General features: G+C 32.9%; 7 protein-coding genes, 1 long non-coding RNA gene and 1 other non-coding gene across 9 annotated transcripts; 7 read left to right on the top strand and 2 right to left on the bottom strand.

Moving 5' to 3' along the window:
* The first annotated feature begins 2,985 nt into the window (after positions 1-2,985).
* LOC112747474 (uncharacterized) lies at positions 2,986-4,429 on the top strand. Its single transcript, XM_025795541.1, has 5 exons — positions 2,986-2,995; positions 3,283-3,713; positions 3,833-3,932; positions 3,985-4,275; positions 4,362-4,429. Exons 1-5 carry the CDS (start codon positions 2,986-2,988, stop codon positions 4,427-4,429), a joined length of 900 nt encoding a protein of 299 aa, XP_025651326.1.
* A 7,525-nt stretch (positions 4,430-11,954) lies between these two features.
* LOC112696311 (probable flavin-containing monooxygenase 1) lies at positions 11,955-16,412 on the top strand. Its single transcript, XM_025749036.2, has 4 exons — positions 11,955-12,421; positions 12,632-12,872; positions 14,478-14,656; positions 14,725-16,412. The coding sequence occupies exons 1-4, from the start codon at positions 11,990-11,992 to the stop codon at positions 15,424-15,426; spliced, it is 1,554 nt and encodes a 517-aa protein (XP_025604821.1). The 5' UTR covers positions 11,955-11,989; the 3' UTR covers positions 15,427-16,412.
* Positions 15,475-16,556, bottom strand: LOC112696303 (peroxiredoxin Q, chloroplastic). Its single transcript, XM_025749026.2, has 2 exons — positions 16,199-16,556; positions 15,475-16,136 (listed from the first exon to the last, which is right to left on the bottom strand). The coding sequence occupies exons 1-2, from the start codon at positions 16,394-16,396 to the stop codon at positions 15,693-15,695; spliced, it is 642 nt and encodes a 213-aa protein (XP_025604811.1). The 5' UTR covers positions 16,397-16,556; the 3' UTR covers positions 15,475-15,692.
* A 3,494-nt stretch (positions 16,557-20,050) lies between these two features.
* LOC112696296 (uncharacterized) lies at positions 20,051-20,771 on the top strand. The gene is made up of 2 exons (XR_011864058.1): positions 20,051-20,317; positions 20,453-20,771. It is a non-coding gene; the product is annotated as an uncharacterized protein (transcript).
* A 7,611-nt stretch (positions 20,772-28,382) lies between these two features.
* Positions 28,383-29,362, bottom strand: LOC112696288 (auxin-responsive protein SAUR78). Its single transcript, XM_025749003.3, has one exon. The coding sequence runs from the start codon at positions 28,929-28,931 to the stop codon at positions 28,548-28,550; it is 384 nt and encodes a 127-aa protein (XP_025604788.1). The 5' UTR covers positions 28,932-29,362; the 3' UTR covers positions 28,383-28,547.
* Positions 29,363-47,034: 17,672 nt separating this feature from the next.
* On the top strand, positions 47,035-57,694 carry LOC112696277 (uncharacterized). Its single transcript, XM_025748988.3, has 11 exons — positions 47,035-47,973; positions 48,189-48,465; positions 48,627-48,812; positions 48,962-49,111; positions 49,268-49,732; positions 50,366-52,717; positions 53,248-53,453; positions 53,551-53,706; positions 55,875-56,109; positions 56,296-56,603; positions 56,872-57,694. The coding sequence occupies exons 1-11, from the start codon at positions 47,201-47,203 to the stop codon at positions 57,167-57,169; spliced, it is 5,406 nt and encodes a 1,801-aa protein (XP_025604773.1). The 5' UTR covers positions 47,035-47,200; the 3' UTR covers positions 57,170-57,694.
* A 3,630-nt stretch (positions 57,695-61,324) lies between these two features.
* On the top strand, positions 61,325-67,062 carry LOC140173171 (uncharacterized). Its single transcript, XM_072232362.1, has 5 exons — positions 61,325-61,631; positions 61,816-61,892; positions 62,617-62,675; positions 63,351-65,451; positions 65,575-67,062. The coding sequence occupies exons 4-5, from the start codon at positions 63,358-63,360 to the stop codon at positions 67,060-67,062; spliced, it is 3,582 nt and encodes a 1,193-aa protein (XP_072088463.1). The 5' UTR covers positions 61,325-61,631; positions 61,816-61,892; positions 62,617-62,675; positions 63,351-63,357.
* Positions 67,063-67,087: 25 nt separating this feature from the next.
* On the top strand, positions 67,088-67,741 carry LOC140183714 (uncharacterized). Its single transcript, XM_072232360.1, has one exon. The coding sequence runs from the start codon at positions 67,088-67,090 to the stop codon at positions 67,739-67,741; it is 654 nt and encodes a 217-aa protein (XP_072088461.1).
* A 280-nt stretch (positions 67,742-68,021) lies between these two features.
* On the top strand, positions 68,022-69,454 carry LOC112747400 (uncharacterized). The gene is made up of 3 exons (XR_011881760.1): positions 68,022-68,167; positions 68,352-68,428; positions 69,166-69,454. It is a non-coding gene; the product is annotated as an uncharacterized lncRNA (long non-coding RNA).
* The last annotated feature ends 2,635 nt before the right edge of the window (positions 69,455-72,089 follow it).

The raw sequence follows: 72,089 nt of genomic DNA, 5'->3' as shown, positions 1-72,089 counted from the left end.
TTCTCCAAATTTACTTAGACCCTTGCTGACTTAGGCATCGGAATGTCTTTGCAGGTACCACCCTCCATTTACTCACACGCACACAAGTCGGATGGAGGCTCCCAGAACCTGGACAAAAAGCCCCTCTTTCAAACGATTGGGCCAACCTAACAAGTTCATCCCACTAATCTCTGATTACTCATTGTAACAGGTATGTTATAAAAAAACAAAAATAATCTTCTATTATTCTAATTTTTTAAATTTTAAAACTAAAAATACAAAGAATTGGTTTAAGTTAAGTTTATATTATAGTTGGCTTCCTAAATTTTTTCTAAATCAATAAATCCATAAAAAAACACAAGAATAATAAACAATATTATTTAAAATGCTCATAAGCTCCTACCAAAACATTTAAAAATGTTCATAAGTAATTTAAAGTAACCGGAAAAATAAGACCCATAAATAATAATAATAATAATAATAATAATAATAATAATAATAATAATAATAATAATAATAATAATAAACAATAACTGAAGTACAACAAAAAAGATAATAATAACTGAGCATATTTTTATTTTTTGTGCAATATAATTCATCCGACCTAATTTTCAGAAATAACTTTAATAAGTTTCTATTTTTAAGGTCAATCTACTGTGCGTGTGTAAGTATGTGAATCTGCATGCAGTCTGCGAAACCATTGTCAAATTAAATTGATGTTGCAGTCTTGCTGATGACTTGAATTTAAGTTGTTTTACCCTTTTTTTTGTCCAACTAACCATGTTGACACGGTTAGATGACTTATCAAATTTGATCTTTACTTCAAAAAAAAAACGTTAGAAGTTTGAATTCAATCTTGAGCACTGAAAAAAATATAATCTGGTGAATAGTAGAAAAGGATGAAGAAAAATTGCAAATTTTTGTTAAGAAAAGATGAAAACAAAATCCGAAAGAAATATAGTAATATCTGAATATGGCAAAAACATATATTCATTTGTTTTTATGTAAAGTTGTTAGTTGATAATCATTAGATAATTTAATATGTTTGACAAAATTGTTATTTAATAATTTTTTAACTAACAATTTTACATAAATATAATTGCATGTGAGTTCCACCTAAAAATATAGCAGTGATAAGAAATTAATTGTAGACAACAACTAACCACATCTCAGCTCCCCCTGCTATCTGCACAGTGAAATGTATAACATGCATGATGCATGCAAATTAAAATTTGTGTACGTATATGTATGTAGCAGTCAATATGAATAGCTGGTAGCATTCAAATGAAGTTATAACTCCATTATTTCTCTTCTACCATTGAAGTTATAACTCCATTATTCCATTCAGATCAGTTCATACTTCGCCCAGGATTGACGATACTGATGACATATACATATATAGTGTGACTCACAATATTCCAAGGAACACGTTTATTATTTGCCTTCACATCATGTAAACGAATTTTAGTAGATAATAAGCTACTAAATCAATTAGTCTCGAGAAATTCTAATTTGATGATTTCTGTGAAATCATAAATTTACATTTTAATGTTAACAGTATTACACTAATTAAAATGTCATATAACAAAAGGTAAATTATTATTGCTTCCATTATCTCTGATGAAGATAGATCAACAAGATAAATGGATTTGTATGTCTTAGCTTGCAATTTGTTAGATAATATTATTGGGCTCAATATTTATTTTTTAGAATATGACATTAATCACCTATATAAATGTATAACACTAACCTTCTTTGCAAAGATGTTTAGTTTAAGAAGTCAATTTATATGACTTAGCTTGAATAAAATAAGGACAAGGCATGATGAGTAATTTTATCGAATACATGCAAGAATAAAAAAATAGATTACTACTAGTAAATAACATATATATTTTAACTCTTCCATAATATAAACTTTAGGCTGATTTTTTTTGATATGATTTGGTGGTGTGAGTTATGCTGAGTTATGATCATTAGGGGTGAATTACACTGTTATGAAGGCATTGCTTTTAGAAATCTGGGGGGAAGAAATCGGATCGACTGATTTCAAGCAGAGAGAAGAAGGAACACAAATCGGACCCACCGATTTGTGTGAGGGAGAAGTTGAGGTTGCATGAAATCGGACCCACCGATTTTTGAGGGGCCAATTTTTTAAACCGAAGAGTGCAGTAATTGAACCCACCGATTTCTGGTGGCCAAAATTTTTTTAATCGGGGGTGCACTAATTGGACCCACCGATTTGTGAGTGCACGCGGTCGGTCCGTCCGATTTGCCTGTAAGTGCATACATAAACTGGAAAGAAATCACAGAAGCCACATATCTTCATCGCCGGTCTCAGCTGATGTTCTTCCTCTTCTCTCATTCTTCTCCTTCATTCTTGTAAAATAAATTTCTGTGAGCTTGAGAATAGTCAAGTATGTATACTGTTATGGATGATAAAGTTGTATTGAAGATTTATTGTTACGGGCATATTTTATTGCAAACATATGAGGGAGTTCAATTTGTGTGTGAAAATCCATTATATGTTGTTATTCTGTTCACGTTGTCATTTGAGGAATTGAAAGGTGTGATTTGTAAGAAGATAGATTCTCAAAGATCTAGAAGAGTATCGTGTATTTTGTACAGGTATCTTTTATCTGTGTTTGGTGGGTTTGTTCAATTTCAGACCACATACGTGACGGATGAAACGAGTATGCATGAAATGTTTTCAATGTATATGGAAAATCACCACCAAATGTCGTGCATCGAGTTATATATTGAGTTTGAGCAATCTGAAGCGAACCATAACATTGAATTGGAAGATTATAATAGCGAAAGCGAGGATGAATTTGAAAGTAACTATGAAATCGTTGGTCCAGGTGAAGACGAAGATGAAGCTGGCGACGCCATGAATGCAGATGTGGCGGAAGTTACAAATGCACTAGTAAACCCGCATCTGTTTCAGTGCCTTCTTTCATGCGATCGTTGGATTTGGAGGCTATGCACACACCGGAGTTTCCGCAATATATGAATGCAGGTGCGTAAAGCTAGGTTGCTATGTGAAACTCTGAAGTAGCAGATCAATAAGTCAGATGAGTAAAATATGTGATATGTGACTAGTCATTTGTGACCATAGCATTTGATTTTTTTATTAATTAATAGTTTTTTGTTATGAATTATATTTAGTTGTTCTTTACGTAGATAGAATAGCGAAAAAAAGACTATTATGATATTACATGGTAAAATGTGTTTATTAATTGAGTTGTAATAAATGATTTATTACTGAGTACATAATAAAGGATTTATTACTTTTGATGTATGCAGTGCTTCCTGTTGTGGCGGATGGTGAGTTCACAGTGGGGATGGAATTTAGTACAAGGGAGGCAGTAATCAAGGCAATGAAAGATTATACCATCCAAAGAGGTGTAGACTATCAGGCATATGAGTCGGAACCAACGAAATTCTATGCCAAATGTACAAAATATGGCAATGGTTGCGACTGGTTAATCAGGGTTACCAAAATGCAGAAGAAGTACTGTTGGGAGATAAGGAGGTACAATGGAAATCACACTTGTACTAGGTCTACTATTTCTCAAGACCATTCGAAGCTGGATTCCAAGACAGTTGCAGAAGCAATTAAGCTGTTGGTAGAGGTTGACCTGCCTATAAAGGTGAAATCAGTTATTGCTGAAGTCCAATCAAAGTTTAACTACACCATCAGTTATCGCAAGACTTGGTTAGTAAAGCAGCAGGCGGTGGAATCAATTTTCGGAGGTTGGGAAGCATCGTATGAAGCTTTTCCATATGGTTTGAGGCCATGTGTCACAAGGAGCCATCAGCAGTGGTTCACTTTGAAACAATGCCTGCTTACCAGGGGAATGATTTGGTTCCTGATATACGTGTACTACATAGAGTCTTCTGGAGTTATTACCCTTCTATAAAGGGCCTTCAGACACTGCAAGCCAGTGGTGCAGGTGGACGGGACTCATTTGTATGAAAAATACAAGGGTTGTTTATTGGTTGCAGTCTCACAAGATAGTAATAACAACATCGTGCCTATTGCATTTGCCACAGTGGAGGGAGAGACTTCTGATGCATGGTACTTTTTCCTGAGTAACTTGCGTCAACATGTGGTGACACGTGATGATGTGGGACTTATCTATGATCGACACAATTCTATTAGGTCAGCTATTGAACGAAGTAATGGGGCTTGGTCTCCTCCTATAACTTTCCATATGTTTTGTATCCGGCTTATTGAGTCCAACTTCTTGAGGAAGTTCAAGGCACCTTACTTGCAGAAACTTATCGTCAACATTGGTAAGTTTGAATACAATGAACTTTGAATTTATTGTAAGTACGATCGAATAGAATGGTGTTCATAGTTGACTGAATATTTTTCATAGGATACTCGAGGACAATTAGGGAGTACCAGATGCGCTATGAACGATTAAAGGAATGGGGTGAGACTTGATCAGATCCCTCGTGAGCAATATGCTTTGGCATTTGATGGTGGATACCGATGGGGTCATATGACTACCAATCTTGTGGAATGCATCAACTCCATCTTAAAGGGTGCACGCAATCTCTCGATCACTGCGCTTGTTAAGGCTACATTTTACCGACTGAATGAGTTGTTCACTAGGAAAAGAGCCGAGGCTGAACTCGAATTAATGCTGGACTTGTGTTCTCTGAGATGGTGACCACCAAGCTGCATGCAAATCAACCAGTCAGATGATTACACAACAATTAATTCACTTAACAAGCTACATACGGTACTTGTATTTTACAACATACATGTCCTTCTTTTAGATCATCCAACAACCTCCTATAGTGCGCAAGCGAATTATATCGGTAGGCATAGTTTTCACGGTCCGAGTTACGCCATCTGCCGTCGGACAATCCATTAGTTAACTTATCTTTTGGAAAACATAATACGATTTCTAGAATTTTTTTCAATGCATACTTTAATCGAAATTACCTGGTTGCAATTGGAAACACTCGGGGATTGCTGGGAATCGGCGCTAGAAATGGTAGCCGGATCCAAGCCCAAGTAAGCAACAATGTCAGTGGACCATCCATCTTCTTGCAGTCGACACTTGTTGCCCCACACAATGATCTATACAAGTGTGCCAAGCATGCCGAACCCCAACTAAACTGTATGATCCCACCGAAGTTACGGAGCAAAGGTAAAAATTTACAATGCATCGCTGCACCCGACTTATTTCCAAACAGAATTGTCCCAAATAACAATAGTATGTGACACTTTACATACATCTAAATGTGAACATCATCATTCAACACTATACGATCTTTTAAACCCCTAAACCACGTTAACTTTATAAAGCTCCCTCTACAGTCCTTCTTCCTCGGTGCAACTCCAAATTAGTGCAAGCTCTCAGCTTTCAATGCCTCAAAACTACTCATGGTCGGTCCTGTAACCGGAAGACCATTTGCCGACAGACCGAAAATTACCACCACATCCTCCAAGGTCACGGCACACTCACCAATCGAAAAATGAAATGTGTGAGTCTCGGGCCGCCATCTCTCAATCAGAGCATTAAGCATTGTTGACTGACATTGGATAACTCCAATCTGGGAAAATATAATAAAATCTAGTCTCGCGTAAGTGTGACTCAACAATTTGGTTGTATGGATCCGGCGGCTTTAAATGATCACACATCAACATCCGTGAACCCTACAATATCACATTTCCGTTATAAGGACCAGTATAATATAACTATATTATCAAAAACACAATTATCCTTACATGTCCATTATAACTAATTCCAGCATAATTGCATTTTAAACATACGTAGTAAATCTGTTATACAAAAATCCTTCAATCATATTTATTACCTTATAACAAAATTTATTATTATTATTATTATTATTATTATTATTATTATTATTATTATTATTATTATTATTATTATTATTATTATTATTATTATTATTATTATTATTCATAACACAGCATACTAATTTCCTAATCTAAATTTAGTTATTACTAATTTATTGTCCGAATTTTACTGAATTAAAATTCAATTATTAATGATCATAAATAAAATAATTTATTAAATTTTTATTATTAATCATAATAATTTATTAAACTCAATTACTAATACTAATAATAACAACAACAATATATCAATATCTACTCTAATCTAATATGTACAAATCTCATTCTCCTTCATCTTTCATTCATTCTTTATATTCATCACATTCATTAATTCTTTCATTTTATTTTAACCGATAAGCATAAAAAAAAACCCAATTCAATGGTAGAACTTACCATATCATACATCCATAATTAATTCCTATTTTAATTTCTATTTCTAACCACCTAACAATAAAATCATACATACATACATGATTAATCTCTACTTAGTGCCATTATAATATATATTGCTAATAAAATCTAATATTATCACTATTATTATTATTAAATCAGATTATTAAAAAATAAAAATTACATAATTTGGATGTCCAAGATAATTAACGATATGAAACTCTGGTTGATTTACTTCTTTAATTTTTGATCTTTTTGGCATTTTTTTTAAAATTTTTTTGAAGGATTGTTGTGGTCCAACAAGGGTGAAGAATGAGGAAAGTGGTGGGATTGAGAGCAAGAAGAAAGGGATACAAGAGTGAAAGAGATACTGCTGGAAGGGGAAAAACAATGGTCCTTGGGATAGAGAGTCACGAGCCAACACAGAAGCCAAGTGCATGCGTGACGCGTGGACAAGGGTACTCAAATCAGACCCACCAATTTATGCACCTTCCGCGTCGTGTAATCGGTCCGTTCGATTACCGTCCCCCTAATCGGTGCGTCCGATTTCTTCTACACCACTGTCACATCTCGGTGAAACACCATAAACTCCCATATCACTGTTATACTCCATCAACAGTTCCATATCAAAATTAAAAAACTCATAGACTTTACTCTCACATTTTCAAATAAAAAACAAAAATAAATATTACTTACATATAAAAAATTCAACTACTAAATCATTATATATTTGCACATAATTATATATGGTGTTTAATTATTTTTAATGTGCTTTTTTTTATTCTATATATTCTTTTTTTTTTAATTTTGAACAACATAGATAACTACCAATCAAATAAAAATACACTACACCTTAATTTAATGTTATTAATTAAATTTAAGATTAATTTATTTTTTTAACTCTATTAATTTATATTATTCATACATTATTTAAAAATATTGTTAATTACCTATATTTTTTAAAAAATATATAGCTAATTTCATAATAATTGGGCAATTAATATGTCCTAGGGACAAAATCACTCTTAATTATATGCATTTGTAAATGTAATTATTAAGGTATGGTGGAAGTTTCTTTAGCATTGCTAAAAGGAAAAATTTGTATCAGCACGTGATTATTAGTTTCCACCAAACTTCCTCATTAGCCGACTTGGTTGGTCTTGTCTCCACAGAGCTACCAATTCAGAACATATACTATTTATTATAGAAGCCACTCAAATTGAGATATTTAAAATGTTTTTTTAAGATAATTTTTTATAATTAAAATTTAATATATATAATCGATTAAACTGTTTTATTTTTATTAAAATTATATCAAACAAATTGATTTAGTCATAAAATTAATAAATCAAACTTTAAATAGACTAGATTAATATTTTTTTTATAAAAAATTAATGTAATAATTTTATTATAAAAATGATTAATATATATATATATATATATATATTAATTTTAAAAATTCTAATGCTAATTTTATGATGACACAAAGATAAGAAAAAGATTAAGATTTTTTATTTTCAAAATTTATATTATAATAATAATAAAAATATTTTGGTCATTTTTTATAATAGGAATATTGTAATAATTTTTTATAAAAAATTATTAATTTAGATCGATTTAAAATATAATTCATCGATTTTTTTGGTTAAAATCAATTTGTTTAATTTAATTTTGAGAAAAATAACATAATTTAATAAATTGTATATATTAAATTTTAATTATTAAAAGATATCTTTAAAAAAAAGTTTGAAGTGTCTTTATTTAGGTGACTTCTATTCATTATTATTCATTAATATGTTCATTCTATTCTTAGTTTAACGTAGTACAGTCACACTCACGATGGCGCTAATTAATTCCATTTCCATGGCTTCGTGTCTCAGTCACCATCAATTTGAAACGCACCACTCAATTATATGTTTGGATTATAAACTTTAAAGTATGTATGGATAGGTTTAGGTAGATTGTGCTATCTAAGAATTTTTTTCTACAAAGAAATCATGGATGGACAAAAAGTGGCGACAATCAGTGTTAGCCCTCAAATTCAAGCCATCATACTTTTACTCACCATACACTTTTTCATGCATGCAGCTAATTAATTAGTATAATCTCATTAAAAAGCACGTACGAAACTCAAATAACACATAATAATTATAATAAGGGGCAATATCTTTCATAAATTATTTCAGCAAACTAAACCAAGTCCGTAACATTATCACGGTGCATTAACAAACTCTTCTAAACTCGAAAAATTGGTAAAATGAAAAAGTAGAAATCTAATCACTATTAAATGAAGATAGTTAATGACACTCACACATAATAAAAATTATATTATATAATCAATAGTGATAATTAAATTATTATATATTTTTTATTTTACTAATATTTTACTTTAAAATATCATTTTCTTTTTTTTTTTACGAATGCCATAAAATATGTACCTACACGAGAACATTTTGAAATACTTAAAGAACAATTTTATACTATTATTTTAATTTCATCAATTACTTTCTACATGAGTATTATGAATTTACTTTTTAATTTATTATTATTCTTAATCATCAATTTAATTTTTTAGTTTAACAATTCAATAACATACTTTTAATTTATAATTTTAAATATTATTATTTACTAACTACTACCGTTAAAATACAATAAGTTATGTTAGTACTCTAGTATTTTTCTAAAATAAAATTTATTCTAACACAAAGTAAGAATATTTATTTGCCCTCGGAACATACAATAAATTCTAATAATTGTTACTTGTTTACAGTAGTTATAAGTTTTCATGACTAAGACGTATGACACTTTTAAGCCGCCATTGAATCACAATATTTTCTACAGATAATTGTTCCAGATACGTTGCTTATATATGTTAGTCAATAGTCCATTTTTTTTCTTAATTCGTTTAGAGTAGAGGTGTTCATTATAATATAAAACTACTATATTTCAAAAACCTAACTACAGTAAATGAAGGGTGGAGTGGACAAGCAAACAATCCATTATCTATTATATAGAAAATGGACTAGAGCTAACTAATATTTGTCGCATAACTAAAGAATCGATACCATTTTAATAATTAAGACTTAAGAGCCGTGTAATAAAATCATCCAGCTTAATTTCCAAGTGAGTTTCTTTCGAACTTATTGCTTCACAGATTCCTGGATATTTCCTTACGAAATTTTCCAAAAATAATGCCAAAAATAAAAGCCATGTGTGTGCTACTAACTTTAACATGCATGAATGTGAGGATAGCTATATATATAATGATAAATAGAGGTACATAAATATATAATTTTTAACACTAACTTTTCATTATCTCATCTATTTTACGTATTTGTTCGTCTTTTATTGTTAGGTATATAATTATTTTTGTATCTCTTTTTATCGGTTTAAATTTTTGAAAAAATTGATTACACAGGTTATAATATTAAAATTTTTATGACTTAAAAATCTAAAATTTAAATCTTATTAATTTTAAAAAAATATTATTAACATTGGCGAATAAAAGAGAAAGAAAGTCTATGCAAAAAATTCTCCAAGAACACTTTCGACAACTATATGTTATAATTTTTTGAATTTTTTATTAACCACGCCGTCATTTTTAGAGTTTAATATTTATATATTTTAATTATTTTTTTATTTAGGTTCTTTTAAATAAATAATTTATTATCAAAATCCCTAACAAAATGGTGAAAAGCATCATCATCATGTTAATTCCCTTCTTATAATTTGAGTTAAAGCGTTAATATGATAAGATAAAATTAGGAAATTTGTAATGTTATGGTTAATCATAAAGAAAAATATGCATATATATTATATGGGTAGTGCTAGGGAGCTAATGGTCTAAGTGTACAATGTATACAATAGGCTAAACTTTTGGTCTATGAATAAAATGCACTATCCAGAATAACCATCCGAATACAAAATTTAAGTTAATTTTGGAGTTCACCAAGGATCGAACCCTTGACTTTTTGAACCTAAAACTCTAATACCATGTCATGAACCCACTCATTCATTCCAAAAACATAACGTGACAGGATAATATAACACTAATGATCATATCTTTAATACTTCCTAAACCTTCATTGGCTCCCTATACTTTTCCATATTATATATCTGTTTTGGCTGTGGAGTTGACTCCGTTACGTTGTATATATTTATAAATAATATATGTTTTATTTGGAGTTGACTTCAGCATTCGCCTTATGAAGTCCTGAAACTTGAACTCAGGAATCAACTTGGTCAACAAAAAGAAAACCACTTTCTTCTTCTTCCATGCATTCCCATTGTTTTAATTAGATATAGTCAATTAGCTTCACAACAAACCTGTAATTTTTTTTTTTTTGGAAACTATTATGCTTCATCATATATTTTTAATAAATCTGTTCAAATTGTACTAAAAACTTATGTCTTTAATTAACAATGTGACTTATACTTATACGTAGGTAGCTAGTATAGCTAGACAGAGAAACTGTAATCTATGTACATTGCCAATAAATTACAGGAAAATTGGCAAAAAATATATGCCTTGCTTTATTTAAGATTTAATCAGGAAAATAATTTTATTACGCTACAGTGTATGTAAAAGAATTCAGTAAAAGTTTATAATAAAATATTAGAAAAGTGTTAGGTAAACAATGATCATTTTAAACAATATGAATAATTACCAATCAAATAAAAATACATTACATCCTAATTTAATACTATTAATTAAATTTAAGATTAATTTATTTTTTTAACCCTATTAATTCATATTATTCATACATTGTTTAAAAATATTGTTGGTTATCTATATTTTTCCTAAAACATTAGGTGGATTATTGCATTGTAGCTAGTCATGTCAAATAAAATTTCACATTTTGATGATGTAAAATAATAGAATGTAATTCATACAATATATATATATACATGATATACATGTTTGCATTGAAATAAAGCAATTAAAGTGAATAATAATATAATGAATGGAGGTTGAATTGGCTGGTTTGGTTCTACACTTGTACCAACTTTGATTCGTGTTTGGCGAAGCGGAGCGACCCTGCAGGTCATGAAATAAACATTATAATAATTTTTGTGGTCATTCATCAATCAATAAACTTTTAATTTTCTTAAATATACAAATACAAATTTAACCCTCAAATTTACGTTCTACTAAATTTTAACATAAATTAAATCTTTTAAGTTATGTACCTATAAAAATCACAATTCAGCCATCATAAAATCTAAGAGTCAATCTTTTTTTATTAATTTTTATAATCTCTCAAATCTAAGGATGAAATTTCATAATTAAAATTTAAAAAATTAACATCTATAATAAAAAAACACACGCCACATGGGCACCACATTGTATTACAAAAAAATCATCCCGTCAATCAATGCACGCATTTGCATGGGACGATGATGATGCATGAAGATGAGGATTCAGACTCTGCTCCATCTCTCTTTAGTTGATTAGTTAATGCATTACATTCATCGTGACTTAAATTTTTCTAACATTTCCTCTTCTTGTGTTAAAATAGTATTGTACAAATACCCTATTAGCTCTAGTAGAATTCTGAATGAATTAAGAGAGCACCGGTCCCAAGAAATTTCTGCAACATGCGGAATGAATTTCCTTAATTAAAGTCCACGTCACGTGCTGTTGAGACTGAGAGTGGTGGTGTCTCTATATAAAGAGATAGAGAATCCCATACACTCCCACATACACAAAGTAATAATTAATTAGCAGCTTAGGTATATATTATGGCTTTGTTCCATGATGATAAGGGTGAAAAGAAGGAAGCAATAATAATAAGATCGAAAATCGGAATAATAGGAGCTGGAGTGAGTGGGATAGCGGCGGCAAAACAGCTGCGGCAGCACAACCCCATTGTGTTTGAGGCCACTGACTCCATTGGCGGGGTTTGGAGGCATTGCTCCTTCAACTCCACTAAGCTCCAATCTCAGCGCCGTGATTACGAGTTCACTGACTACCCTTGGCCCAACAACAGAGACAACTCTGACTTCCCCACACACTTGGAGATTTTGGATTACCTTCACTCCTATGCGAACCACTTTGATATTCTCAAAACTATTTCCTTCAACTCTAAGGTCCTTCACATCCGCTTTCTTGGCTCTCATGCTCGCCCTTTCTGGCATCTTGCTGTACAGAACACCCTCTCACAAACCATTCAGGTAGGTCTGCGTACATGCATAAAGTCCATGAAAAATTTTAAACAACACTCAAACTAACAGAGTTTTAAATTTTAAACTTTTTTTAATAGACTTCTGAAAATGGTTAATTCAATAATTTTAAACTTTTTCGTGAACTTCTGAAAGTAGTTGATTCAATATATACATTATTGTTCATCAAACTAGACCTAACAATATAATTGGTACGTGCAGTGGTACGGGTTCGAGTTTGTGGTGATTTGTATGGGAAAGTATGGGGACGTAGCTCAGATTCCGGCGTTCCCACGGAGTAAAGGGCCAGAGACATTCAAGGGAAAGGTCCTTCACACGCTTGATTACTGCAAGCTCAACAACGAAGAAGCCACTCAACTCTTCAAAGGCAAAAACGTTGCCGTTGTTGGTTTCAAAAAGTCTGCCATTGATTTAGCGATGGAGTGCGCACTCGCTAACCAAGGTACCAATCCATGCATCTTCCCACTTGCAACTATCACTTTTTCTTCTTCTGTTAACATTCCAAAACTCGTCACTTTTTTATCCATTTCAAATTTTTAACATACACGAGACTCTTTTATGATTTTGAAATCTTAATAACTTTCGCCCTTAACCGTAAAAGTATGGAAAAGTGAAGGTGGATAATGAAAATATTAAATAATGTGAATAATAGATATGTTGGATGTTTAATTTAATAGGTATACAAATGATTATATTTATTATTTTAATTAGATAGTTATTTATTTTTATTCAATTTATTCATGTACAGTTAACAATTATTATCGTAATGTTAAAGTTTAAGAGGTAATTGGAGGTGAAGTGTTTTTTAATTTTATTGGGTTAATTTTAGAGTTTATAATTCATATTATTTACAAAACTTATTGTTTACCTAACAAAATCATAAAAGTATTTTTAATGCAATATCATTAGAAAATTATCTATTATTAATTTAAAAAAAATATTAATTAAATAAACTAATATTTTTTTATATATAAATATATACTTTGTTTAATTTATTTTTAATATATTTTTTATATTTTAATTTTTAACATATATTTTATATAAATAACGGTTGATTTTTTTATGTATATATAGAATAATTATATTAATATATCAAATCTATAATTTAACATAAAAGTTTTAATTAATTTCTGTTAAAATAAATAATATAATAATTAAAATTTTAGTTTATCTCTTATAATTTTATTGCTATCAATATGCATGATATTAATCAGACGATGAATTAGTGTGAAAGCAATTTGTGTAATTCGTTTGAAGCTTGTCTTTCTATATGTTTTAATTACTAATTTTCCAATTTTGGCTGTTGACAAAATTGCATTCACTGTTCATAAACCCATACCCTTTTACTTGGGTTCACTTTTAATTATTTATTGGTCAACGTTGTCGTTTTCGGTTCTTACAGTTTACATAGACAGCAGTTGCGACTCGCGAGCATTATATTTTTTAAAAAAATGTGAAAACTCAAGTGTAGTTGAGTTTACATGAACTTAATAACTAAGAATTATTAAATAAAAATTTAGTCAAATTCTATCTAATTATTTTTAACTATTAATTTTATATGAAATTGACTATACTTGAGTTTATTACCCAACAATAATATTGGAGAACAATAAAATATTATCCCAAAAAAAACTTCTGAGCTAGCAAATTTTTATTTACCACTACGTAGTAATCAACATTTTTAGTCGGCAGTATATTTATATTAATACTTTGTTGTTATATCTAAACTTTTCTTTTTGATATTAATAAATTTACTGACTAATTATTGAAAGAAAACAATAAATTATCTTAATACTATAACACTGTTGTATCAAAAGAAATAATCCAAAATTCGAAATTATTTTATTTAGTATATATTAGTTAAGAAAAGTATAGGTAATTAACAATATTTTTAAACAATGTGTGAATAATGTAAATTAATAAAGTTAAAAGAATAAATTAACCTTAAATTTAATTAATAACATTAAATTAGGGTATAATATATTTTTATTTGATGGATAATTGTTTATGTTGTTCGGAATAGTTAAAGTAATGGTATAATTTGTAGGATGCGAAGGACAAAGGTGCACAATGGTTGTAAGAACGGCGCATTGGACAGTTCCCCATTACTGGGTTTGGGGTTTGCCACTCTCCATCTTCTACACTAATCGATCTTCTCAGTTCCTCCATGAAAGACCAAACCAAGGATTCCTCAAAACCCTTCTTACCCTCCTCCTCTCTCCAATGGTACGCTCTCTCTTTCACACGAATCATTAACCAATAAATAGTAATTAACCACGGCACTTAATTAACAGAGGCGAGGAATGTCAAAGTTCATTGAGTCGTACTTGCTGTGGAAACTTCCTCTGGAAAAGTATGGATTGATACCGGATCACTCATTTGACGAAGATTATGCATCGTGCCAGATGGCCATCTTGCCTGAAAACTTCTTCTCTGAGGCTGAGAAAGGCAGGATCGCTTTCAAGAAAGCATCGTCCAAGTGGTGGTTCTGGGAGGGAGGAATCGAATTCGACGACAACACTAAGCTTGAGGCGGATGTGGTGGTTCTGGCAACCGGCTATGACGGAAAGCAGAAGCTGAACAGCATCATGGAGGAGCCATTTCGAAGCTTGTTGGATTACCCTTCTGCTTCTGGTGTTATGCCTTTGTACAGGGGAACCATCCATCCATTGATTCCCAACATGGCTTTTCTTGGCTATGTTGAGAGCGTCGCCAACCTTCACTCTTCTGAGATACGCTCCCTCTGGCTTTCTGCATTGCTGGATCAAAAGTTCATGCTGCCCGCTGTTCCCGACATGCTTGCGCATACCCTTGAGGAGGTCGAGGTTATGAAGAGGACATCTAGGTTCTATAAGAGGCACTGCATCTCTACTTACAGCATCAACCACACCGATCAGATTTGCCATGATTTGGGCTGGACTTCTTGGAGGAAGAACAATTGGCTAGCCGAAGCTTTTTCCCATTATAGCAGTGAAGACTATCAGAGCCAACATTGATTCTATAGTGATCGATAGCCATAAGAAGGAATAAAAATAAGACACCTCTTTTAGGGATGGGTCTTGCTAGCTACTTTATATATATTAAAATGGAGTCATGTTTTACAGTGTCAGATAATATATCCATGAATAAATTATATCGTAATGGTTGGTTTTATTTGATAAATGTATGTGAAGCTAGCATTGGGCGAATGAAATCCAACAAGAACCTTGCTTAGATAGCAATCTGATTCTGACATCCCAAGAGAATACAGATAATTAAGTAACTAACCCTGAAGTAGTTTCAAGGTCTCATCAATGTGCTTTTCAGGTTGGAACTGGTTGTTGTAAACAAGTTGAACGACACCATTCTTGTCAAGAACATAGGTCTCTCTGCCAGGCAATGCTCCAAAGAAATCACCGGGTACTCCCCATTGTTTCCTGACTTTGTTACCCTCATCACTCAACAAAGTGAATGGAAGTCTGTACTTGGTGGCAAAAGCCTTGTGAGAGGAAGGATCGTCGCCGCTGATTCCAACAACCTCGGCTCCTGCTTTCTTGAACTTCTCGTAGGAGTCCCTGAAAGCACAAGCCTGCTTGGTGCAGCCAGGGGTCTCGTCTGCAGGGTAGAAATAGACAACCACAGGTTTGCCTTTGAATTTGGAGAGGCTGACGGTCTTTCCATCTTGATCTTTGAGCGTGAATGGTGGTGGCTTTGAACCTTTACTCACCTGTATGTCAGTTAGCAACAAATAAAGAAAGAGGTAACAGCAAGTAAGAAGGTAGTAGGTACCTTGGCAAAAACGGAAGGAAGTAGAAGCGGAGAAGCAGCATTGGCATTGGGAGTGGAGAAAGATAGCTTGAGGCCACAGAATTGAGAAGCAGAGGATGTGGAAAGGAGTGGATAGTGAGAAGGGTATTTGGGAGATTGAGGGCGGAGGAAGGTGGGGAGGGAGTAGTGCTTTGGGGCAGTCAGGGAAGCCATCTTCATGTCTTGGGTTGTGTTGTGAAAGCTGAATCTAACAAAGAGATAAGGAAGGAAGCCTTAACGCCTCATTCTTACTGGCGTGGACCATTCCTCACCCCAACATGCATAAACCTTCCAATATCAAAATCAAAACACCAAACTCCGCACAAAAACCAATTCCACTGGCTTTAACCAACAACAAATCATTTTTAATTAATTAGTAATTATTTAAATTTTATTTTTTAAAAATTATAAATTATTTATCTATACTTTTCTATATAATAATATAAGTAAAGATACTATGAGTCTAATATTATTTTGTAATATGGTCATCAAAAGTTCCATGAATGTTTCTAGACAACGCATGGATCTCTTCATTGGTATTTCTTCTATTCGATTTGCTAATTTTTTGAGAAAATACCTTGGTGTCCCCCTCAAGCATGGCAGAGTTACTAAAGCTGATTTTAATGATGTGGTTGATAAGCTTACTAATAGGTTAGCATCTTGGAAAGGTCGCTTCCTTAATAAAGCTGGTCGGATTTGCCTTGCTAAATCAGTTTTATCTTCTATACCTATTTATAGGGTGCAAGTAAGCCTTTTTCCATCAGGTGTGTGCTCTAACATTGATAAGCTTACTAGAAGTTTCATTTGGTGTGGTAGTCATAATCACCGTGGTCTTCATTTAGCATCTTGGAGAGTTTTGACGACTCCAAAAAAGTTTGGAGGTCTTGCTTTGAGGGAGTCGCGGTTGGTCAATTTTTCTTTATTAGGAAAGCTAGTTTGGCAAATTTTGATGAATCAAGAGAAACTGTGGGTTAAGATTATGCTTCAGAAATACCTCCAGAATAGAAACCTATTTGCAGTTAAAGCAATGGGTTCTTCATCGTATATATGAAAGTCTATTGTGCACTCAGCTTCCGTATCAAAGGAAGGGTTTGTTTGGGAAGTGGGTGCTCTTTCTAAGAATTTCTGGTTTGACTCTTGGTTGCACTCTGGGCAGTAGGAGCTAGGGCTGAATTTCTTGATATCTGTGAGACTGCTTTGACCATTGAAGATGTTTACCGTGATGGAGTTTGGCATTTGGAGAGGATTTACTCTTTTACTCCTAGGGACTTAAGGAAAGACATTCTTAGTTTAGTACATATTTCGGCTTCTGGTCGTGATTTGGGTTGGAGTTGGGAGCACACTATTTACTCTGCTAAACAAGGATATTTATGGTTAATTCAGAAGAAGTTGAATTGGAATAGGAATATCAACTGGCTTTGGCTTTGAAAGGCGCGGATCCCTGAAAAGTTGAGGCTCCTAGTGTGGCTTTGCCTTCATGATGCTGTACCAACTCAATATCTGCGTTTTCGGCGACATCTCTCCTCCTCATCCTTATGTACACGTTGCAATCAACTTCCAGAGACAATTCTTCATTGTTTTCGGGATTGTGAAGTGGTGCGATCAGTTTGGGTTTCTCTAGATTTTTCTGATGTGTGTTTCTTTGACTCTTACGAGGTGCATGATTGGTTCAAGCATGGCCTCCTCAATGAAGGTTGTTCCAAATTTGCATCTATAATATGGTCAATTTGGCAAGATAGAAATATGGGTAATTTTCAGGGAGTTTTTGGATCTACTGGGTCATTTGCATACAAGGCTCGCAGGTGCATGGTGGATTTTGAATATACAACCCAGAATCGAGTGTGTTGCATCCAGGGATTAAAACCTCTGTCTTGGTCTCTACCAGAACCTGGTGCTTGGAAGTTAAATTGTGATGGGAGTGTGAACTTGGGGGATGATTGTGCTGGTTTTGGGTGGGTAATTCGCGATAGCTCTAGTCAATGGATAATGGGATGCTCAGGAAATTCCTTTGGATCTAGTGTCATCAAGATGGAGTTGTGGAGTATATGGAAAGGTTTGGCTTGGGCTTGGGAGGCGGGTCTTAAGCTTGTTGTCTGTGAGACAGATTGCGCAGCAGCTTTTGAGCTAGTGACTGGTTGGTAAGTTTCACTCTGGCATCTTGAAAAAAAAGTGATACAACTGATCTTTGACTTGAAGTTAAGAAGGGATTGGGAGATTCGTTTTGAGCTTATCCCGAGAGAAGCTAATGTCGTGGCAGATCGGTTGGCAAAGATGGGATTTGGAGGTAGCGGAACTGATGAGGTTCACTTTTGGCACCAGCCACCAGAGGTGGTTTGTCCTCTCTTATTGTTAAGAACCTAATTTTTTTTCTTTTTCTTTTCTGCTATTTTGTTTTTCCTCTTAGTTGTTCACCAAAAAAATATGGTCATCAAAAACTAACATCAAATAAAAAAAATATTATATTATGAAAATAGCCACTAAAAAAACGCTTAAACCAAGTTTTTTAAAAACATTTTTATATATTAAAATTCAATCTATATAATTGATTAAATTATATTATTTTTGTTAAAATTAAACTAAATAAATTAATTTGACCAAAAAATTGATAAATCAAATCTTTGACTAAATTTAAATTAATATTTTTTAATAAAAAATAACTAAAATATTCTTATTATATATATTAATTTTAAAAATTTTAAATTTTAACCTTCTGATGACATAAAGAAAAAAGAAGGATTGAAATTTATACTTCTTGATATAATAATAATAATAATAATAATAATAATAATAATAATATTCTAAGTCATTTTTTATAACAAAAATATTGTAGTCATTTTTATAAAAAAATTATTAATTTAAATCAATTCAAAATTTGATTTAGGGGTGCACATGAGCTGAGTGAAGCCAGGTTTGATGGGACTTAGACTCGACCTGAAATATACACAGGGTTTATTTATTAGACCTGAATCTGACCCTAGACCCGATGAAACCAATATACTTTCGGGCCACAATTATACTGGGTGAAAATCGGATAGTTAACATTACATTACGTTGATATCTTCTTGTAAGCTAGCATGTAAAAATATCCAAATTTCCAATACTCCAACCATTATTTAACATAGTAAAATTCACTTAGAAAAATATAACAAGAACCAACCCCTTTTTTAAAATTAAAGTATAATCACAATCAATACTAAAGCAAAACTACAATCAATACTAATATTGTCTAATAATACCAAATATTTAAATCAATACAAATAACACAATATTATCCATTAGTCTAAAGTCTTATGCATTCTAAACATAAAACATTAACTTATAGTCTTATAATGACTAATAATACAAAATATTAAGATTTACAATACTTAATTCTACATAAGAATAGTCATGATCCATCCCTAATAACACAAAATATTAATTGTGTATGATGACTGGGCCACCGGACCGACTTCAGGTGACCCGAGCTATGCCCCGAACCTGACCCGAAAATAATGACCGGGTCTATTTGAGACCCTTACCCGACCCTAAACCCGATAAAATCACATCAAATTAGTCCCCTAAAGTGTTCGGAATCGGACCAGGCCTTCGGGCCGGATTTGTGCACCCCTAATTTGATTTATCAATTTTTTAGTTAAATCGATTTGTCTATTTTAGTTTTGACAAAAAATAATACGATTTAATTAATTACATATATTAAATTTTAATTTTTAAAATATATCTTTAGAAAAGAATGTTTTTTAGATATTTTTATGTGAGTGACTTCTTAATGTATATATTATTTAATTTATTTTTAATATATATTTTATATTTTAATAATTAATTGTAGTATAACTTAGTTAAGAACAAAAGATTCTATATGGATTACTTTGAATACTAAAAAAAAAGGAGAGAAATTTGGGAATAAAAAAAATAAGAGAAGAGGTCTGAAAGTGAAGGTGTCAAAAGCGGCATAGTAGAGGCGTCGTTTCCAGCTATGAACGGCGCTCCGAATGCTATCGTTAAGGGTTCCGCCCATCACAATTCGTCGTCTCCAACCCTCAATTTGGATGCAAAAGCGCCACCGCCTGATTCCTCCCTTCTTTTGCTTACTAAATCTCCCAGGTATTTCTCTTTCCCCCTTCTTCGTACTCTTTTTTTTGCTTTCAATTTGGAAACTCTCCAAAGAAATGCAAAATGCCAATATTCGTTTTACTCTATCATCACAATTAGGTCTTAACAACATTTTTGTTGTTGCAGAGAAGGAGTGTCTTACTGGGCATGCTCAAAGCTTTGTGCAATTTGCTTTGTTGCTGGAGTTGTTTTTGGTTATACACTTAGAGGACGTGTTAAGCGTTGGGCTTCCGCACTTCTCAGAAAACTTTAGCTCACTAACATAAATGCTTTGCCCTATGGATGGATCACTCTCATTATATTATAGATAGTGGTTTTCATTAGAATTTAGCTTCCCACAAACAATAGTTTTGCTAAAGAGTTCAGTGATGCTGATTTATTATGCTTCATTTCAATTGAGTTAAAGTTGAAAATTGCTTCAACAAAAACAGCTTGTTTATTTCAAGTTCTTGTGTTCCTTATTTTTCGTTTATATGTCATGTCCCAACTGGATTACGTTTTCCACTCAATGTGGACATCATCATTGCATAGTTTTCTACCACTGTTCAGAGGTATTATGATCAACCTTAAGCTATGTTTTCTGTAAACTCACTTTTGGCAGCAGATGCTGGCGGCTGCATTAAGCATTTCTAGACCTTATCAATTGGGCACCCCCTCTAAGCTAACTTACAGTTGTTAGTTGTTATTACCAACCCCAGATTCCAATGTTGCTGCAATTTACCCCCTTTTTTTGTGTATAATCTTGTTTTCTGCTCTAATTAAGCGTTTTTTGTTCCTGGGTTATATAGTTCACTATTCTTCAGAGTTCAGGCTTATAGCTTCTGTACCAACTCTTGTCATTCTTAGCTCAAACTGATTTATAGTGTTGCACCTTCTGCATTCATTATATTTTCCTAAATAATCATGGAGAATGTATTATGCATCAGGAGGGGAGAGCCCAACATCCAGAAGCAGTACTCATACTCATACTTGGATTCGATTTTCTAATTGGGAATTGGAACCCAAAAGCCTTCCGCTTAGTCTTAGCTGTATCCCATTAAGCTCTGCACTACTTTGTAGCTGCTACCATCCAAAACTATGTATATATTGTTGCTTAATGCAAAGTGGAAATAACCATGCATGAATCATCATCATTACTCGATTTTAGTATATATATATATATTCTTTTCAACTATCTTCAATACGAAAACTATTATCTTGACGTGAGGTTTGAACCAAGTGTAGTCATCATGGGGAGGACATATATGTTTATGAAATCAATAGCTTATGATGGAAGGAAACGATTAACATGAATATTGTTTGTTGTCTGTGTGCTTTGGTGGAGAAAACTGAAAAACAGAGTCGAGTCTTGGACAAGAGCAGCTACCAACCAGCTAGTTTAGGCACTCTTATGTTCAAAGTGTTATTGCAAGAGATAGACCTCAATTTGAAGACGAGTTTGGTGCTTCCCTTGCTCCACACCTTTAAGAATCTCAAGTTTTTTGGGGATTTCTTACATGAAGAATGTTCCAATTCCCTATTATTTTCTTTTTGGTATTATTCTTATGAATTTAATTTTGATACAGCGTCACTGTAAAGCAATTATATATGTGCATCTAATTATGTAATGTCATACTATTAAAAGTACTATTTTTATTGATCGCGTGAATGATCATTCAAAATAACGGATATGATTGCACAATGAGAACGGATATGATTGCACAATGAGAACGGATAGGGAGCTAATGGAGTATCTGTACAATGTGTACAATGAGAATTTAGGAATATTCGATTTAGTAGGATATCAGATGTTTATTATTTCTGGTACTTAGATAGTTATTCTGGATAGTATGAGTGTATTGTGTTTGAGAAATTAATAGTATTTTACCTGGATGTTCATTTTTTAACTCATATTGGACCAAATAAATAGTTTATTGTATAAATTATACAAATATTTCATTGGCTTTTTAGCAGAATTTTTGCACAATTGTATAAAACTTTTTATACTGTACATCAAAATTAAACTCCTATTCCAACTCCCTACTTATATAAACTATCTAACGTGGAAAATATGTTGGCTTATCCCAATGCAACTTTATGACTAGGGAATGGGCCCATAAGCCCACTAAGCATCTCAATAGGCCTAGTTGTAAAGTGACATTCTTAGGCCCAAACTTTTGCACGCATTTTTTTTTTAATTTCCAATATTTATAGTAGTATTTATTTATTTTGTTTGGATTAGATGGGAATAGGGATGGCTGGTTGCACATGGCATCGGGCAGGAACAAGACATTAATGGTGTGAAGAAAATGTGGAACACAAAATGGTTTATGGGTTGGGACGACATAGATCCCTTAAACCGGCCAGCAGACAACCAATTTAGTTATGGAATCCCAATCTATTCCTCAGATTTCATACTCTCACCAGTCACATCCTAGTAACACCAATCTATAAGACAGGGAGACACACCTTCAGACATCATTTATTGAACACAAATTTAAATGGACTATCTAACAGTCTTCCTAATAATTAATATTTATAGTGCACTTGTTTAAAATACAAATAGATAATACTTTACACATAATTGTTATATGTTTATCCCCTTTTTTTAGCAGCTGTAATATTAATGTTTTGATTGGTTGCAAGAAGTTGGTTAAACTTCCTAGCTGTATAAGCCTTTCTCTTGATGCATCGGCTGCAATCAACATTCAGTTCTATTCTACATGAAATGATCATTCCATATTTTCCAATTCTCTCTGCTTCTGTAAACGCCAACTTTAATTATTTGATGCCTTTCTTCATCACCAAGCTACCTATACCTTTTGGTGTCTAACAAATATTTTAGTGTCTAGGGTTGACATCAAGGTTCTATATATATATATATATAGATATGGATGCCAAATGCAAACATATTAATAAGACAAGTAGTATCTGTCAATGCAATCATTAGTTTAAGATCAACCTTAGAAAATGGTTTGAATTAACAAACAATAATGTATGTCACGCACAGCTTGCTTAGCTTGTCCATCTCTAAGTCTCTGCTAAAATTGCAACCAGCTTAGCTTGGCCACCTTTGAGAGTGACGTACGCATCATATGCATTATATATATTTTCTCAGAAAAACATATAGTTTCCTTCATGACGTTTTAATTTAAGTATGGATTAGTTTTAATTATAACACCACTATTTTACTGACATACGAGTCTATAGTTACCGATACAACATTGTCTAACATTTCATTTTCCAACAGAATTCATTCAATATTGTATAGGTTGATGAGGAATTAGCACTATAGTGGAATTGGAAATTTTTTCTTTCTAATAATTAAAATGATAGTAATGTGATGATAGCGAACTATTGGACAGAGATCCAACATGATAAAACCAAAAATCCTATTGCTCCTAATAATGAGAGTGAAGATCATCCACAAAACCTTAGAAATAATGAATTATTGAGTCAAAAAGAAAATAAGCATAAGATGAACTGGTGTGGTACCTAATTTTTGGAGGTTTAGAGTCATTCTCCCCTTTGAGAGTGAAATAGTTTTACTGGATAAGAGTATAGGAAAATCAGTTACATGATAACAGATTCAGTTTAACGATATACACTCTGTTTTCTCCTTCCTGAATAAAACATGTGGTGTAGGATTGATGCATGGATAATGGACGTAGAAAATATGTGAAGGAGTGGAGTAAAGAATATAATTAAAAGTAGAGAGTGGGGAGGGGGTGATTGTACCTAAAAAGATTGGGAGACAGAAATTCCAGCAGTAACATGGGCTAATCACTCGTGTGTAAGGCCCCTCCAATCCCCATGTGCTTACCCTTGGTTTTTGTCTCACAATGGAAAAGACAGAAACACCCCTGCTCCAAAATAAAAACAAAACAAGTTGGTGTAGCGATTGGTAGGGAGCATGAGCGTCTCCACCAAAGCCCGCTAAATGCGGCCCCCCCCTTTCGTCCTTTTCCGCGCTCTCCACAACTCTCTATCTCATCCCGCTCCTCCTAACACTAACTTCTCTTCTTCTTTATTTTAATCAACTAATAAGTAATAACCACTCCTTCATCTTTACTGCAAAACAACCTCTCTCTCTCTTTCTATTATACTAACTATGCCATGCAACACAACAACATTGCTTATCTACCAATAACTTCTTTTCTAATTGCACAATGCAACCTTATTAGCTATATACTTTCTATGCATGCAACAACTCATCAGATAGATGACAGCTACCATATCTACTCTTTATAAATATACTGTAGATACTCCCTCCAACAAAGATTTTATAATTGTAATCATGTAAAGCTATTTTATTTTGATTATTGGATGATAAATTTAGGATTTAATTTTCATATGCTATAAAAATGTTGCATTTATTTAAAGTGTGATAAAACAAATAAATCACAGTTCCTAAACCAACATCATAACGAAAAAATATTTTAATAACAAATGGATTACGCATTGTGTAACGCTAATTTTTTTCCTGGCAAAGTATGGAAATGAAGATACCAAAATGAATCAACTGGGTAGAGAGGGAGGGTTTGGTTCATTATTTTGAAATTATATCTACAAACTGTACATAGTCTTAGCTAGCTTGATGTCGCCAGCCACGTATATGTTCAATCAGCAGTATCATGAATTAATATGCATGTATATGTATGGCTTTAATAATAATAAGTTCATACTAATGAATCTAGTGATCGATCAACGCCTACTTACATTGTACATACACAATGAAAGTACAGCAAAATTGAAGAGGTTATTATTATTGCTGATTAGGAATGAGATATATCATCATCAAACCAGGTACGTTAGTGTCAAAACAAAATACATACATGTTGACTAATGATGGGGAATTAAGAAATAATTACATAAATTATATACAACTTGGGTCGTTGTTGGAATTTGCTTTATTTAATCCGGTTCTAGATTCCAATTTCGAGCTTTAACTTATAGTTTCCCTCAGCTTCTTCATGGTTGACTAAGGAAAATTAAATGACCAATATAGTCGCCGCCTACCATATATATCATTGGTGCTGGTTCCATTATATTCAAAATCAGTTATTAATATATAATATACATTAAAATATATATAATATATATTAAAAATAAGTTAAATTATATATATATATAAACTAATTTTGGATGTTGGTTTTAGTTTATAAATAATATTTTTATTTTTAGTTAGATAAATACATAAATTTATCTATTATAGGATGGGTCGCTCTAATAAAGACGTCTAAAATAATATTATTTTTTAAAGATATTTTTTTATAATTAAAATTTAACATATATAATTGATTAAATCGTGTTATTTTTGTCAAAATTAGGTCAGACAAATTAATTTAACCGAAAAATGGCAAATCAAATTTTAAAACGGTCTAAATTAATATTATTTTTTATAAAAAGTGACTATAATATTCCTATTATAAAAAATGACTAAAATATTTTTATTATATATATTAATTTTGAGAATTCTAAAATCTAGCATTTTTCTTCTCTGTCATCATAGGATTAAGATTTAGATTTTTTAAAATTAATATATATATATATATATATATATATATAATAGAAGTATTTTAGTTATTTTTTATAATAGATATATTGTAGTTATTTTTTATAAAAAATATTAATTTATACCAATTTAAAATTAAATTTATTAATTTTTTGACTAAATTGATTTATCCGATCTAATTTTAATAAAAATAATACAGTTTAATTAATTATATGTTAAATTTTAATTTTTAAAAAATAATTTAAAAAAACATTTTTGATATCTTTATCTAAATAACTTCTTTATAGAATAGTTCGGAATCACTCGCTGCCAAGCTTTTCTTATTTCTCTAATAAATTATTCTTTCTTTAATTATACTTTTATAGACATAGAGAAGAGGGAAAAAAAGTATTTTAGTTCTAAAAACTATTTGTATGTTAACAAATCATTTTATAGTAGTTGATCCTTAAAACGCATAAGTACAATTCTTTTTTTCAATCTTATATTTTTTACATTTATAAAACAGTTTAATGATGATACCCGATTAATATGACTCTAAAATTTAGCTAACCATAATGATGTAGACAGTATAGAGTATGCAACTTTTCAGAACATAAAGTCCAGACTCCAGAGGTAATAAATAAAAATGCAATGTATATATATATTCATGGAATGAGATAATCTTCTAGAAAAATGTATGATAGCGGGAACAACCCTTTCTTTTCTTTATTTTTATTTTCACAAAAAACTAGTGGATTATTTTGTATGCCATATTCAACTTTACCCCACTTCAGGAAACATATCTTCACTCCATGCATTAAACTAATTTTCTCCGTCCATCATCACTCTTTTATTTAATTTATATTTTATGTGTTCACCTTTACTTGTTCTCTTTTCCCCTTTGAGTATTCTAGAGTGGTATATGAGGTTGGTGGTTACTTCTAAATTCAAATGACACGAAAGATAAATCACATATAATTGACAGGCTGCTCAACTCTCTTTATGTTCAAAGTCTAAGTCTCCATCCTTTAAAAAACAAAACAAAAGAACTCTGCCACCTAGTGTTGTATTTTGTAATGTGCATCCCCGAAAAAAAAAGTATTGGCATTAATTAGAAAACCAATACAAAAAAGGACAAAAGTCTCATAGGGACCCCGCACAATTTATATACCAAAAAAAAAAAAAAGCCTAAGCTATCTATTCTCTTCTCTTTTTTAGTGTATGTTGTCTAACAACAAAAACATACTTAAATAATAAAATTGCATTGTATATGACATTATTTTCTGATTTCATTCAATTAAACTTAGATCACATGGCTCTTATACGATATGTGATATATATGTTGAGATAGAGTTATTGTGAATATATATATATATATATATAGAAAGGTTGTGGTGTGGAAGTAATTGAAGAAAACAAGGGCTCTTTATGGGGTGGCATAAATAATAATGGCAGCTAGGAAACGCGTAATTGATGCATACAGCTTTGTAGATACTCATGCGTGTACTAAACGACTTTCAATTCGTGTCATCCACTTAATCCTCCAAATATCTAATAAATTCCTCAATCACCATAACTAAAACCCTCTACTCTTCTCCTTTTTATTTTATTCTTTTTCTCTTTCCCACACTAACCAACAAGGTTTAATCAAGCGAGTGACATTGCCCTTAAACAATTGTCATCTCTCTACCTACCTAATCATTAGTATTCAATTTTTATATGCGTATCTTTGGCTCATAGCATACCCCCTATACTAAGTTTTTTATCTATTTTCCTATATATATAATAAGCATGTGCAGGATTGAATAATCAAGATTTGTTAGTAATCTCATCAACTTTTATTTTGTATGCAGAAAAAATTTGGTTCTGCTGCTGGTGGTGTATGTATGTGCATCCCTAAAAGAGGTTGACTCATTGCTGTCTCTCAACTTTTTTATTTTATTATTGTAGCTAACTCTTGTTACAGGCTTGCTATATTTAATTTAATTAATATATTCTCAGTATTGTATGTGGCTAACAACCAATTAATAAGGTTAATGTTATAATGAGAAAGGGAGCACGGTAAGAAATTCGTTAAAACAAGTATAGAGAATTTGGACGTAACTAAATTTTGGTGTATGTGTATTGTAACATTGTCTCCAAAATAACTGTACTAGATGGAACAAGTGAATGTAGCGTGTAAATGAAGCCCATATCCGGGACCAAATAATGTAAGAATAGTGAATCCAAGGAGCGGTAATTAATTAATTAAGTACCCACCGGCATACATACATGTCAACCTCCATTTTCTTGAGTTAGGCCAGAATTTATTATGGTCTCTCCAATAATGTTGTTCTGTTTTGTTGTAATCAGATAATCAGATTGGGGAATCTCAGGATTTTTTTTTTAACTCAAACATATAATAATATTACTATCGGACAAAATAATGTCTTGGTTTTATCCCATACATTAATTTCTTGTACTATTCTACACATCAGATTGGGACAGTACCACCGACCTAATACATACATACATACATAAAGAGGCATCAAAAGGTTAAACGAAGATATTACTGTTGCTTAATTCGTTGAAATGAATAAGGAATTTGACAAGATTGTTTAATTATTGAAAAGAAATGTACATGATTAAAAGTTGCATGTGGGAAAGAAATGATAGTTATTTACTAGTAATTATTATATAGAAAGTATATACTAAGAAAGAGTAATTTTGAATAGTAGGGTTATGTTTTTGTGCATGTTGGGAAGTTATCTAGCAGGCATAGAAGTCGACGAGTTCGTCGAGGGACTCGGGTTGGGGATCGGCATTTTCCAGCATCCAGAGGAGATGCTCGAAGAGGACCACCTCGCAGGCAACGCGAGTGGCCACTTGCTGGGGATCGTGCTCCTCACGTGACCTCTCCACCAGTTCGCGGAACACTGGGTGCTCCACCACGTCCGACGACACGCGGTACAGCCTCCGTGACTTCCCCACGTACACCGGGTGGAGCTCATCCCCGCCCTCCACGTCGTCTGCCACCGCGCTGCTGTTGTGCCGGCTCTGCTTGCTGCTCCCGCCGCCGCCGCTGTTGCTGCCAAATGAGTTCCATTTCTTCAGCACTGACTTCAGCTTTGTAAGCTTCCCTCCTTTTGCCATTTCTTAAATAAGGTTTTGTTTTGAGTGATGAGAATTGAAAACGAGAGAGAAAGAGAAGAGATGCTACATGTACATGAAAGTGCGAACGAAGGTTCGTATATAAGGATAAGGGGTAGGGGTGAAATCGTAATTGCAGCAGGACCAAGGGTTTGATAAATGCAAATTGGCAAATATGCCATGGACATGAGAAAATATTATAAGATAAGGGTTTGCAACAAATGGAATGAAAAGAATAATACATGCAATTAATTTAATGATAAGATTTTGGCCCCGGAAAACTAAATAACAAAAAACAAAACAAAAAATGAGTAATCAGCAAGCAGCATAGGGTCAATACTGGACCACCAAAATAAAACAGGAAAAATAAATGATCAAAAGGTCAAAACTGGAACAATAAATATTGAAATAAAGTAAGGAAAAAAATACAATAAAAAAATTTAAAGAGCTAGTACTTTTATTAAAATTTGATTAATGCTTAACCAACAAATAAAAAATAAATAATTTATTACATTATTAAAAATATTATTAATAATTAATTAAAAATTATAAGTTATAAAAATTGTTGACACACTCATAAATTATTAACCGACTTATTATAATAAAGATAAAACTCATCTATTTTTTTTTGTGTCAGGGTAAAAACTTTTGCCAATTCTGTCGTATTTATAAATTTTTGTCTAAATTTTACCTAACTTATTTTTTTATAATAAATTTTAATTTTTAAAAAATTATTTATTTTTATATCTTTTAAATTAAATAATAACTTTTAACCTTTCTAATCGATAAACACTATAACATCCACCAAAAACTCATCCGATTTAACTATATGAACCAACAAAGCATTGGTCCGAAAAATTCATTATCACTCTCAGCTAATGATTTTCTAACCGTCGATTTACATTTATATGCAAAAGAAAAATTGGAGAAAAGTGAATTGCAACAAATTTCCCATTTCAGCATTTTTCGAGTAACTAAATATTTTAATCATAGATAAGCCTAACAATATTTTATAAATTAAATAATATATATCTCGGATTAAATTTTGTTAATGAGGAACAAACCCATTTCATATTCTAAATTAACTCACAATGTATAGTTATGTGGCAGGTATTATAATTGTGAAGAATTGAATGATTTTCAAGGAGTATCCTAATAATTAAGACAGTAAAAAAATAAGTCGGTGTTAGATTCAGTAAAACAAACTTATAGTTGAGATATTTATAAGGGAATTTGGCTGGATCTTCTTCTCCAGCTTCATTATGTGGATGGTTTATCAGCTTATATTAAAAACTACAATCGTAATGCATGGATCAACATTGATATGCTGCAATTTGGGCCTTTATTAGATCAAGTGTGTTTAATATCTTGGTGGGATTTTATCTAACATAAGTTTTTCACTCATCTAAGTAATAGATCGTGCTACCTGCGATAGGCCCACACACGTGCCATATGATGAAAACCTGTTTGAACTTTGCAGTAAACCTCAATGACTACTGCTCGTTTAAAAATTATTCACTTTATATATAAAGTAAAACTTTCCTCTCACTACTAATCATTTATCTAAATGACATTTCGCCTCTTAATGAAATAAAAATGACATTGTGTCTTCTAATAACTTATTTCATTGAACTTCTTCATTTTTTCTTTTTTTTTTTTTTTTGTTAATCTTTCTATGAAATGTTAACGGATTTTATCCTGTGTGTAACGATAATTGCTAACGTGTCAAACATAGCATAGCAGCAAATGTAATTAACTTCCCTAACACACACCAAAACCCTAAGAATCTAATTCTAGTTTTGGTCTAGATTCCACTATGTATGTAGTAGCATTTTCAATTGCTTCATTATTTTTTTAGAAAAAATTTCACTCTCCTTCTTTTTTTTTGGAGATGTTAAAATAACATTCCGTCCTATCTCTTCTATTTATAAAATATATATTATCTTTTTTTTATAACTTTTAAAAAAGTTTATTTTTATTTCATTTTAAATTTTTTATGTTAACTAATATTAACTTTATCTATTTTTCAAAAAATAAATTATTTTTTATAAAAGTATCCTTTAGTAAAAAATTTATTTTTTTGTCATTAAATTTTGCTTACCAAAATACCTTTTAATAGATTATTTTTTTATTAATTAAATTATATTTTTACCAAAATATTTTAAAAAAATTAATAATTAAATTTTTTCTCTAAAAGATCCTTCAATAATTTTTTTAATTATTAAATTATAATTTTACCAAAATTTTTGTTAATATTTTTTTTGTATTTTACTATTAATTTTTCGATATCAATGTATATTATTTAAACATTAAATAAAAAAATCTTACCATTGTTAATATGTATAATAATTAATATATATTGATATTGAAAAATAATTTTATTAAGATTTTTTTAATATTAAAATAATATATATTGATATCAAAAAATTAATAGTAAAATATAAAAAAATTATTAACAAAAATTTTGGTAAAGTGATAATTTAATAATAAAAAAATTATTGAAGGGTATCTTAGAAAAAAATAATTTAGTTATTAAATTTTTTTAAAAATATTTTGGTAAAAATATAATTCAATTAATAAAAAAATAATTTATTAAGAGATATTTTAGTAAGTAAAATTTAATGAAAAAATAAAATTTTTGTTAAAGGATATTTTTGTAAAAATAATTTATTTTTTCTTGAAAAATAGATAAAATTAACATTAGTTAATACAATAAATTTAAAATGAATTAAAAAAAAAATTTTAAAAGTTATAAAAATATATATATATATTTTATAAATATAAAAAAGAGGAGTATTATTTTAATATCTTAAAAAAAAGAGGAGTGAAATTTTCTTTTTTTTTTTTTAATTCTGATAATTTGCCTTACACCTCTGTTTTTTGTATGCACATGCCAATAGTCTTTAATCTGAAACCAGTATAGGAGACGTTTTGCCCCTATCATCAAATAGTTGTTTAACACGTTAACAATTTATGTTACATGCAAGATAAAATCCATTGAGACTTCACGAAGAAATTAACACAGGGACTAAAATGTCTTAACGAAATAATATATTAGGGGCTACAATGTCATTTTCATTTCTTTAAAATGCTGACTATATATCATTTAAGTAAATGATTAAGGATAAGGATAGATTTTTTACTCCTATATATTTGCGTAAATAAATGGAAAAAGTTTGAGAACCAAAGGTTAGAGAATCAAATTCTTTGTACTAGAATTAATTTTAATAGTTATATTTAATATTGAAATATCATTTGGTTGTATATTTGTATTAAAAGTAGATATTAATAGCATATAATATATCATTCTGTTAGCAATCAATACATATTCCATAAATAATGTCATTTCACTAAATATAAAATTTGTATATCTAAAGATCACATCACATACAACTTTGTAATAAAAAATTTGTCTTGCAACATTCTTGAAGGCCATACGTCATTTTTATAGAAAAATTGCTCATTCATCTCTATTTTATAAGTGTTTAATTTTTATTAACGATGTAATAATTCTTTTCTATAAGCACTATCCTTAATTTTTTTCATATTTGTAATTATTCAATATTATGTTAATTATAACATGGTGAGTTATTATTTAAAAACTTGTTCAATAATTTTTATATATTTTATTTTATAACAGTCAGTATATAAAAATATGAGTTGCATAAAATTTATAAAAATATTTTTAACTTAACATTTATAATTTAACACACATAACATTCATAATTTCATACATATAATTTTCATAATTAATAATTTTTTACGTTAATATTATCCAATTTTAAGATATGTATTTTTTGAATTATTTCACATCTGCACTAATAGATAACTATTTTACATTAGTCTAATACTTTTTAGTTGATATTAGTATGTATGTTTACTTATTGACTTTAATCTGAGCAATTAATAATTATATTTATATGAGTTGTATATAGGATAGAAGTTATTAAAGTATCTCTAATTTAACGTCCATAATTTATAAGTATAACATTTTTTATTTCAAACATATAATATGTATAATCTACAAAATGAAATTGGTTTGTTATTATTTGTTATTTTATTTTGTAAGTCATAAACCAATTTTTTTATGTTTTTAATTTTCGACAAATTGAGACTAATTGAATTTGATGTTTTTGAATTTTTTATAAAGTATATTGTAGTAATTTAGAATTTTTTTATAATTAATGTATTACAAAAGATATGGAGAATAGCAGCAGTTTTTTTTTTTTTTTTGCTATTATAGCTATAACGAGAGAAATTTTTGGAATTTTATTCCTGTAAAAATTGAATTGATTTTCAATATAATTTAAAAAATATTCTCGTCCTCTTATAAATAAAAATATTATTAAGTATATATCTTTATTTATTATTTATTATTTTTAACAACCTAGCATTGCTGGTAAATAAATTATCCTGTTACAAGATGTACGATAACGGCCATTATACAATGCACCAATCACTAGTAGGTAACATGCAACATAGTTTAATCATGATAAAATAGTTATTGGATGGAAAAAAAAAAAAAAGCGGGAAAATCTCATAGACCCTTTAAGATTGCAAAAGTATTTTTATGGATTCGGTAAAATTTGTCAAATGTTTATGATTTTTAAAAGATTAGAAAATATTTTGTATTTAATATTTATTTTATTAGAGCTGCTAATTTTATATCTTTATCAGGTGAATATCTATCTAACCTATATATTATCAACAACATAATACATATTGTTAACAAAACTATCTATAGAGTATTAATTAAAAATATATCGAAGATACTAAAAAGAAAGTATTCAACATATATAAAAGCAATATAACTTGATATGATAGCATTTTAAAATTTTATTATTCCTTAGATAATTTTATTAGCAACATAGTTATTTTTTATGGGTGAGTTACTTTATATATTAGTACTTGATTATATATTTATTATCAAGTTTTTTTTTTTCCTCTGAATAATATAGTATATCCTTGGGACGGAGTTCAATTTATTGTTTTACACTTTGTCTTTTATTAATTATCAGTGACACTGAACTTCCAACAAGAAATAGTCTAGTATCCATTTTATTGTTTCTCATTTGGCACCGAAAGCGACAGACATGTGCAAGTGTTGCAAGGGTCTCTAACCTATTAATTTACTTTCTAATTAATAATTCTAGTTGTTAATTATTATATTAGTTACTTAATTGGTTTCACTCTGTATTAAATTATTAATAATACTTCCATGCACACAACCACGTTGTACGTTTTCTTCTTGATGGCCCTCTTTGTATTTGTTTTAAGTTGAGTATATATTTATTTTGGTCCTAAAAAATTTTAGATCGAACATTTTAGTTTTTAACTAAAATTAATTATTTGATTGGTCCCTAACAATTAATTTTGTCAGTCACTTAAGTCATTTACTCCGTTAGTCACTTTAGTTCTTGACAACTCTAACAGGGGATAAAATGGTCTCTGATCTCCTCTACTCGGAAACGATATTGTTCTTTTCCGATTTCTATCATATCTTGCATAACACTAACAGTCTAACACTGTAACTTCAAACTACACAATGCACACTCTATAAATTTAATGTTCACAAGAAAAAAAAATCCTCAAATTGTTCTCAACCAATTCATACTCAGGAAACCAATGTCTATGTCTCTCAACTAGTTGTTGTCTTCGATGGATCTCATGAATCTAGACAGCAAGTCTGATTTGTTAAGACTCGTTGTCGTCGTTGTCATCTCCCTCCTTCTCTGCCCTAACATCTCCATGACCACATTGTTCATCACTCCAATCGCTTCTTTCAACTTCTTCTCCGAATAAATGTTCAGTATCGCTCTAGTTTCTATATAAACGGCAATGACGATATTGCTCGTTGTAATAGCTTGGATGCGATGTCAAAGCTGTCTACTAATTTGGACTCCGGAAAAGAAAGAATGAAGCTATTGGTGTCTATTTCAAATAAGAATTTACATATGATGTCGAAGGAGAATCTTCTCATGATGTCCTAATATCCAACAATCTATATTGCTTGCCGAAGAAAGGAGAAAGGCGTGCCATTGGAATAATATTGTAGAACTTGGTCTTGAGGATGTCGTAGACGTTGTCGGAATTGGAGGTGATGTTATCAAAGACGTGGAAGTGGATGCTTTTGGTGGGTGAAATATAGAGGAGGTGGATGTAGCAGTCACAAAGATTTAGGAAGTATGTGGTTCATGACATGTTGAGGTAAGTGCGACACGTGTGACAATTACACCATAGCTTAATTTTGGAGTTAAAGAGAAGGAAGGAAAAAATGGAAAAGAAGACTGTGAATATGAAAAAGGAGAGTATGAACGTTAGGGTTATGCGAGATATGATAAAAATTGGAAAAGAATAGCGTCGTTTTCGAATAAAGGAGTCAGGGATCATTTTATCCCTTGTTAGAGTTGTCAGGGATCATTTTGTCCCATGTTAAAATTTTCAGAAATCATTTTGTTTTTTGTTAGAGTTAATGGAGTCAAGAACCTAAATGACTGATAGAATTAATTATTAAAGATCAATCGAATAATTAATTTTAGTTGGAGACTAAAAGAATTTTGATACTCTTTTAAATTTTATAATTTGGGTTACAAAGAAAAAGACGAATACCCACCACCCTAGCAGCTCTCTCTAGAATTGATACCAAGTACCAACCAAGCGGTTCTTAATACCTTCGTTAAATTAGCATCAATAACAAAAGGAAACTAATATTTTATAGGTAAGATTTTTTTAAACTTTAAAATGTGTTACCCATCCAATTATATATATGGATCGGATGATTGTGAATATTTTTAATAAGCTAATTTAAAAGAAGAAAAGTTACTTTAAATATAATTTGAGTAGATTTCTTAGCAGCTGAATTTATTGTATGTTTATTTAATTTTTTTCTTTTATTTTATCATCTCATTTACTTTTTATTTTACTTGAATGAAGGGTGATTTTTTTTTCTATTTTTTTACCTTTTACTTTTAAACTCGAAAAATTTTAGGAGACCAATAATTTTTGTGTTTTGTGGCCAGCACTTAATCATTAAAAGAAAAGTGAGTGATCTCTCACCATTAGATGTAATCTCACACCATTAAAAATACTATTGATGGCTAATTGATGATTACAAAATACAAAAGTTGTTAATCTCCTAATACTCTCTTTAAACTCATTAATCGGAGTAATAACCTCTCTTCTATACTCACCGCACTATATAAAAACGCATGAAAAAGAGGATTAGTTTTCATCAAATTCTATTGTGTAAGTTTAAGAGGAGAAGATGAAAAAATTAGAGAAAAAAAAATCAAACTTCATTCATGGTAAAACAAGATGAGAAGCAAATGAGATAATAGAATGAGAAAAAAAAATTAAATTAAAAAAGATAGATATGTGAAAATGCTTAATTACAGAAACTATTAGTTGTTTACAGAAATTACATATAGAAAAAAGAATGAGTAAAATGAATGAATAACTAACTTAACTACTTACCTAATTTCTAACTAATTTCGTCAGCTAGTATTCCTAATTTCTGTTAATATAAACATACAATAAATTCAGCTCCAAAAGATGTTTAGACAGAGAGAGTTTTGAATTATCACTTAAAGAAAATATTTCTTCAAATACTGCATACAAAAGATAAAAGAAAAGCTGTGTGATGACTCATGCAAGATGATTAATATTAATACATACATGGCCTAAAGCAGAAGAAATTAAACTCTGAAAAGAATAATGAAAATTTCAAATGTAGCATCCTTTAATTTTGTGCCACAACCATCGAACTATATCTAAAATATAAGATGTTCATTCCATAAGAGATTGTTATTCTGTATACCAAACCAATGCCAGAAAATTCCAGGTAACCCACAATTAACGGTGCATTGGTGCTCCAACTGTGTGGTGTTGAAAATTTAGTCTCTAATTTACTATTTAGTAATTCACTACCTTAAATGAAAAAGTTTTGCACGTCGCATTCGTATGGCCATATGAGTGATAATTTTTTCTTCAATGTTGGATGGCGGCGGGAACGTATTAATAAAAGTAAAGAAATAAATTTATATTTTAAATTATTTATTAATAGGTAGTGTTTATTTTCAGAAATAAAAACACAGAAATATAACAACAATATTTAAAACGTATTTAGAGGCAGACACATGGACATGAAACACATTATTTTTAGGACATTATTTTATATTTTTGTGTCCACTTTTTTATAAAAGAAATTGATAGATACGGAATTTGAGAAGATGGACACGAATTTTTTTATCAAATTTTTTTTCTTTTTATCCATAGATATTTTTTATTATTTTATTATTATCTCTTCTTATTTTAGCTTTTTCTCTACATCATAGTTTTTCTTTCTCTACGTTCTTTTTTTTGTCAGATACGACTCTCTTTTTTTGGTAGAATTTTTTAATTTTGTTACTTTAATAGCATTTTTATCTTATTGATTTATAAACTAATTCTTCTTGTAATTTTCTATACTCCTACATATTTTTATTTTTTATTAAATTAATTTGTACTTGATGTAAAAAATTTAGAATCACATAATTATTTTAGTTATTTTGCATAATATTTTAATTTTGTCTTTGTCTATCTAAACATAATAAAAACATTATATTAATATTTTGTCCATTATATTCAAACATAATACACAAAAATAATTTTTAATATCTCTATTTTATTATCTCTATTTTAATATCATGTCTCGTCATGTTTCCAAAAACAAACGTAATTATTTACATGCATAGTTAAAGGTAATTAGTTCTGAGTTATTTAAGAAAAAATTAGTAGTAGCTGACAATGACACGCGGCATTCGGGTAGCAGACATGTGAGAAACACATGGGCTCAAGCATATACATATATATATGGTTGAACAACCGTTTTAGATATATAAAATGATCAATTAATGAAGCCATGTCACCCCTACGTATAGCCATGTGAATCTCGTACATCTTGCCATTGCTCTCTCTATGTATCTGTTCTCTGTACTATGAATGTCAAGCAAAATTTATAACCATAGATACACTTTTTTATTATTTAATGCAAGTATATCTGATTTTGGATCTTCATGCTTGAAAAAACAGCAATATATTCATTAGGGGAAATGGGGAAAAAATTCTGTCAGGTGGAAATCATACATACTAGCTTGATTATGTACATAAATTCTCTACATTGTTATCATTGATCACATATATGTTTGAGAAACAAATAATGTAGGAATTAAGAAACAATATTAATTCATGTAATAATGAATTGATATATATATGCTCCAATGGCACACCGAACACCTATATTGGTTGAGCATAAATTATTCTACATTTATCTTAAAAACGCAAATGGCAATATATTATAAAAATGCATTTTAATTTTTAGATTGAAATTAATCCAATAGTCGTTAATTCATGATAATTACTTTTTAACCTCGCACTTGCATCATTATTATTTAGAAAGCTAGCTGCTACGACCCTTATACATTGGTCACAAATTATAATTCAGTCATAAATATTATAGATTGGTTATTAATAACTAACATTTAAACGAATACCAAAATATCAGATATGTTATTATTCTCTGTTTAAAATATCATTATTCAGAAATACAATGATTTTAAATATAAAAAAAATAATAATTATAAAACATATTATTCATTTACTGACTTAAGCGTCGTAGTGTTTTTTGTAGTACTCTAATATTATAATTTATTCCAACAAAAAGCTTGAAGACACATTCACTGCCGAACGAGTTATACACCGACCAACCTCCACAGAAATACTAGCAAACAAATTAAGTAAAAACTCAGGTACAATTGATTTCGCGTGAAGTTAATAACTGAAAATCATCAGATGATTTAACTGATTTGACTAAATTTTTATCTAACAACTTTTAACTATCAACTTCACATGTGAAGTCAAATACACCTGAATTTTCACCAACAAATTATATGTTATAATATTGGAAATAAGTGGAGTTATCAATAAAAAGAATAATACAGCTCGCATTATCAATCCAACTTTGCATTGGAGTTATTTCATGCGGATCCATCAATGTCAATAACGTAATACAAATTCAAATATAACAAGAATTTATATCAGAAGAAAGATATTGGTTTTGCATGTTTGTTAAATTGTATCGATCTATCGCCGAACAGAATTTTGTCGTCTTATGATTTGGTTACAGGTGATGATTAATAGAGAAAATTGTAATCCGCGCACGTTCAACAATATAGTTATTGTGTATCAGAGAAAGCACAACAACATCATTATTATCTTAAATATAATTAGAGTTGTTTTATTTGAAATGGAATTATTAGGAGTTGGACTACTCTTAAGGGGAACAATTTGGTTTTTGGTCAGAATCAATGAACAGAAGTCCATCGACCAAATAAATAATAATGCAATTTAACTTGATTGTATAATTATTGGAGACAAAATTGTTTATTCAATGGATTAAATTTGCTAATGAATCCTAAATTCTGTATTGATAGAAAGGGACAAGGTAGCCGGATTGAAGAAATGAAGAGAAAAAGAAAATAATATATGGATGATCTCATTGTAATGAGAGAAGCATGTGTATGTAGTATGTAGTGTGTGTTACATGGGATCATGTACTGTTGGGTCATCAGCAGCCAATTTTTCCCATGTGGTTCATGTAATAATCAAGAATGATATTAATCAGCATAATATTATAAATGAATGTACATACTATAGTATGGGCTTTGAAGGTGATAAAGGGTGACAAATTTGGAGGGCTTCATATATATATATATGCATGGTTATGGCCTGTATGTATGGGTTCAATTTTCATGTGCTTAAATGTTGATATGTTGCTGCGTGCTGATCAACACTCAGCTTTGCCACGCCATAATGACTATACACATTAAAAAATTATTTATATTAAAAAAATATAAACACAAATTTAAACGAATTTTGGAAATATATTAAAAATAGAGTGAGTATTTAGTTAAAAAAATAGATTACAAAAATGAATCATTTAACGGGCTCAATTTAATTAAGCATGATTTAAAAAAGTTAGGCACTGAAATAAATGAATTATTTATTCTGTTTAAATTTTTTCTCGTCCTTTTTCCTTCTCTTAATGTGTTAAGAGTTTTTTTAACTATCAAATACAAATATCTCATGTTCTAATAAAAATCTCTTAAGTTTCCATCTAATAACCTATTATCAAGGGCAAAAAATTGACCCAAAGTTCATAGTATAGTCCAAAATTGATTTTTTTTTTAAATTTCATAATTAAAAATTACCTAGTAAAATAAAAATAAAGATAAAAATATATTAAAAAGGTCTATTTCTATAAAAGATTAATAAAACAATTTTTTTCTAATAATATCTTTTTTTTACTCTTCTAAATATATTTATTTCTAAAATAATTTTTTTTAAATAATAAAAATAAAATAATGTATATATAAATAATAATTATTAATTAAAATAAAATATCAATACAATATACATTATTTATTTATTTATTATTGGTATAAGATATGCAAATCAAATCCACGAATATATATGTGATATTCGTAACCCAACCCAATTAAAGTGTGGATTATCATGTGAAATGGATCATATTTGCAAATATCGACAAATATAATCGGATCCATACGCCTAATTATGGAAATGGATTCTCTTCATTTTTTTTAACAATCGAGAAAGTAAAGTGTGATCTCTCACCTTTAGTTTTATAAGTGGGACTACGAATAAATATGAGAGAGAGAATAATAGAGGGTTAAAGATCACACCTTATACTTGTTGTGAAATAAATAAAAAATATATTAAATATAAAATAAAGATGTATTAATATAAGATTCTAGCATTAAAATAATTAGCTCAATAATGATTTGTATATATATAATAATATTATATGTTGTAATGTGTATATATATATATAAAGATAGAAAAGAGTATAAAAAGTAAAGAGAGAGATAATTGCATATATATATATATATATATATATATATATATATATATATATATATATATATATATATATATATATATATATATATATATAAAGATAGAAAGAAGTATTAAAAGTAAAAAGAGAGAGAATTGCATTTGTTTATAGTAAAAGAAAGAAAGAGAACATTTTTATATTGCTTTGTAGTGTAAGAAAGAAAAGAGAGAGTATTTGTTTATTATTGTTGTGTGTAACATTAAGAGGCTTGAACCTCTATTTATAGATGTACATAGGATAGATTTTCAAATGCTTATTAAAAGCATTCTTCCTTGAGAATACTACATCACCCTTCATAAATGGGCATCCACGTAACAAATCTTATCACAATACTCCCCCTTAGATGCTCATTTAGGGATATGCCTCATTAAAACCTTACTAAAGAAAAACACAGACGAAAAAAAAAATTTAGTGAAGGAAAAAGAGTACAATATCCTTTGTGACAGAGACTGCCTCATTAAAAACCTTGTCAAGAAAAACCCATTGGGAAAAAAACCTGACCAAGGAAAAAGAGTATAGTCTCCCCCTTTTGCCGACATCATTTAATGTCTCGAAATCGGCGCATCCCAATCTCATTTACCAATCTTTCAAAGGAGGATTTTGGGAGTGACTTTGTAAACAATTCTGCCAGATTATCACTTGAGCGGATCCGTTGGATATCAATTGTCCCTTGATTTTGAAGATCATGAGTGAAGAGGAATTTGGGAGAGATATGCTTTGTTCTATCACCTTTGATGTATCCACTCTTAAGTTGAGCAATGCATGATATATTATCTTCAAACAGGACAGTTGGAGCTATCTTATGATCAATCAGTCCACATGATGACAGGACATATTGGATCAAACTCCTGAGCCAAAAACACTCGCGACTAGCTTCATGTATCGCAAGTATTCAGCATGATTAGAGGAGGTTGCAGCAATCGTCTGTTTCGTGGACCTCCATGATATAGCTGTTCCACCATATGTAAACAGATATCCTGTTTGAGATCTCCCTTTATGTGGATCAGACAAGTAGCCAGCATCTGCATAGCCAACTAGTTGTGACTTGGATCTGTAGGGATAAAATAATCCCATATCAACCGTTCCATGAAGATATCGAAAGATTTGCTTGATTCCACTCCAATGTCTTCTGGTTGGAGAGGAACTATACCTTGCTAGTAAATTCACCGCGAATGATATGTCAGGTCGCGTATTATTAGCAATATACATTAGTGCTCCAATGGCACTAAGATATGGTACTTCAGGACCAAGGATATCTTCATTTTCTTCTTTAGGACGGAATTGATCCTTTTTCACATCCAAAGATCTTACGATCATTGGGGTACTTAATGGATGTGACTTATCCATATAAAATCTCTTCAAGATTTTTTCTTGTGTATGTTGTTTGATGAATAAAGATCCCACTTTTTATATGCTCGATCTGCAGGCCGAGACAAAATTTAGTTCTTCCAAGATATTTCATCTCAAACTCTTCTTTTAGAGTTTTTATAATTGTTGGAATCTCTTCAGGAGTCCCAATGATATTTAAATCATCAACGTACACAGCAATTATAATGAATCCAGAAGCAGTTTTCTTTATGAAAACACACGAGCATATATCATCATTCTTGAAACCGTTTTTAGCCAGATACTCAGTAAGACGATTATACCACATTCGTCCAGATTGCTTTAGACCATTTAAAGATCTTTGCAATTTGACTGAGTATAACCCTTGCGAATATTCATTGGATGGTTTAGATATCTTTAATCCTTCAGGGACTTTCATATAGATATCCCGATCTAATGAGCCGTATAAATAGGCTGTTACCACATCCATTAAATGCATATGTAGTTTATGATATGCAGCTAAACTGACCAAATAACGTAATGTTATCACATCCACTACAGGAAAATACGTTTCTTCATAATCTATACCGGGCCTTTGTGAAAAATCTTGTGCCACAAGTCGGGCTTTATAGCGCACAACTTCATTTTTTTCATTTCGTTTTCTCACAAATACCCACTTATATCCAACAGGTTTTACATCTTCAGGTGTATGGACTATAGGTCCAAAGATTTCACGTTTTGCAAGTGAGTCTAATTCACCCTTCATGGCTTCTTTCCATTTTGGCCAATCATTCCTTTGTCGACATTCGTCGACTGATCTTGGTTCAAGATCCTTACTTTCATGCATGATATTTAATGCCGCATTATATGCAAATATTTCATTGACAATTGTCTTATTTCGGTTTCATCTCTCTCCTGTAAAGACATAATTTATCGAGATCTCATCATTTTCACAATTTTCAGGTACCTGAACGTCTTCTGGCGTTATATAAGAATTTTGGACAACTGCAGGTGTCTTTACTATGTCTTTTTCAACAGGAATATTATTTACCTCTTTTCTCTTTCGAGGATTTTTGTCTTTGGAACCGACAGGCCTGCCACGCTTCTGGCGTGAATTTGCTTCAGTGGCTACTTGTCCTACTGGGACATCAATTCGAATTGGGGCATTTTTCGCTGGTATATAAGATTTAGTTATCCTCTTTGTATCAGAAAATGCATCAGGCAATTCATTTGCTATTCTTTGTAAATGTATAATCTTTTGAACTTCCAGTTCACATTGCCCTGATCGAGGATCTAAATGCATCAACGATGATGCATTCCAGTTAAGTTCCTTTTCAGGAAGCTTATACTCTCCCCCTAATGTTGAAAATTTTGATTCATCAAAATGACAATTCGCAAACCGGACTTTAAATACATCTTCAGTTTGTATCTCAAGATACCTCACTATAGAGGGAGAATCATATCCAATATATATTCCCAATTTTCTTTGGGGTCCCATTTTGGTGCGATTAGGTGGTGCAATGAGAACATATATCGCACACCCAAATATTCTTAAATGGGAAACATTTGGCTGCTGGCCAAAAGCTAGTTGCATAGGAGAGAACTGATGGTAACTCGTTGGCCTCAAACGAATAAGTGCTGCGGCATGTAAAATAACATGCCCCCAAACTGAGGTTGGGAGATTTGTTCTCATAAGCAAGGGTCTAGCAATTAATTGGAGGCGTTTAATAAGTGATTCTGCTAACCCATTTTGTGTGTGAACATAAACTATTGGATGTTCAACACTTATTCCATTAGCCATACAATAAGCATCAAATGCTTGGGAAGTAAATTCACCAGCATTATCAAGACGAATTGCTTTGATTGGATTTTCTGGAAATTGTGCTTTTAATCGAATAATTTGAGCTAGTAATCTCGCTAACGCCAGGTTGCGAGAAGATAATAAGCACACATGTGACCATCTCAAAGATGCGTCTATTAGGACCATAAAATATCTAAAAGATCCACATGGTGGATGAATAGGTCCACATATATCACCTTGAATTCTTTCTAGGAATTCAGGGACTCAAATCCAACCTTTACTGGTGATGGCCTTAAAATTAACTTTTCCTAAGAACATGCAGCACAACAAAATTCACTAGTTTTAAGAATCTTCTAGTTCTTTAGTGAATATCCATGAGAGTTTTCAATAATTCTCCTCATCATGGTTGTTCTCGGATGACCCAATCGGTCGTGCCAAGTTATGAACTCATTTGAGTTAGTAAACTTCTGGTTTACAATGGCATGTGATTCAATTGCACTAATCTTGGTATAATACAACCCAGATGAAAGTGAGGGTAATTTTTCTAATATAACTTTCTTATTTGAATCATGAGTTGTGATACATAAATACTCATGATTTCCCTCATTCATCGTCTCAATATGATATCCATTTCGGCGAATATCTTTGAAACTCAACAAGTTCTTCAGAGACTTGGTAGATAATAGTGCATTATTTATTATAAATTTTGTTCCTCCAGGAAATAAAATTATAGCTCTTCTGGAGCCTTCTATCACATTGTCTGAGCCAATAATAGTATTAACATATTCCTCTTTTGGCACAAGATGGATAAAATATATATCACTTTTGAGAATAGTGTGCGAACTTGCACTATCTGCAAGGCATACATCTTCATTACATATCCTTGCCATTCTCTTCAAAAACAAATAATAATTAAATGAGTAGTATGAACAGTTAAATTGAATACTTGATCAGAATTATTTTTCTAAGAAACACTGTGCATAAAATAATGTCATATACTAAAATTTTATTTTAAAATTTGACACATTTAATAATTTCAAAATTCATAAACATTAATATTTCAATATTTATGTACATCATATTTGATACTTAAATACATAGAAAATAAAACTTAACAATAAGTTCTTTACATTATTTATTTACACAGATACTTCACAATCCCACATATTAAACTATTCCATCATTGATCAAATAACCAATATTTCCTTCAGGATCCTCAAAGAAATCAGATACATCATAATGAGTGGTGGAGTTCTCAGCATCATTTGAAACAAAATTTGTTTCCTTTCCTTTGTCGTCCTTTTTCAAAGATGCCTGGTAAAGATCGACTAGGTGCCTTTGGGTACGACAGGTACGTGACCAATGGCCCTTTCCACTACAACGGAAACACTTATCCTCTGTTGATTTATTCTACCCGATATTCCTTTCTTTATCCCACTTCTGGTGAGATCCTCTCTTTTGAACATAATTTTTTTTCCTTCCATAATTTTTCTTATTATTAAAATCTTGCCATTTACCTCTTCTGGGGTAATTTGCCACATTTACTTCAGGAAATGGGGCAGCGCCAGCTGGGCGCGCTTCATGATTTTTCAATAACAACTCATTGTTGCGTTCAGCAACAAGAAGGCAAGAAATTAACTCATAATATTTTTAAACCCTTTCTCTCGATACTGCTACTGCAGGAGCACATTCGAGGCATGGAAGGTTGAGAAAATTTTCTCCAACATATCATGATCAGTTATTTTTTTCCCACACAATTTCATTCGTGAGGTGATTTGAAACATTGCAGAATTATATTCATTTATAGATTTAAAATCTTGTAAACGCAAATGCGTCCATTCATATCGGGCTTGAGGAAGTATCACCGTTTTCTGATGATTATACCTTTCTTCAAGGTCTTTCCAAAGATCTGTAGGATCTTTTAATGTGAGATATTCATTTTTCAATCTTTCGTCAAGATGACGACGAAGAAAAATCATGGCTTTGGCTTTATCCTTCCAGGATGCATTATTTTCAACCTTAATGGTATCTCCAAGATTCATTGAATCAAGATTGATTCAACATCTAGTATCCATGATAAATAATTGTTTTCAGATATATCAAGAGTATTGAATTCAAGATGAGAGAGTTTCGACATAATGAAAATTTGTTACCTGAGTCTTCCTAAAAATTTGATCAGAGTCTCGTACTGATAACGTGTTGTGAAATAAATAAAAGATATATTAAATATAAAATAAAGATGTATTAATATAAGACTCTAGCATTAAAATAATTAGCTCAATAATGATTTGTACATATATAATAATATTATATGTTGTAATGTGTATATATATATAAAGATAGAAAAGAGTATAAAAAGTAAAGAGAGAGATAATTGCATAAATATATATATAAAGATAGAAAGAAGTATTAAAAGTAAAAAGAAAGAGAATTGCATTTGTTTATAGTAAGAGAAAGAAAGAGAACATTTTTATATTGCTTTGTAGTGTAAAAAAGAAAAGAGAGAGTATTTGTTTATTATTGTTGTGTGTAACATTCAGAGGCTTGAACTTCTATTTATAGATGTACATAGGATAATTTTCAAATGCTTATTAAAAGCATTCTTCCTTGAGAATACTACACCGTCCTTCATAAATGGGCATCCACTTAACAAATCTTATCACAACAACACTCTCAATTTTCCCTATTTTTTTTAACATGCAAAGCTAGTTTCCCTTTTTTTTTATTATAATGAAAGCTAGTTTCCTTTGTTGTACATTAACATTGCATGAAGATTAATATTATTTTTTTGGGACATGGAGATTAAATTTCTTTAAACAAAAAATATCTTTTGTTTTTGGACAAGAAACTATAAATGACTTGGTAACCCAGACATACATAAAGACAAGAGAAAGGCCTCTATGATTGATAAATAAGGCCTTTTTTCCTTGTGGAAGTCGCAAGGGGTCCAATATAAATGGGCCTTTGGGCCTATAAATGAGGACCCTCCCTAGTCCCTACAAAACTCTAGAACATGGGAGGAGACTAGAGATGATGAATTGAGTGAGAGCAATGTATATATAGTTGATGGTAACATGCGGTGATGAGTTTAGCCATTAAATTTGGACCGTAATCTTATTGAATGTTGAGGGAGGAACCATTAATTATATTACAAGAGGAACCTCCCTCCATCGGAACCATATTCAACCTACCATGACCCTCACTTCTTCTTCTTCTACCTCCAATTTCACCTTCGACTTCAACCCTCGTCTTTCTTCTAAACCTTTTCGGCCTCGGGAGTTTCGCGTTTTCAGGCGCCCAAGGCTGAAGCATAAGCATAAGCACAAGCGCATGGCCATGCCCACACTAGTCGCCTGCTCTATGCCACCACAATCTTCACCCTCCCCCTTCGAGAATCTCTTCCAGAGCTTAATCACGCACTACCCTTCCGTCAACTCCCTTGATTTCATCACTCCCGCCCTCGGTTTTGCCTCCGGCGCCGCACTCTACATCTCCCGCATTAATTCCCCCAAGAAACCGCCGCCCGCTCCCCATATTGGCGACTGGATCCTCTTCTCCAGCCCCACACCTTTCAACCGCTTCGTTCTTCTGCGCTGCCCTACGGTGTCCTTTGAGGCCGACGCCAGCCAGAAGCTCGTCACGGAGGAGAGGCATTACGTCACCATCAACAGCGGCAGGATCGAGGTCAGGGATTCGGAGTGTGACGAGAAGGCGGAGTGCCTGAGCTTCCAGAGAGTGTGCGTGAGTACAGAGGATGGAGGTGTTGTTTCGTTGGATTGGCCTTCCAATTTGGAGCTGGAAGAGGAGCGTGGTTTGGATTCTACTCTGCTGCTTGTTCCTGGAACTACAGAAGGAAGCAATGAGAGGAACATAAGGAGGTTTGTGGTTGAATCTCTCAAGAGAGGCTTCTTTCCTGTTGTCATGAATCCCAGAGGATGCGCCCGTTCTCCCCTCACCACTCCCCGGTATCGTTACTTATGCTATGTATTTATTGCATTTGCATCAATCAATAATCCACTCATGTACAAGTGGTTAGGGATTCAGAATCAACCAAAGGGTTATGATATGTACTATTCTTTCCCTGTGTAATATATTGGAATGGCCGAATGGGAGTACCTTATTTTAATGGTTAAGATAGGTGAACATGGTAGGGACTTCTTAACTACTTTATGTTATGTAGGTTATTTACGGCTGCTGATAGTGATGATATCTGCATAGCTATAAACTATATCAACAAGGCGAGGCCTTGGACAACCTTGATGGGTGTTGGCTGGGGATATGGTGCAAACATGCTGACAAAATACCTGGCAGAGGTTGGGGAGAGAACACCGCTCACAGCAGTCACGTGTATAGACAATCCTTTTGATTTGGATGAAGCTACAAGGACATCACCTTACCATAATATTTCCGATCAGAAACTCACCAATGGACTCATAGATATTCTACAAACCAATCAGGTAAACTAGTTACTTTCATTCTTTACTTAACCTGCATTGAGATAACCCATGCAATCTGATTTCACATATGCATTTGTATTCTATTATATGTCACATATCTCTTAACAACATTTATTGTGATTTCTCTGGAAATCATTCTATACAAACATATCAATCTGTAGGCACTGTTTCAAGGCAAAACAAAAGATTTTGATGTGGAAAAGGCTCTGTTGGCAAAATCTGTACGTGACTTTGATGAAGCAATATCTATGGTATCTTATGGGTTTGGAGCAATACAAGACTTTTATTCAAAATGCAGCTCACGGAATGTGATTAGGGATATCAAAATTCCTGTTCTCTTCATACAGGTAAACATGCATTACTTTTTAGTTTTTATGCCAACATCTCCATTATGTTCTATATGCATTACTTTCATGTGATTTGTTATTTGCCAAGTGCTAACTTCCCTATGCATGCATGCAAATCCACAAGACTTACCATTATGTAATTTTATCAGAGTGATAATGCGATGATTCCAGCTTTCTCAGTTCCACGCAATCTGATTGCAGAAAATCCATACACAAGCCTGCTCCTATGTTCTTGTTCACCATCTAGTGTTATTGATACTGACACTGCTATGTCATGGTGCCAGCTTCTAACAATTGAGGTAAACCTCTCTTGCTATCTAATTATGCATGATCATGTTGTCTTATTTATTTATTTATTTAAATATATTTATTATTCCTCAAGTTTGGAATTCTTCTAGCCGTGTCTTTTCTATTCTATTGTTTTGAGTGTTATTTTATGTGTGTTATATTTGTAGTGGCTCACAGCTGTGGAGCTTGGACTCTTAAAGGGACGTCATCCTCTTCTGACAGATATAGATGTTACCGTAAATCCTTCTAAGGGACTGGCTGTTGTAGAGGAAATAAGACCAGATAAGAATGATAAAGCAAGGAAATTGTTGGATCTTACTCGATCGGATGCATTTAATGGATATTTGGTTGATCCTACTCAAGATTTTCTCGAAGAAAGTAATACTGATGCCAACCTCAATGTCAGGCCCAAACAGGATTTACAAAGTAATCTTTACCATGAAGATATGAGATTGCAAGTAAAAAATGGTGCTTTACAGGAGACAAGCTCCACTGATGCCAAAGTAATTGAAGAAGGGAATGTCGGCTCTATAGATGGTGAAAATGGTCAAGTTCTACAGACAGCACAAGTGGTAATAAATATGCTTGACGTTACCATGCCTGGTACTCTAACAGAAGAGCAGAAGAAAAAGGTAAAGTTTAATGTGTTATCTGCGAGGTGCCATTTCTTTGTTTGTCGGGTTTATTTATGTTCTATCACACCATTGTTTCTTCACCTTCCCCCGTATTGGTAAATGTATACACGAATATCCCTCCTGCGGTTGAAGCTTTTCCTTTAATCATATCAAAGATTCATATCATTCTGAATTGAATTGTAATTCTTCATGTTTATTTTTTTATAACAGTTTCTGATCATTTGACTATTTATTTTATATAAATTTTCAAAATTGGCTATTATTCATTCTTTGCTCTTATGGACTTGGTTAATTGGATGTTAAAGTTTCAATCAATTACCAAAAACTTTTGGACTATTGGTCTACGAGAATATGATTATGTTATTTTGTCCCCCTCCCTCCCCCCTTTTTTTTTATGTTTATGTGGCTTCATGATGTTTCATGTTGTTTAGAGGATAAAAATCTCACTTTTATACTAGTGTATGCTTTGCTAAAAATAGTGTCTAACTTATGGCCTTTAAAAACAGGCGTGGCATCGCTTGGTTTTCTACATCGATTTGTATACAATGTTATATTTACTTGTATGCTTGCGTAAATTTTAGCTTGGCTTTAAAGTTTTGTATTGCGGTGACGTTTGTTACTAATTTGAAGGTATTAACTGCTGTGGGTCAAGGAGAGACACTCATGAAAGCTTTGCAAGATGCTGTGCCAGAAGATGTTCGTGGGAAGTTAACAGATTCTGTGACTGCAATTATGCATGCACGTGGGTCTGAATTGAAGTTTGATAAGATTCTTCATATTCCTCAGTCCCGCGAAGCATTATCAGGTAAAAAGAACCAAGAAAAATCCAGAGTATCATCAGGTACTGAAGGTGTGTTAGCTGATCAGTCCTCATCGAATCAGATGAAAAAGACTAGTGGTTCTGTTGGTGGCTCTGACAATGTATCAGACGGCACGGGCAAGCCTGCTGGAAAAACAGAAACAGAAGTTCTTCCCTTGGAGAAATCATCAAATTCAGGAAATTTAACCCAATCTCAAGAATCCGGCAATGAAGTTGGTTCTTCTAGGGCGGAAACTAGTGAGTCTAGAGACAATAATGGCACCAAAGAGGAGTTAAAAGAAAAAAACACTGATATTGATCATGGTGAGAAGGGATCTGAAACAGGTGCAAAACCATACACTCCGAGCCAACCTGCTGAGGTAGTTCGCATTGAAGCAGAAGCTGGTGCTGAACAGAAAAACCCAAACAGTGAAATGGCTAGAACAGACATGAAGGAAGAGAGTAATGTTCAGAAGGTTGAGCAAAAAAGTCAGGATCTCTCAAATGATCAAAGTAAAATGACATTAACAGATGCAAAAGATATGTCTTCGCCTGCTAGGCCCTCTGAGCACCAAACAACAGAAGGGGAAGGTGATCAAAGTAAAATGACGTTAACAGATGCAAAAGATCTGACTTCGCCTCCTATGCCCTCTGAGCACCAAACAACAGAAGGGGAGGGTAATGATAGTGAGAAGAAAGACAACAAAAATACACAGCATATTTCACATCAAACTAACTCAACTAGATCTGATTCTAGTTCTGCTGTCTTTAGTGTTTCTCAAGCACTGGATGCCTTGACTGGGATGGATGATTCCACCCAAGTGGCTATCAATAGTGTGTTTGGTGTAATAGAAAACATGCTATCTCAGCTTGAGCAGAGCTCAAACAACAAAGGTGAAGACAAGAATGGAAAAGACTTCGAACGGGAGTTAGGAGAAAAGAAGCATTCTGATGATCAAAGCATGGATTCCAAGACATCTGGTGGTTCTTCTGGCAAAAATCACAACAATGCCGTGTGCTTGGAGAGTGATTCTTGTGATAAAGGGGAACAACTAACTAATACCCTCCACACAACTAACAGGAGCGGAGTCTTCAATTCTGAAAATTGTGACTCTGAAAACCATATAGTTCATAAAGGAACTAACATGAATAGTCAATTGATTGACCAAAGATTTCTCTCTCATAAATGGGATGGACAACAACCAGTAAATAGAATGCCACTCTTATATGGGGACTCTCCCTATAATGAATACCTCCGTAAATGTCTTGTTTCAAAGATTCCTTCCAAATCACTTGATTTAGACACCACAACTGCATTGTTTCTTGACTACTTCCCAGCAGAAGGTCAATGGAAGCTCTTTGATCAACCACAAAACATAGAAAATGCTGCTAATTACCCTGCAACTAGCGAGGAGGCTGTATTAAAGATGAAGGCCCACTCATCTGCAAAATCTTCTGATGCACAGGAATATATTGAACCATCATACGTAATATTAGATACTGACAAAAAACAAGAACCTATCGAAGAGTTCGTGTCATCAGACACTATGAATGAGGTGATTGATACAAGTGAGCAGTCAGAGGAATTGATCCAATTTGTGAAAAAGAGAGTATTAGATGCTTTGAAGATAGAAGTTGGTCGCAAACTGAATGCATCAGAAATGAATGAAATGAAATTGACACTTGAAGTAGATCTCGAACATGTGGCGAATGAGATATCACTTGCTGTTGCACATAGTAAGGTGCAATTATGCACAGAAGGTCAATTTCATATTGTACAGGGTGATGCAGAGAAAATTGGAACTCTTGATGGGGAGCATATCATTGGTGTAATTTCATCCTCTGTTCAGGAAACGGGTTACCTGAGACTAGTGATGCCTGTTGGTGTTATTGTAGGGTCCATCTTAGCTGCCTTGAGAGAATATTTTAATGTAACTACGCTTCAAGATAATGTACAGAGAGTATCTCATAGTGATGAAAATGAGGAAAAACCTGGCAAAAAGAATTATGGCAACGTCACTGTTGCTGAGATAGATCAAGTGCCCCTAGAGAAGAGTAGTTTGGAGAATCCCACCAAGAGAGAGGAGGCAGAAAGTATATCAGAAAATTCGAACAAAAATACTGTCATGGTTGGCGCTGTTACAGCTGCTCTAGGTGCTTCTGCTCTACTTATGCAACAAGAGGTATTAGTTCCATCAATTCATAATGGTTTCTGCCTTCTTTGTTACACTGTAAACATCTATACATGTAGATATGGGTTATTTTTTTGTCTTAGTATTTGATCTATTTAACTATATTTTGGATATAGGTAATTAGGAATGACATTGAAGCATTTCAGTATGTGCTCAACTGCTCACAATTCCTTTTAGGAAACCTGATGTTAAGAATACCTTAATGTATCTATTCCTTTTATATTGTACATGATCTTTTTTCTCCCCCCCCCCCCTTTTTTGGCAAACACTCTCATGGTCATTAATTGGCCTCTGCATGCTGACTCATTTATTATTTAGTGTTTCCCTTTGTACTTCTGTTTCGCGTAAGCATTTACTTTTTCCTAAAGTTTCTATTGATGTCAAACCATATTGAACTGTGTATATCCCAAAATTCAGTGTGGTGAAAGCTGTGAAGCAGACTGATTACCAGTTTGCTAAGTTAAAATAAAACTGCTGGTTTGTTGAGAAAGAGTTATCTGAGTTTGATATTTCTGTTCCAGGATCCACAACAAGGCAGCGGAACTGCTGAAAGATCATCATTGCCTTTGAAAATCAAGGATCAACATCAAAAGGGACCAAAACAGTTTGTAGAAGAGGTCTCTGAGAAGAACCAGAATAACCTAGTTACAAGCCTTGCAGAGAAAGCAATGTCAGTTGCTGCTCCAGTTGTACCTACTAAAGAAGGTGGTGAGGTGGATCAAGAGAGGTCAGAAGATGCATAATATACCAAGACACATTGACTTCCTCTTCTTTTACATTTTCTTTCTAATAATGATTTCTCACAACTTGCCGTTCTTGAACAGGCTGGTTGCAATGCTTGCTGATTTAGGACAGAAAGGTGGCCTGTTGAGGCTAGTTGGAAAGATTGCTTTACTATGGGGTGGTATACGTGGAGCAATGAGTTTGACGGACAGGCTTATCTCTTTCTTGCGTATAGCTGAACGCCCCTTATATCAGAGGTAAATTGAACTGGTCAACATTCATTACTACAATGTTTTCATGCAGTGCTGCTAGTGCTTGTCTGTTCATTTTGGGATAATGGGATAGATGATGGAAACTGTGATGATTCAGCCACAATTATACCGTTTGTTAACTTTAGTTGAGAGCCACATGTTAACTTTTGATAAGCAATTTTTCGTTAAACCTATGTCTTTTCACTAGTTAGGAAGAGATCTTCAAGAAATCTGAAGATAATAATTTTGCTGCCTGTCATCCTAACTTAAAATTCTACCACTAGATTTATTAAAAAAAAGACTTGAATTAGCTATAAGGCAATGCAAAGATTGTTGTCTATTTTTAGTGTATACACACTGAAGAATTTCATGGTGGTTTGACCGAAGTGTAGGCCTCAGAAATAGTCTTAACTAGATTTAAATTCGCACATACAAGGATATAAATGAGAATATTCTCTGGTATTAGAAAATAAAGTAATTTAAAATGTTTAATAAAATATTTTCTAATAGAATTATTTAATCTAATTTTAAAATGTATAGTAAATACTGTATTATATACAAATATATATATTTTGTATAAATCTACATATAACCTGTTTGACTTTTTTTTTTCTTCTCTAAGTATTGATTTAAAAATGATTCACAAATATATGGATTTACTTCTTGCATTCTAACATTTTTAGTATAGGAGTGAAAATATGTATAATTCTCAAATAATGACAAATATTTTTATTTCAGTTCTATTCATTTATGAATATACACAATTTTTAGTTTTTACATAGTGTTTTCAGTCTTTATGTCATTAATATAATTGGTTGTCAAATTTTATTATCATTATTAAAAGCTTCTAAATGAATATGATATTTTCTGTGTTTTTAAAAATTAAATTTAGTATTAATGTGATAATTTTATATAGAACTTAAAATCTTTAATGTCATTAGCTTACTTTAATAATATTTTGATCTCTTCTTTATATAATTTTCATAATTTTATAAAATAAAGTTTACTCAACAAATAGGACATGCAATATTAGAATTTAAACCATTGATATGAACTAACATTTTCTATAATATAATTTTTTTTATATAATTGAAGAATTCAACGTGAGAAATTATGAAATTGATGATAGGTTAGTTACATAATACTTAGGTGTCATTAGCCTACTTTAATACTACTTTGATCTCTTTTTTTTTATAATTTTATAAGAGTTTAATTTTGATGCACTGACAATGTAAAGCGTTTTACAAAGTCGTGCAATCACATCCATTCTTTTTGGATGACTATTCACGCAGTCAATGTGAAAGGTAGTTATTTTTACTAATGTGGTCTCGCGTAATTGGATACACGTGTAAAACTATTTTACATTGGCCGTGCCTCAAAATTAAATTCATTTTATAAAATAATGTTTACTCAACAATAGGACATGCAATATTAGAATTTAGACTCTTGATATAAACTAACATCTTCTAGATAATTGAAGAGTTTAATATGAAAAATTATGAAATTGATGGTAAGTTGGTTACATAGATGCTATTTACTATGATATTCTAAATGTGATTATATAGATATATTTTTATCTCTATGTTAACTAAGTTTAGTGTTAACATAACAAATTCATAGAAAATTAAAAATTAGGTGTCATTAGCTTGTTAAACACTATTTTGGTCTCTCTTTTTATATACTATAATAGAGAATAGATGATTATGTGATTTATACACCATTGTAAAACTGCTTTCCTGGTCATGATTGTGATCTAAGGTGCAACTTCCTTCATAGATTTATAATTAAGATATAGGCTCCAATTGGTATGTACTACTCAAAATAACTTGGTATAACCATATAGTTAGTTTTATCTCTTTATATATGTTTATTTTCTAAACAAAAACTTGGTATGTGCCTGCTTGTGTTACATGTACATGTGGAAGTGGCTTGGTGGGTAACAAATTAATGTTATATGCACCAATATGAACTTATGGTGCCTTCTGTAATATTGGTCCAATTTGGTAGATAATCCTGAGTGGTCTGTTAGTTTATCTTAACCCTTTCAGTAGAGAGATGCGATATTGGTCCGTGTAATGTATCCCTCTTTTACTATGCACCCATAATGCTTGAGTGATGATTGTGAATTTATTCTTACCCTTACGTGATTATCAAAATCACTATCTTTCCTTTAGGATTTTCGGATTTGTTGGGATGATCCTTGTTCTATGGTCTCCTGTTGCTATTCCATTGCTTCCGACATTGGTTCGGAGCTGGACAACACAGACCCCTTCCAGATTTGCCGAGTTCACTTGCATCGTTGGCCTGTACACTTCAACAGTGATACTTATCATGTTATGGGGAAAAAGAATCCGTGGGTACGAAAATGCATTTGAGCAGTATGGTTTGGACTTGAAATCGTCACACCAGGTACACGTTTGAGATGAAAATCAGTAAAAAAGTCTTAGAATAAATATCTGAAGATAGTATTGGAGTGTGTTGTCTAATGTCAATATCATGTTTCAATCTTCTTCTTTGCCCCTGGAATATGTATAATAAAAATTGAAATTACAGTAACGAGAATGAATGTATTAAAATTTTTGGTGGTTATTGCAGATATTTGAATTGTTGAAGGGCTTCCTTGGTGGCATCATCCTCGTTTTTTCAATCCATGCTGTGAATGCATTTCTTGGTTGTGCAACTTTTTCATGGCCTTGTAGTCCATCATCTTTAGATGCTGTGACATGTTTTAAAGTGTACGGGAAAATGCTTTTGGTGGTTGTTCAAGGAACTGTAATGGCCAGTGGCATTGCCCTGGTGGAAGAATTGCTTTTTAGGTCATGGTTGCCGCAAGAAATTGCAGTTGATCTGGGGTATTTTCATGGAGTCATCATTTCAGGGCTAGTATTTTCTTTATTGCAGAGGTTTGTTTTCTTTCTGGAGTTTGTTTTGGATATTATTCATGGTTATGATTTGAATTTCACAGGACATATATTTGGTTTCTTTCTTCCCCATCTGTTAACAACACCGAGAAGTCTATGGTTTTTATGGCCGATTTTAGTTGTAGTTAGTGGTTTGTGTAGGACACAGTATTTACCAAACTAAACTGTGATGACATATATTTTTATTATTACCTCCATATTCTCATTTGCCAATTCAAAATCTTGTCATTTCTTTTGCTTTGGTTTCCAGGTCTCTGATAGCAGTACCAGGACTTTGGCTTTTGTCTTTGTCTCTGTCAGGTGCCCGACAGAGAAATGGAGGTAGCCTCTCAATTCCGATAGGGATACGCACTGGGATAATCACATCCACTTTTTTCTTGCAAAAGGGTGGCCTTTTAACATATAGTAACCCGGGAAACTTTCCTCTTTGGGTAACCGGCACTCATCCATTTCAACCCTTCAGTGGTTTAGTTGGGTTGGTGTTTTCTTTTTCATTGGCAATACTTCTCTACCCCACACGCACACAAAAGAAGGAAGCCCAGGAATAAAAATATTCATCATTGAAAGACATTGGAAGCAGTTTTCGAACTTTTTTAACTTCTGTCATGCACAGATGAGATTTTCTTGAGCACAGAATAGAAGACATTAATCAAGGGGAATGCGAAGAAAGATGGAATTTTGGAAAAGAATATGAAGGCTTGAGTTCTTCATATGCATCAAGCTAAATTCTCATATGGAACTTATTGCGGTCACTAGAACACGGTGAGTTTTGGATTTTGGGTACGATGTACAGTGTCAATTTTGTAAGTAGAAAAAGTATAGGTTTTATACGAAGTTTTTTGTTTGTGCATAATCTAAGTGTACAGCTTACCCCCCCGGGGGTTTGGCCCTGTAAAATTTTCCACTTGTTATCAGAATGTCATATGAAGCAGAGAATAGAAATTAGGATGTAGAACCCTACATGTTGGGGTTTACATTTTTGTTTTGCTTGCCTTGAGCAAAGATAATGGTCGTGACTCCAATATTGCCAAAGCAATAATAAAGAAGATTCCATTTAGAATTGGAATTGCTCATGTATGTGGCATTTAATTGGGAGTGTCATGTAATGCTGATGAACACTAGAAATTGGAGTGTGAGAAAATTTGAAGGTCAGTACTTTCATTAAAATCTAACTAGCATTTAACTGTCAAGAAAAAAAGTATATAATTTTACATTATTAGATATAATTTTACAACATTAAAAATATTAATAATGACTAATTAATGACTATAAATTACAAAATATATTAGTTTTCTAGCACTACTGGGCATCATTTCTAGTCTTCAATCACTATGCCAACGGAGAGGGTTGACATTAAGGTATAATTAACTTTTTATTTGGACTTTAGGTTTGATACTCATTTTGAGGAATACATTGAGGATTCAAGTATTGGTTAAAAGGAAGAGTAAGGCACTGTCCCAATTGTTACGAGACTTCTTCAAGTGTGTCTCTTGCTATATGAGTGTCTAAATTAAGAATAAACATCCAAATTGGTACTAAAAGGATTTTAAATTGGACATTTTGATTGTCAATAAATATTGATTTACTATAAGTCTTTGAGAACTATTTCTACCCGCAATATTGGTCCCTTTGCAGTTTCAAAGAGGGACTTATTTATAGTGATATTTTTTGAGATTTAATTATCTTATTTGTTAGAAATTTATTATATAACAAAGGACCAATTTGTTCTATAAAAATAATTATCGAATACTTCTAGCCAATAAAAATTTGTTGAGAATGACAGCATCCAATCTAAAACTTTTTAAAGACCAATTTTAGTATTCCCCCAAAATTAATTACGAATCATACTACACTCGTGTTTGGTTGTAACCTGTAACATACATAGGAGAACAGTAACACTATTAGGAAAAGTGGATTCCAAGACTGAGCATCAGATCCAACATTTATGTGCCATCCCGAACAAGTAAAACAAAACTCTTGTAAACTGGAGTAGCATATTAGCATCTTCCCTTTTGCATTACGAAGCATCTAAAAGCCAGCCAATATTGCTTTAAATGTAAATCGCTTTCTAAATACCAGTCAAAATAAGCTGAATTTCATAACTTTAAGACGGAATTGCACATAGCAAATCGTCATAATCATTGTAGAAAAATACGTCAGCACGTGAAAGCTGGAATTGGATTATTTTGTTATTTTCCAATCCAGCTATGCCTCAACAACTGACGGTCCATATTAGAGCCAATTCTCAACGGTGGTTAGTTCTCCTACATATCGGGGGGAAAAAAGTTTGATGACGATGACGGCAAACATTAATTTTGTCTCGGATGCCGCTAGAGAGACAATGAATTATTTGTATAATGTGTATAATGGGCTATTGAGTTACAAAATGAACATTCCTCATACTATCTAGAATAACCATCCGAGTACTAGGGATAATAAACATCTTCCCAAAAGCTTAAACTGATTTTACGGTTCACCAAAGATCAAACTCTTGACCTTTCGGATCTAGCGCTCTAATACCATATCATAATACCACTCATTCTAAAAGTTTAAGCTGATGGGAAAAGATAACACTAATAGTTATATCTCTAATACTTTATAAACCTCCATTGTACATTATTTCATTGGTTCCTCATACTTTTTCTTTTGTCTCCATCCAAACATGGTTTTACAAATTACAATTCTAACCATATAAATAACCATATAGATAATTATTGTGCTTTACATTTCGGTATTATGTTTTTTGTTTTCTCACCTTCCTTGCTTCAAATTGGAAAAGAACATGCAATATGACTGTAAAGCATATGAATTAAAAATAAGCCGTGGTAATAGTTTAGTTTAAGCATTTAACTAAGAACGTGCAATATGGATGTAAATATTTCTAGAACCATATTAATGAGATAACATCATGTCAATAAAGAAGAGAAACAGTGTAAAACTTTATAGAAACATAATTATAGAGCAAGCTGCAACAGTGAAAGGAAGAGGTTGGGGTTGGCATATCCCATTTTGTCAAATAGTGTATATTGTCTCTTTAGTTTTGCTCGTTCATTTTCAACCGCATACATATTCTCATTTCACAATCAACAAAATAAGGTGGAAACTCTGGAAACTCACCTGTAATTATTTTTCTGTGAAATTGATATTTGAGAATCGTTAGATGATTCGATAAATTTGATTAAATCATCATCTAACAGTTCTCAATTATTAACTTCAAATCAAGACCGCTGGAAGTGAGTCTTCACCACAAAACAAAATCAGTGAAAACAAAGAAGGATGGCTACAAATCAGTGAAAACAAAGAAGGATGGCTACAATATTACGCATGTTGCAGGAGATTATTATATATATGGACAAAAAGGCATGGAAAATGCCAAATGAAAAATGATTAAGGCACCTGGTGGCCGCTGAAACCGCAATAGGCTAAGACTTTCATTTCCCCTCCAAAAGTTATATTTAAATAATTAAATAAACCATGAGGACGTTCGGTAGATCAACAAATAATAATATTGTTACTAACACTACCCCAAATTTGGTAAATAGTGACGTTCAGATTGTGACGATGACAAAAATTGTCTCTAACAACCAAAGTAGCAGTGGTTGCAACTTGCAAGGTTACATGGACTAAGTGTTACTAAAATTCTTTTTATTCTTCTAAAGTTAGAGGATTTACTAACTTAGTGACAGTTTTAAACTGTTGCGAAATATAATATAAAAAAGTATCTTTATAAATGTTATAAATTAGTGACGATTTTATACTTTAAAACCGTCACAAATAATTTAGTAACACTTTTTATTAACAGTGGTCCAAAACCATTATTATGTCACATTGTGACACTCAAATTCATGACATTGTTTAACGGTTGTAAAAAATTTAACAATGGTAAAAACTGTCACTAAACTTTAAAAAAATGGTCGCCAAAATCCAATTTTGTTTTAGTGTAATTAGATTTTTAATAATGTTCAAATATTTCCAAATAATTCATATTCTCAGGTAATATGTCTTATCAAACAAGTTATTGTAATGTAGTAGACCAAGATAATTTAATTAACGCTATTAACAATTCAAATAGATTGCTAAGATGAATTAATGATATATTTAATAGAAGTTTTTAGAATAAAATTAAGATTTTAATTTTGATATATTGATAATTGGATTGATGTGTATAGATGATATTTTAAATAATAAGTTTGAAAATTAAGTATTTTTACTTAATATGAGATTAGTTGTTTGTAAAAAATTTTATATTAATATGCATAAAAATTAAATTAAAAAGAATACTATGAATCGAAACTTTCTGTCACCGTAAATTTTAAAAAGTTAGATTTAACGGTGTTTGTATAGTTTTATGGAGTGTTTGAGAATGCTCTAGATGGTTCCAGAACGTTCTAGAATGTCTTAGAATGTTTCGGAATAGCCTAAAAATTTCTAGAAGACTCTGGAAGGTCATAGAGTAATTCAAAAGAGTATGGATGTATACAGAAAGTATGAAGAGTAGTATGGAAGAATCTAAAAGTATTTAGAAAGTTATGGTAGAATATATATTTGTAATGAAGGTTCTGGATGATTAATCTGGACCGTTAATTAGATTTAATCTTAACCATCCATTAAAGAGGTGGATGGCTGTTATACCCACGAAAAAAAAAAGGAAACAGAAGTGCATAGTCACGTGGGTGGCACATGCCCCCACTTAAACCCCTTCCCCCTCCTTATTCCCTCGAGCCTTCCCTGATCCCCTTCTCTCTTTTATTTTCATTTCCTTCATACAAATCAAAACCAAACCCTCTCTTTTCCTTCATCTCCTCTTCCATTCCATCTTCTTCATTTCAAAATCTTCATCCAACCACAACACACCAGATTTCATTTTATCCTTTTATTTTATCTCTATTTTAATATATCATCTATATTCAAAGTAAATTTTTATTTTTCACAACCCCAAATCAAGAAGCTCATACTAATGAGTGAAGGAAGCATTCAAATTTGAGTTCCAATTATTATTGAGGCTTCAAGGTAACTCTTTGACTCAATAATTAGCCATATTCCCAATTTTTGTCATCTATATATTTATGGGTATGTATAAATCCGAATTAGGGTTATTAGGGTTAGAAAATTTGGGGCTTTTGTCAAGGTGAGTAAGATTATGTTAATTGATAATATTAGTAGCTCACAAATATCATTATTGTCATATTTCTAGAGTTGTAGAATTATTGGACATCATTTGGTAGCTCGTTGACGCGCTCAGAGTTGCTTCCGGTTCTTTTGAATCAAGTTGTGAGTGGATATTATATCTATAATTGTTTTTAAATATATTATTATCAATATCTATGTTGAATCATTAATTTTGGAGTTTGAAAATATTTTATTATTGTGATTTCTGAATTTTTGAAAATAAATATTGATTTGTGAAACTTACAATTTTATAAAAATACACACGAGACGATATTTATATATTTTATAAAGTATAAATGTTTTCTTATTTGACCTTATGTAAATTTTAATTAAATTTTAGTATGCAATCCTATATATATTGATTTGCTATGGAATTTAGTAGTATGTTATAAGCACTAGAGATTTTTATAAGTGATTTGGTTTGGATTGGTTTGGGAGACTCTGACTAGAAAACCGTAGTTAACGGCGGTTATGACGTTAACCTAGATGCATCTGGCTCAGACCTCAGCTAGCAGGGGCGTTGCTAGCCTAACGTGTAGGCCACATGTTGGATCTGTTATACCGTACGGGTACACTAGAGGAAAGGGCTACCCTTAGAGGTGGAGCCGCCCTAGGTGTGTAATATTTGATTTGATTTGACTTCTGGAATGAGAACTCCCATTTCAGTTCATCCGCTTAACTATTTATCCAATGTTTGTATAATTAATTAATATGAATTCCTCATCTCTGAAAAGAAATATAATTTTCAAGGTAAACTCTGTATTGTCTCGTGTGGGTTATAGATGTAATGTTTGCTCACTGAGTTGCAAAACTCACCCTATTTCAGATACAGGAGTCGTTCCAGGTTCCATTCCACCTACCCCTCAGTAGATCTTAGTCATTTTGGTGAGCCCTTCTTCTTTCCAAGGGCTAAATAATTATATAATGGAACATTTGCTCAAAATCTAGACTATGTCAATGCTCCATATGTCACAGGCAGGATCCTCGTGTGGGTTATGTTATTTTGAATCTTGAACTGTTTAGGTAGTGATTATGATTTGGTTATGTAAGACTTATGGTTTTAACTATATACTCTAGTTATCAACTTGATATATATATATATATGATGCGTATTTTGGATATATTTGGTTGTGGATATAATTTGGAGTATGTTGTTGTTGTTGTCTTGGAAATGGAGGTTTATTATTAATACAGGGAGTTAATATTTATGTTGGTAAGGTCCTAGAAACAGAGGAGATTCTGTCCGTTTTTCTGAAAATTTGGTCGTTTGGCTTGCTAAGGGACTTGTCCCTTGAGCGCCAGTCATGGCTTGGTTCGGGTCATGACAAAGTGGTATCAGAGCTTTAGGTTTTCCTGTGTAATATGGAGCAAGTGTCCTTTAGTAAGATCACAATTGTGCAAATGAAAGCCGGCCCATTTTCATAAAGTGTGATGTTACTAGAGGCCTATAGGAAGTTGTCCTCAATCTTTTGGTCTCATAATTCTTTCTGTCTGTTCTATTGTCTTCAAACTCCATATATATATGTCGTTGGTGATTCAATCGCTCTACTCACTCGATAGGTGGAAGATGCCACCTAAAAAAAGACGTGGTGGAACTGTTGGTGCTCCTGATACTGCTGAATCCAATAGGGCAGTTTCTCCGCCACTTGGAGCGCTTCGACAAAGGCCAAGGAGCCAAAGGATAGCTGATAGGCGCGAAGGAGAGATACCCCGCGAGAGAGTTCAAGAGAACCCCGCAGTAAGAGAGGCTCAACCGGACTTAGCAGCTGAATTGAGGGGAATGAATCAAACTCTTAATGCGGTGTTACAGGTTCTAACAAATCAAAATAGGGGTGAAGCGAGACTTCCTAATGCGCCAAATCCTCAGCCTCATAGGGTTCATCAATTGTTTGGGGATCAAGAGCCGCCAATTGAAAAGTATTTGAAGTTGAATTCGTCCACTTTCAATGGAGATTCATTGGATGAAGATCCACAACAATATCTAGAGGATGCAAAGAAAGCTATTCGAGCTCTCAAGTGCACCAAAGAATGGGCTGTTGAGTTAGTATCCTACAACTTGCGTGGTTCAGCAAGATATTGGTATGAGTCTCTTCTTGAGAGCAAAGAAGAAGCTGGACTTCCTCCTCCTTCTTGGGAAGAGTTTACTGAAGAGTTTCTTGCTCGATTCTATCCAGCTAACAAGCAAGCAGAAGATGCAATTGCCTTTGAAAGATTAAGGCAAGAGAATATGACAGTGACTGAGTATGCTAAGGAGTTTACTAGACTTTCTAAGAGTGCTTCGTATTTGGTGAATTCAGAAGAGATGAAAGTTCATCGTTTCGTTCGTGGATTGGCAGAACCTATGTTCACTACTCTTATGCCTGAAGTCGGACGCATGTCTTTTAAGGATGTCCTAAACTCTGCCTATGGAATTGAAGCTGGGATAGCGGAGAGAAATGCTTTTAAGGATGTTGGTAAGAAGCCCAAGATGAAGGGACAATTTTCTGGTGGATCTAGTTTAGGAGGATTTCAGTCTCATCATGGTCAAACTAATCAGCAAGGTTATTCGGGGTATCGAGCTCGTCCTCAAGCATCTTTTGGTGGGGTTGCTTCTTCTGGATCTGCTCCCATGAGTGTTTCGAATCCCAGACCTTTTGTTAAGAGCACCTCTCAATCTAGTGCACAGGGTTCAAATCAGACAAGGCCAGCTCAGCCCTATTGTCTTCAGTGTGGGAGTTACCATTCCGGTATATGTTTCAAGGCTACTGGTGCATGTTTTGGTTGTGGTCAATCTTGTCATCTTAGGAGGGATTGTCCAAATCCTAGAGGAGGCTTTGCTCCAGGTATTGCACGTCCTACAACACCAATGCCATCATCTTCAGCTATGTCTCTTGGAAATTCTTCTGGTCCTAGTGGCAGAGGAGCAGGTGGCAGGGGTCAGACTTATAACAGAGGAGGGAGCCAAAGAAGAAGAGGTCAGGCACGTGTGTATGCCTTAACACGTCAAGATGCTCAAGCTTCTCATGCTGTGGTGGCAGGTACTTTACAAGTTTGTTCTTTAGATGCTCGAGTGTTATTTGATACGGGTTCTCATTATTCATATGTATCTCCACATCTTGCATCTCGTTTCGATAAACAACCTGAACTGTTATCCCACCCATTTCATGTTGGCACTCCGCTTGGAGTCTCCATGATGGTTCGAGTCGTATTTCGGTCTTGTGTTGTTAGAATTAATACCGTTGAAACCTTAGTTGATTTGATCCTTTTAGAACCAATGGAAGATATTGATGTCATCTTAGGCATGGATTGGTTAGCAGCTTGTCATGCTGATGTGGGCTGTTACTCCAAAACTGTGAAGTTTGACATACCGGGTATCTCACCTTTTGTTTTTAAGGGTAATGACTGTCCCACTTTAGCTAGCATCATCTCATCTATGAGTGCTATGCAATTGATGGATAAGGAAAACCAAGGATTTCTGGCAGTTGTTAGAGATGTTGATGCCGAAGTGCCTAGTCTTGATCAGGTTCCTATTGTTAGAGAATTCCCTGACGTATTCCCTGATGAGCTACCGGGGATGCCGCCTGACCGTGAAGTTGAGTTTTCTATAGAATTGGCTCCGAGAGTCCAACCTGTGTCCATTCCTCCCTATCGTATGGCTCCAACTGAATTACGAGAATTAAAAGTTCAATTGGAAGATATGCTAGAGAAATGATTCATTCGTCCTAGCACTTCTCCGTGGGGAGCTCCTGTTCTATTCGTAAAGAAGAAGGATGGAACGATGTGACTATGTGTGGATTATCATCAGCTCAATAAGATAACTGTTCGCAACAAGTATCCATTGCCAAGGATTGATGATTTGTTTGATCAACTTCAAGGAGCTACCTGTTTCTCAAAAATCGACCTGCGTTCAGGGTACCATCAATTGAAGATAAAAGAGGAAGACATTCCAAAAACTGCTTTTCGTACTCGCTATGGGCACTATGAGTTCTTAGTAATGTCCTTTGGTCTGACGAATGCGCCTGCAGCTTTCATGGACTTAATGAATCGAGTCTTCAAACCTTTCTTAGATCGTTTTGTTATCGTCTTCATCGATGATATCTTGGTGTATTCGAAAAGTGCTACGGAGCATGAGTATCATTTGAGGATTGTGTTACAAACCTTAAGGGATCACAAGCTCTATGCTAAGTTTTCTAAATGTGAGTTTTGGCTTGATCAAGTGACATTCTTGGGGCATGTGGTATCAAAAGATGGAATCATGGTGGATCCAAAGAAGGTTGAAGCCGTTCAAAAGTGGCCAAGGCCTACTACAGTGACAGAAATTCGTAGCTTTCTAGGGTTGGCTGGCTACTATCGACGATTCATCAAGGACTTCTCGAGAATTTCTGCACCATTAACCAAGTTAACTCAGAAGAATGTAAAGTTTCAATGGTCAGAAGCTTGTGAGGAAAGTTTTCAAACACTTAAGGCTTGTCTAACCTCAGCACCAGTTCTTGTTTTACCTTCTGGGTCTGGGGGATTCTCAGTCTTTTGCGATGCATCTCGGATAGGACTTGGTTGTGTATTAATGCAGCATGGCCGCGTTATTGCCTATGCCCCGCGACAACTCAAGAAGCATGAGCAGAATTATCCAACTCATGACCTGGAGATGGCAGCGGTCGTCTTTGCTTTAAAGATTTGGAGACATTACCTTTATGGTGAGACCTGTGAGATTTATACGGATCACAAGAGTTTGAAGTATATATTCCAACAAAAGGATTTAAATTTAAGGCAACGGAGATGGATGGAGTTACTAAAAGATTATGATTGTACTATTTTGTATCATCCTGGAAAGGCAAATGTTGTAGCAGATGCCCTCAGTAGGAAATCTATGGGTAGCTTGGCCCATATCACTCTTGGAAGGAGACCAATTGTTGAAGAAGTCCATCAATTGGAGGCCAGTGGAATTCAATTTGATCTTGGAGAATCAGGAGTTTTCTTAGCACATGTTCGAACCCAATCTTCCCTGATAGAACAGATCAAGGTTGCACAAAGTGATGATCCAAAACTAAGAAAGCTTATGGAAGATGTTCGCAATGGGAGGAACTCAGACTTTTCTCTTGATCAAGATGTTTTGCATTGTGGTCAACGCTTATGTGTGCCAGATAACCCCGACTTGAAGAAAGCTATTTTGGAGGAGGCTCACAATTCTAAGTATACCGTTCATCCAGGCTCCAATAAGATGTATCAAGATTTGAAACAATTGTTTTGGTGGGAATTGGGACATCTATCTACCTTTGATCGAGTTCTCTTATAATAATAGTTATCAAGCCAGCATTCAAATGGCACCATTTGAGGCTCTTTATGGGAGAAGATGCAGGTCACCTATTGGGTGGTTTGAGGTTGGTGAGGTTAAGCTTTTAGGGCCAAATTTGGTACAAGATGCGGTTGAGAAGGTTCGCATAATAAGAGAACGTTTATTAGCAGCTCAGAGTAGGCAGAAGGCTTATGTTGATAACAGAAGGCGTAACTTAGAGTTTTCAGTGGGTGATCAGGTATTTCTGAGAGTGTCGCCTATGAAGGGAGTGATGAGGTTTGGGAAAAGAGGCAAGCTTAGTCCTCGATACATTGGTCCATTTGAGATACTAGACAGAATAGGTGCAGTTGCTTACCGCTTGGCATTGCCGCCTGAGTTGTCTATGATTCATCCAGTCTTTCATGTATCAATATTGCGCAAATACCTTCCTGACCCATCACATGTGCTTGCACCACAAGCCATAGAGCTACAGGAGGATTTATCATTTGAAGAGGAACCAGTGGCTATAGTTGATCGCCAAGTAAAGAAACTATGTTCTAAAGAGATAACATCTGTGAAAGTTGTTTGGAAGAATCATTCGGTAGAAGAAGCAACTTGGGAAGTGGAGGATACCATGCGCGACAAATATCCATATTTATTTGAGTCTGAAGGTAATAATTACATCTATCGTAGTATATAAGTTCAAAATTCGGGGACCGAATTTTTTTAGGGGGAGAGAATGTTATACCCACGAAAAAAAAAAGGAAACAGAAGTGCATAGTCACGTGGGTGGCACATGCCCCCACTTAAACCCCTTCCCCCTCCTTATTCCCTCGAGCCTTCCCTGATCCCCCTCTCTCTTTTATTTTCATTTCCTTCATACAAATCAAAAGCAAACCCTCTCTTTTCCTTCATCTCCTCTTCCATTCCATCTTCTTCATTTCAAAATCTTCATCCAACCACAACACACCAGATTTCATTTTACCCTTTTATTTTATCTCTATTTTAATATATCATCTATATTCAAAGTAAATTTTTATTTTTCACAACCCCAAATCAAGAAGCTCATACTAATGAGTGAAGGAAGCATTCAAATTTGAGTTCCAATTATTATTGAGGCTTCAAGGTAACTCTTTGACTCAATAATTAGCCATATTCCCAATTTTTGTCATCTATATATTTATGGGTATGTATAAATCTGAATTAGGGTTATTAGGGTTAGAAAATTTGGGGCTTTTGTCAAGGTGAGTAAAATTATATTAATTGATAATATTAGTAGCTCACAAATATCATTATTGTCATATTTCTAGAGTTGTAGAATTATTGGACATCATTTGGTAGCTCGTTGACGCGCTCAGAGTTGCTTCCGGTTCTTTTGAATCAAGTTGTGAGTGGATATTATATCTATAATTGTTTTTAAATATATTATTATCAATATCTATGTTGAATCATTAATTTTGGAGTTTGAAAATATTTTATTATTGTGATTTCTGAATTTTTGAAAATAAATATTGATTTGTGAAACTTACAATTTTATAAAAATACACACGAGACGATATTTATATATTTTGTAAAGTATAAATGTTTTCTTATTTGACCTTATAAATTTTAATTAAATTTTAGTATGCAATCCTATATATATTGATTTGCTATGGAATTTAGTAGTATGTTATAAGCACTAGAGATTTTTATAAGTGATTTGGTTTGGATTGGTTTGGGAGACTCTGACTAGAAAACCGTAGTTAACAGCGGTTATGACGTTAACCTAGATGCATCTGGCTCAGATCTCAGCTAGCAGGGGCGTTGCTAGCCTAACGTGTAGGCCACATGTTGGATCTGTTATACCGTACGGGTACACTAGAGGAAAGGGCTACCCTTAGAGGTGGAGCCGCCCTAGGTGTGTAATATTTGATTTGATTTGACTTCTGGAATGAGAACTCCCATTTCAGTTCATCCGCTTAACTATTTATCCAATGTTTGTATAATTAATTAATATGAATTCCTCATCTCTGAAAAGAAATATAATTTTCAAGGTAAACTCTGTATTGTCTCGTGTGGGTTATAGATGTAATGTTTGCTCACTGAGTTGCAAAACTCACCCTATTATATTCCCATGTTTTTCAGATACAGGAGTCATTCCAGGTTCCATTCCACCTGCCCCTCAGTAGATCTTAGTCATTTTGGTGAGCCCTTCTTCTTTCCAAGGGCTAAATAATTATGTAATGGAACCTTTGCTCAAAATCTAGACTATGTCAATGCTCCATATGTCACAGGCAGGATCCTCGTGTGGGTTATGTTATTTTGAATCTTGAACTGTTTAGGTAGTGATTATGATTTGGTTATGTAAGACTTATGGTTTTAACTATATACTCTAGTTATCAACTTGATATATATATATATGATGCGTATTTTGGATATATTTGGTTGTGGATATAATTTGGAGTATGTTGTTGTTGTTGTCTTGGAAATGGAGGTTTATTATTAATACAGGAAGTTAATATTTATGTTGGTAAGGTCCTAGAAACAGAGGAGATTCTGTCCGTTTTTCTGAAAATTTGGTCGTTTGGCTTGCTAAGGGACTTGTCCCTTGAGCGCCAGTCATGGCTTGGTTCGGGTCATGACAATGGCTATAAATAGGAGGAGAGACTTAGAATTTGAGTGTGAGAGTCATTTGTAACAAACACTTGAGTAATAAAGTGTTCTTTCCACCAAAGCTTCATTTCTCTTGTGTTCTTAACTTTCTTGCTAAATACTGAGGGTTAGACTGACTTGGTCTTAACTCAAGAGGTTGAGTAAGTCCGAGTGCCGGTACGGTAGCATTGGAGTGTGTCCAAAGCCGTGACAATTTAGCATCAGAGCAAGGTTCGAAAAGGAGTACAAGTGGTTTGTGGGTATGACTTCTAATATAACCATGGATCATGTTGAGTCTCAAAGGAGAAGGGATGCTATTCCTTCTCAATGGGGAGGCAAGAATGCCCGTTTTCAAGTGAGAAGGTAAGGACTCTAACTTCTTAAAAGAGAGAGTTTCTATGTTGGAGAATGTCCTATCTTCTATAGATGAGCGCTTCCAAAAGACAGAACACGACAAGGAAACTCTCAAGACCCACGTGTTAGGAGAATTAGATGCTTTCAAAGAAAGCATGCTCCAAATCGAAGAGAAGCTTGATAATTCCTTGAAGTTATTTGAAGAAGTTCGAGTTTGGTTCGAGGAGGCAAAATCTTGACCAACCATTATAAGGAAGACGACAAAGATTGCTCTCCCAAAGCCAAAGAAGTTCAAGGACATGAGGGACGCTCGAGAGGTGGAAAGCTTCATATGGCAAATGGAGAGATACTTTGAAGGCCAAGGGGGATGGTCAAAGAACCAATAAAGGTACGCACTGCAGCTCTCTACCTTTCTAATAATGCTACTTTGTAATGGAGGAGAAAGTGCACCGATATGAAGAAGGGTACTTCCAACATAGCCACATGGGAAGATTTCAAAAGAGAGTTGAAAAGACAATTCTTCTTTGAGAATGTGGTTTATGAGCAAGGAAGAAGTTGAGGGAGCTGAAGCACAAGAGTACGATTAGCGACTACGTAAAGGAGTTCACTACTTTCACGCTTCAAATCTCCAACTTAGCATCAGAGGATGCATTGTTCTTAATCGTTGATGGACTTCAACCTTGGGACAAATCAAGAACTACAAAGAAAGAATGTTAAGGATGTTGATGAGGCCATCGTGGTGGCCAAATCACTCACTGAGTATCACAAGGGAGACTCTAAACCCTAGTCTTCCTCCAAATCTAGTTCTACTAAAGGTGGGAGAGACAAAAAGAAGAGTTTCTCAACCAGGAATGAAGGGAAATACTCTTCAAAGAAAGAGTACGAGAAAAAGAAGAAGATTTTCATGCCTAAAGGATGATGTTTCGTGTGCAAGGGACCACTCCAAATGAAGGACTATCCCAAGCTAGGGAGTCTGGCATCTATCACCGAAGAATGAGTGGCTCAATCACAAGTAACTGAGTGTGTTGGATTTATCAAACACATGAATGCTGTGAAGGACAAAGAGGCAAGCACTGCATAAAAGAAAGGCTTAATGTATGTCAAAACCTTTATTAATGAAAAAGCTATCATGGCTGTGATTGACACTAGTGCTACCCACAACTTCATCATGCCTGATGAAGTAAAGAGGCTTCGGTTGAAGATCACCGAAAAGAATAGCTGGTTCAAACCCGTGAATACTAAGGGTAAACCCCTTAAGGAAGTAGTAAAAGGAGTTGAGATGACTCTTGGTTCTTGGAAGGGCCTTGTGGATTTCTCAATAGCACCCAAGGACGATTTCAAAATAGTTATCGGACTCGATTTGCAAAGAAGACAAATATAATACCTATGCCATACTATCTCATAATATGCGTCATGGAGAAAGGGTCTCCATGTATGGTCCCTATAGTCTCTAAAGTTAGAGAACTACCGATGCGTTTTTCTATGCAACACAAGAAAGGGTTCAAGGGAAAGATTACATATTTGGCTCTATTAAAAGCGGAGTCAACATTTGAAAGAGAAGACGTTCCTCCCAAACTCAATGAAGTTCTTGAAGAAAATAAGGATGTGATGCCTCCCGAGTTGCCAAAATAACTACCACATATGAGGAAGGTGGACCACAAGATTGAATTGCAGTCAGGAGTAAAGTCGCCTGCCTCAACACCTTATAGGATGGCACCACCAGAACTTGAGGAGTTTGAAGAAGCAACTCAAGAATTTGCTAGATGTTGGATTCATCCGTCCATCGAAAGCACCTTATGGCGCTCCAGCCTTGTTCCAAAAGAAGCATGATGGTTCGTTGAGACTATGCATCGACTATCGAGCACTTAACAAGGTAACCATTAAGAACAAATACCCTATTCCTTTGATATCTGATTTGTTTGATCAACTTGGTAGAGCTAAATGGTTCTCAAAACTGAATTTGAGATGAGGATATTACCAAGTGAAGATTGCCGATGGTCACGAGGTATGGATCGTATGAGTGGTTGGTGATGTCTTTTGGCTTAACCAATGCTCATGCAATC

This window comes from Arachis hypogaea, chromosome 1 (assembly GCF_003086295.3).
Source record: "Arachis hypogaea cultivar Tifrunner chromosome 1, arahy.Tifrunner.gnm2.J5K5, whole genome shotgun sequence".
Lineage (NCBI taxonomy): Eukaryota > Viridiplantae > Streptophyta > Magnoliopsida > Fabales > Fabaceae > Arachis > Arachis hypogaea.
This window is presented reverse-complemented; position numbering and strand designations above follow the sequence as displayed.

Excerpts from the sequence above, each read along its gene's own strand:
- LOC112747474 (XM_025795541.1), top strand. Across the intron at positions 3,933-3,984 it reads ACTGCAAGCCAGTGGTGCAG|TCTCACAAGATAGTAATAAC; the intron begins GTGGACGGGACT and ends TATTGGTTGCAG. Across the intron at positions 4,276-4,361 it reads GAAACTTATCGTCAACATTG|GATACTCGAGGACAATTAGG; the intron begins GTAAGTTTGAAT and ends TATTTTTCATAG.
- LOC112696311 (XM_025749036.2), top strand. The coding sequence starts at position 11,990 with ATGGCTTTGTTCCATGATGATAAGGGTGAAAAGAAGGAAGCAATAATA. Across the intron at positions 12,422-12,631 it reads CCCTCTCACAAACCATTCAG|TGGTACGGGTTCGAGTTTGT; the intron begins GTAGGTCTGCGT and ends TGGTACGTGCAG. Across the intron at positions 14,657-14,724 it reads CCCTCCTCCTCTCTCCAATG|AGGCGAGGAATGTCAAAGTT; the intron begins GTACGCTCTCTC and ends CTTAATTAACAG.
- LOC112696303 (XM_025749026.2), bottom strand. The coding sequence starts at position 16,396 with ATGAAGATGGCTTCCCTGACTGCCCCAAAGCACTACTCCCTCCCCACC. Across the intron at positions 16,137-16,198 it reads TTCCTTCCGTTTTTGCCAAG|GTGAGTAAAGGTTCAAAGCC; the intron begins GTACCTACTACC and ends ACTGACATACAG.
- LOC112696288 (XM_025749003.3), bottom strand. The coding sequence starts at position 28,931 with ATGGCAAAAGGAGGGAAGCTTACAAAGCTGAAGTCAGTGCTGAAGAAA.
- LOC112696277 (XM_025748988.3), top strand. The coding sequence starts at position 47,201 with ATGACCCTCACTTCTTCTTCTTCTACCTCCAATTTCACCTTCGACTTC. Across the intron at positions 48,466-48,626 it reads ATATTCTACAAACCAATCAG|GCACTGTTTCAAGGCAAAAC; the intron begins GTAAACTAGTTA and ends ATCAATCTGTAG. Across the intron at positions 49,112-49,267 it reads GCCAGCTTCTAACAATTGAG|TGGCTCACAGCTGTGGAGCT; the intron begins GTAAACCTCTCT and ends TTATATTTGTAG.
- LOC140173171 (XM_072232362.1), top strand. The coding sequence starts at position 63,358 with ATGCCACCTAAAAAAAGACGTGGTGGAACTGTTGGTGCTCCTGATACT. Across the intron at positions 65,452-65,574 it reads CTGAATTACGAGAATTAAAA|CTCAATAAGATAACTGTTCG; the intron begins GTTCAATTGGAA and ends GATTATCATCAG.
- LOC140183714 (XM_072232360.1), top strand. The coding sequence starts at position 67,088 with ATGGCACCATTTGAGGCTCTTTATGGGAGAAGATGCAGGTCACCTATT.